This window comes from Rutidosis leptorrhynchoides, chromosome 4 (assembly GCF_046630445.1).
Source record: "Rutidosis leptorrhynchoides isolate AG116_Rl617_1_P2 chromosome 4, CSIRO_AGI_Rlap_v1, whole genome shotgun sequence".
Classification (NCBI taxonomy): domain Eukaryota; kingdom Viridiplantae; phylum Streptophyta; class Magnoliopsida; order Asterales; family Asteraceae; genus Rutidosis; species Rutidosis leptorrhynchoides.
Genome location: NC_092336.1, coordinates 364,275,435 through 364,347,523, shown reverse-complemented (window position 1 = coordinate 364,347,523; position 72,089 = coordinate 364,275,435). Strand labels below are relative to the sequence as shown.

General features: G+C 34.8%; 2 protein-coding genes across 2 annotated transcripts; one reads left to right on the top strand and one right to left on the bottom strand.

The window, feature by feature from the left end:
* Positions 1-34,065: 34,065 nt before the first annotated feature.
* On the bottom strand, positions 34,066-34,522 carry LOC139841804 (secreted RxLR effector protein 161-like). The gene is made up of 2 exons (XM_071832003.1): positions 34,452-34,522; positions 34,066-34,372 (listed from the first exon to the last, which is right to left on the bottom strand). Exons 1-2 carry the CDS (start codon positions 34,520-34,522, stop codon positions 34,066-34,068), a joined length of 378 nt encoding a protein of 125 aa, XP_071688104.1.
* Positions 34,523-35,515: 993 nt separating this feature from the next.
* LOC139841803 (uncharacterized) lies at positions 35,516-63,115 on the top strand. Its single transcript, XM_071832002.1, has 2 exons — positions 35,516-35,552; positions 61,569-63,115. The coding sequence occupies exons 1-2, from the start codon at positions 35,516-35,518 to the stop codon at positions 63,113-63,115; spliced, it is 1,584 nt and encodes a 527-aa protein (XP_071688103.1).
* Positions 63,116-72,089: the final 8,974 nt, after the last annotated feature.

The following is a 72,089-nucleotide window of genomic DNA, read 5'->3' as shown; positions in this document are numbered from 1 at the left end:
ATGTCGGTTACCAGGTGTTCACCATATGAATGATTTTTATCTCTATGTATGGGATGTATATTGAAATATGAAATCTTGTGGTCTATTATTATGATTTGATAATATATAGGTTAAACCTATAACTCACCAACATTTTTGTTGACGTTTTAGGCATGTTTATTCTCAGGTGATTATTAAGAGTTTCCGCTGTTGCATACTAAAATAAGGACAAGATTTGGAGTCCATGCTTGTATGATATTATGTAAAAACTGCATTCAAGAAACTTATTTTTGATGTAATATATTCTTATTGTAAACCATTATGTAATGGTCGCGTGTAAACGGTATATTTTAGATTATCATTATATGATAATCTACGTAATGCTTTTTAAACCTTTATAGATAAAATAAAGGTTATGGTTGTTTTAAAAATGAATGCAGTCTTTGAAAAACGTCTCATATAGAGGTCAAAACCTCGCAACGAAATCAATTAATATGGAACGTTTATAATCAATATGAACGGGACATTTCAAATTTAGTGACCAACAGTTAGGAAGTCTTGGTTGTAGAGAACTCTGGACTATTTCATTCTTATTGTATATTCATGGAAGAGAACTCATAAGTGAATTAGCTTGTGAATTGCATGTGTGTTAATATTTAATCAGGTCTTAATCTTAATGCATCCAGCATAGTGAATATAGCCTAGGTGGATATATTTTCCATAATCTAATTTTAATTCTATCTGAAAATGTTTTATTAATATAAACCACCAAAATTATTGTTTTTAAGTTTAAAACTCTTGATTGGTTAATCGTTAAATAATCAAAACCAAATTATTTGTTATTCCTTTATTTCATTTACTTTAGTCAATTATATTTAGTTATATAATCTTGACTTGCGTGAACGTACTTTGAACGATAACATGGATTTTACAAAAAAATATATACTATTACTCGATCGGGTACACTACCCGTGAGTGTGTGTAATTCTAAATGGTAATTCTTGTTATTAAATAATAGACGTGATTTTACACATCAATGTTTCCTGAGGAAGCTTGTAGGGATACATGGTGCCTTTCGTGTTTCCTAAGCGGACATTTTGGTCATTGGAACTATAAAGTACGTGGAAAGATCGACGGCCATTGTTGAAGGGTGCGATTGACTGGTGTTTACGGATTCAGAAATTTGGATGTATTAGGTGGGACCATTGAAGGTGGTTCTTAGTTGCATGTATGTTAAAATGTTGGTACTAAAGTGTTTCCCTTTTGATATGTGGTACGGATTACGAGGACGTGGTCCATTTTAAGTGGGAGAGAGTTGTAACACCCCTTGTTTGCATGGCAGCTATGTTGCGCGTGGCACAGACATGTTGCGTGTCGTCCAACATGTCTGAATGTTTGGGCAATTTTTAACAGCTTCGATTGTGGAGGGATCAAAGGTGTAAAATCGATAAAAATAGGTTTTAACCCTAAAAATGGTCTGGAACCTTCATTTTTCTAAGCTCACAAGTTCCAGATTCCTCTCATCCTTAAGAGAGGAACCCTGAAGTGAGTAAGGGTGATTTTAGAGAAGATGATGCAATTTCAACCCGGAATTGGAATGTATCTTGATGATTTTAGTAGCTATTTTCAATTGGTGTATAAGATATAACCCTAATCCAAAATTCTTGTATTTGAGTCTTGATTTGGGGTGAAGTTTGGGGTTATTGGTGATTAAGAATCTTAAATTTGGTGTTATTGGGTATGGATGGTCACTAGAAAGTATAATGCAATTACCACCTTAGGGTTTTGGGTTGGGTGATTGTTGTGACTTGAAATGTTGATTTGGATGACAAAGTAAGGGTTAAATAAGCTTATAGTGGGCCGTGATTTTGTGTATTTGTGTCAAACTTGGTAATTTTGACTAAGGTTTGGAATTTGGGGATTTATTAATGTCTCTAGGTAATTAAAGATGGGTATGGGATGATTTGGTCATAATCATGTGTGAATTTGGTAGTCAAATCTGAAAGGTTGACTTTAAAATGTGTCAAACCATAGTTTACGTCAATATTGGTGAAATTGTACATAAGTACTTGAACTAATGGTGTTTAAGTGATATTTAAAGCATAAAAACTATCTAGCTGTTGAGTGTCCTTTGGACCTAGTTTGGTCAACTTTTGAGTCAAGTACAATTTGGTCAAAATTGAACTAGTTAGTGTAAGTTTGAATTATCACTCGTAATGGTAATGGGTTGTGCCCATTTGGTGTTTAATGAGCGGGTTTTGGCGAGCAAGGTATAATTCCTCGGTTAAGGTAAGATGGTGACGAATTCTCTTATTGAGAATAGGTGATAATGCCTAAATTATACATATTTTATAATCATTTTATGGCATTATCTTGGTATTTGATCACCAATGTTAAATAGTTTCTTATCTAAACATTAATAATTGCTTTAAAAGGGTATTTTTTTTTTTATGTTTTGGTTTAGTAAATATGATAAAACATGATAAAAACAGAAAAATGCATAAAACTGGTTTAAGCCGACCGCTGAAATGAGGCAAAGCCGTCGGCTAGGGAGTGTAAATTGCAGAATGTTCCAGAACGAGTCATAATGAGAAAAACTTGAAGGCCAAGAAAAATTAAAGGAAAGCCGTCAGTTATATTGATGTATTTTGTATGCTTAAAGCCAAAGTTATCTTAAATAATGAAATACAATGTTAGAAGCCCGAAGTTGTATAGTGTTAATGTGAAAATAAGCTTAAATGAAGGTTCCTTAGAAGAGGGCTATATAAGGAACCTAAGTAGTCCTAATTAGATAGCCATTGCATTGTAACCGAGTTCTAGAAGCTGTGGAATGTAATTGTACCGATTCTCTCTAATACCGAGTCTCATGCTTACATACCGAATCTCTCTTTATCTTATCATTTCTCTCAATCTCAACATGATCTGACCTATCATTTGGTATCAGAGCTTCCAGGAAGTGATTCTGCATCACTATATCGATCCAGAGATTGTAGATTACAGAATCTGATTACTCTCGGTATTTTGAATCACATTCGGTATCATCGAATTTGATAATCTGACGTTCAGATTCTTGTGATGAGTTCAGCAAAGGTGCATTAGGTATTTTAGAAAGAGTTTCGATAATCATTACAGCTTTTTAACTTCAATTATGGAGAATCAAGTTGATTTTTAGAGTTTGTGGCTAAAACTCTCGGTATTGCTTAATTCAAGCTTGATTCTGGATTTTTGTGAAGATTTAAGGATTCAGTTATGTTCGTGAGGTGTTAAATCACATTTCTGACGGTTCAATTTCTTCAATTCATTAAGTTTTGAAGATTTGATCAACACTCGGTATCGTAACTGTCATACCGAGTCTGCTTCATTACTTAAATTCATCTTAAGTGTTGCAGATTGTGGTGTGATTGTGATTCTATCACATTCGGTTTGATTATACGCAGCTAATTGGTGTGGTTTGAGAAAGGATTCTGGATTCTGTCATATTTCTAAGTTTTAAACTTAGACTCGGTATTGTCGACTGCTACAGTTGACATTCGGTATCCTATACTTTCGGTATCTTTGATATTTTGTGTGATACTAACGTGTTTCCTTGTGCAGCAAGGTTACAGAATCTAATTCAAAAGGATTGAATTGAGTTTGAACTTCAAATTCATACAGAATCTGACTACCAAATCAAATACAGAATCTGAGTTTCTGTATCACTTAATCCATTATTTTAAGTGGTTACAGGCTACAATTCTTGTGATTACCGAATCTATACTGAATCTGGGTGTGTCTCTTGTATTTCTGATCAGTTTCTTTTACAGAATCTGATATACAGAATCTTTACCGAATCTGCTACAGTACCGAATCTGTTACAGAATCTGACATTCTGATCAGATTGTTGTGATTTTTCATCTTAGATTTGTGTAATACAGAATCTTTACTGAATCTACCTCATTTTCAAGATGTCTACTCAAGATACTTTGATCATTGGATCAGATTCCCGTCCTCCAGTGTTGTTTGATGGCAAATACACTCAGTGGCTTCACCGTATCACTCAGTACATAGACTATAAGGGTGAGAAAGCAAAACACATTTGGGCTTCTCTGAGAGATGGTCCAGTTGTTGATTATCATTCGGATACTGGTATGCCAATTCCAGTCTATGAACTTTCTGGTGATAAGCGTGAGAGAGCTCAGGGTGACATAGAGGCAAAGAATATTGTTATGCAAGCTATCCCATATGAATTGTTTGAAAATGTTGATAGCAACACAATAGCAAAAGATATATGGGATGAGATCAAACGACAGCAAGAAGGTTATGACATGTCAGACGTTACTAAATTGAATAAGGCTCTGGGATTTTATGAAGATTTCAAGCAGGAAACTGATGAACCACTCAAGGATACCTATCGTCATTTCAATGGTGTTCTCAATGAGTTGAAAAGGTGCAAGATCATAAAAGTAAATGCTAAAGTCAACATGAAGTTTCTCAAAAAGCTCAATGCTGATTGGCTTCCTTATGGAACCATTGTTCGATCTACTAAAGAGATTGACAAGTTGACTATTCATGAGCTTGTTGGAGTTCTTATGCATTACCAACCTGAAGTGTCTAAACTTCAAGAAGGAAGGAAAGAGTTTTCTCCGGGCGATCCACTTGCCCTAATTGCCAAAAAGAAGAGCAAATCGTTGACGTCTTCCAAAAGCTTGTCCAAGAAAGTGCTTGTTGAAGAATCAACTGATTCAGAAGATTTGAATCTTTCTGATGTTTCTCATCTTGAATTAGTCAAGATGGCAGCCATGTTCACAAAAGCCTTGAACAAACACAAGTTTAAAGGCAAATCAAGCAATCAACGCAAAAACTCATCATCTTCCTCGTACTACAAGAAAGCTGATCAATCTAAACAACAACGTGCTGATGATTCCAAGAAGGAAGATTCAATTTGTTTCAATTGTGGCAAAGCTGGTCATTACTCTCGTGAATGCAAGATGCCTAAGAAGAAGGACGCAGCTTACTACAAGAAGAAAATGTTGATGGCTAAGATTGTGGAAACTGTGGGAAAGCTAAAACTGGTTGATGATACTTGGTTTAACTGGACTGACGATTCAGATTCAGAGGTGGAACATGCAAATGTTTGCAAGGTGACAAAGCTCATCAAAGCTAAGGAAGCAATGGAGAATTCTGACTCAACATCCGATGATGATGAGGTACAATCATCTGAAATCTCACCTGATTTTATAAAAATGAAAAATGACTTGATGAAGAATCTGGTTTCAATGTTAAAAGAAGTCAAAGGCTTAAAATCTGAAAACAAAGTTTTAAAAGATAAAATAAAAATGAATGAGACCAGACCTTCCTCATCCAAATTGCAAACGGATGTGCAACAATTGACTCTCCAACTCAACTCTAAGGAAACTGAGTTGGAAGATCTGAAAAAGACAATTCATCCAATTAAAGTTGAAAGAACTGATTATCGTTTAAAATCGGAACGACTTGCAGAAAAAGTTCAATTTTTAGAAAAAGATCTTTCTAATTTGAAAAACCAACATGAACCCACACTTTCAAAACTAAACAAGAAAATCGTTCAATTGGAAAACACCATAATTGAAAAGAACACTGAAATTTCTTTATTGTCAAAAGAATCTTTTCAAATGAAAGCACAACTTGCTCGATATGAGGAAAAACTCTATCGAACAGAGCAATCCAAAGCTATCATGGATATGGAACTTTCAAAACAAACGATTTTCATGAATAGACCAAAAACGATTCATGGTGAAAAGTGGGGGTTGGGTTATGAAGATCCGAAAATTTTGGAAGATGCTTCCAAAAAGATTCCAGAATTATATCATTCAGATTATTTTCAAGCTGGTTTACCATCGCATTTTGTACATGCTTCTGATACTGATTTTGATGATATTATTGTAAATCGTAAATCTAGGAAATACCATCAAATTAGCTTAATGTATGAAAAAATCAATGCTAAGATAGGTAAATCGAATCCTGATTTCTTGAAAAATCTTGTTGAAACTGAAAAGAACATGCAACGTGAAGATTATGTGCCTAAGCGTAGACTGGTTTATATCCCAACACTCATGCTAGAGAATTACATTTTAATGCTTGAGAATGAAGTGTTTAACAAACCTAGTTCTAGCATTACTGCAATAGAGATGAACTAATTTTTGATGTGAAACCAATTCTACCAACTTTACCTGCATGTCCAGATGATGTTTTCCGTGCAGACCTAGCACATGAACTAACTGTCTTCTTTGAGACAGATTCTCTAGGTCAAAATTCTTTAGATGATAAAGTAGAACCTCAGGATGAATCGAACATTGAACCTTTGATAGATCTTGAAAGTCAACTTGATCCTTTGCATGATTATTACTTGCATTTTCCTACTGTACATAATTTGAATCGTATAGTAGCTCAACTTGAACAGGAGAATATTGACTTGCAACTTAAGTGCCAATCATTAGAACAAATACTTGCTTTGTGTGATAAATTGTCTTCACTGCCTAAGAAAGAATGTACTTATGCTTTTAAGGAGGGTGAAGTGATAGTTTCTGCTGAAGAATTATGTCTTGAGATTAAAAGCTTAAAACAAAAGATAATTCAAATGAAATAGGCTAACACACTTAAGCAAACGTCTAATGTTGCAACCAATGTGCTTGAATGTACTGGTGGGATTACTAAGAAGGGGAAGGGAACAACAACATCTAAGGATGTAAAACCCATTACTATTCTTAAAAATCCTCTACGTTCTCAATTTGGCAATCATGGTTCGAAAGTTGTTTCTACAACTCAGTATATTGTTAAAAAGGTTCATTCTCCAAATGGTTCTGTGTTAACTGAAAAGATTCCTATGATTCCTATGACAAAAACTTCAAAAGAGAGTCTTTTAAAGAAATCAGTTAAGTCCATAACACACACAAGTTCTAAACCTGATTTAAGTGAGTATGATGCAAAAGAACGTACAATCAAATTGGAAATTCTGCAAAATCAGTCATCTCATGTGTCAACTGAAAAGTTTGGACGTCTAACTAACAAAGGTGTTTTTCGTGTCACAGGTCATAATCCAAACATGAATTACAAACCTGTATGGGTTCCTAAGTCCACGACTAAGAAAGTAGCAACCAAACCAAAGCAATCTGCTAGTCGGCCTAGGAAATCATCTCATGTTTTTCAATTTTTGTCTGTGAACAAAACATCTACTTGGAATAAATTGTGTGTTAAGACTTCTGATAACGATGTAAAGATTGATATTGCGTATGATGCTTCATGTAATGTGGTTTTAAATGATGCTTTATTGTCTAAACTGCATGATGCTTTACGTGATTATTTCATCATTGATCCAAATTTGTTGTTAATCAAAAGTTTATTGTTGGTACTAACCGAAAAGGACCCAAAAAAACTTTGGGTACCTAAACTCTAGGAAATTCACATTTACAGGGTTTCGACGTCTGTGTTTGGTATATCGATTCCGGTTGTTCTCGACACATGATGGGCGATAAATACTTACTTCTCAACTTCATTGACAAATACCTTGGAACGGTTACATTCAGAAATGATGAGATTGCAACAATAACGGGTTACGGAGATTTTGTGCAAAATGGCATAACAATCAAACGGGTTTCATATGTTGAGTGTTTGGGGTGTAGTTTATTTAGTGTGAGCCAATTCTGAGATGGAGATCTCAAAGTTTTGTTTGAACATCGACAATGCTCGGTGCAATCCACCGGAGGGAATGATCTTCTTGTTGGTAAACGTTGTGCTTCACTATACACTATTGACCTCAATGATGCACCATCACATGTAACCATGTGTTTGGCCACTCGTTCTACCAAAGAAAATTCATGGTTATGGCATCATCAGATGTCACACCTGAATTACAAGGGTATCAATCGACTAGTCTCTAAAGATTTAGTTGATGGTATTCCAACCTTTCAATATGATAAGCATCATGTGTGTCCATCATGTGCGATGGGTAAGCTGAAACGGAATAATCATCCGCTTAAGCAAAACCCCAGTACTTCATCGTCTTTGCAATTATTGCATATGGACTTATGTGGACCCATGCGTATTTCTAGCGTCGGTGGCAAGAAACATGTGCTTGTCATTGTTGATGACTATACCCGGTTTACATGGATTTTTCTTTTGCGAACTAAGTCAGAAACCCCCGCCATTATCATTGAATTCATTAAAAAGATTCAACGCTCTTTTAACAAACATGTTAAGAGCATCAGAACTGATAATGGGACAGAATTTAAGAATGACCCGCTTGATAGTTATTTGAAAGACGAAGGCATTGAACATCAGTTCTCTGCTGCTCGGACCCCCCAACAAAATGGAGTAGTCGAACGACGTAATCGTACGTTGTGCAAAGCAGCACGAACGATGCTTGCCTACTCCAAATTACCTCCAAAAATGTGGGGGGAGGCCATTTCAACTGCATGCTATACCCAAAATCGTTGTATTGTAAACAAACGTTTTGATAAAACTCCATATGAGTTATTATATGGTAGACGCCCGAATGTCAAATATTTCCGTGTTTTTGGTTGTATATGCTATGTGCTTAACGATTTTGACAGCCTCGGAAAGTTTGATCCTCATGGCGATCAGGCCATATTTCTTGGTTATTCCTCGGACAAAGTTGCTTATCGTGTTTATCATAAGTGGACAAAGATGATTAAAGAGAGCATTAACGTCAAGTTCGATGAATTTTCAGGAATGGCTTTTGAACAACTCAGTTCAAAACCCGATACTAACCTGGCTATTACTTCTTCCGTGCAAAACTCAATTTTCTCGAAGAAGGGTGTTCCAACGGTTACATCAGAGGAACTGGATATCTTGTTTGATAGTCTTTATACTCCTCAACGGGATTCAAATGTTCAAGCCGTACCGGTTACACCACCACAGTCAACTACTGTGGAGACTCTTCAAAGTCTTTTTGATGAAGATTCAACACCAAATGATTCACCTGTTGCTTCTTCATCCTCCCTCCAACCTCCTGTTACTAATAATCTTGAACCAATTCAAGATTCATCAGTTGATACAACTCCAGCTGTTTCTCCAGAAACTCTATTGAATCCATTAGATAATGTTACATCAGATCCAGCAGATCAAGGCTCAACGTCAACAACGGTTGATGTTTCAATGGATACCACTGATGTACAACCTCTTCCACACACCCGATGGACTAAAAGTCTTCCAATAGATCTTATTATTGGTGACGCATCTGCTCCAGTGTCAACTCGAAGGGCTACTCAGAATATGTGTCTATTCACAGCCTTTCTTAGTAAGATTGAACCAACAACGGTTGCTCAAGCTTTACTAGATCCATACTGGGTAGTTGCAATGCAAGACGAGATCAATCAATTTGAACGATTGAAAGTATGGCGATTAGTTCCAAGACCAACGGGTCAATGACCAATAGGGGTAAAGTGGATTTTCAAGAACAAGAAAGATTCTGATGGAATTGTGGTTCGAAACAAGGCACGTCTTGTGGCCAAATGATATCGACAACAAGAAGGCATTGATTATGACGAAACGTTTGCTCCGGTTGCTAGGATTGAGGCAATTCGTCTTTTCCTTGCATTTGCTTCTCATATGAAGTTCATGGTGTTTCAAATGGATGTCAAAACTGCTTTTCTGAATGGTTATCTTCAAGAGGAAGTCTATGTTGATCAACCAGAGGGCTTTGTTTATCCCATTCATCCAAACCACGTTTACTACTTGGAGAAAGCTTTATACGGTCTGAAGCAAGCACCGCGTGCATGGTACGAGACCTTAACAAAGTATTTGCTGAACAATGGCTTCTCTCGTGGAACGATTGATACAACGCTATTCATCCGTAAAAACTACGGTCACATTCTCTTGGTTCAAATTTACGTTGATGATATTATTTTTGGTTCCATGTCCTCGGCCTTATGCAAAGAATTTGGTGACCTTATGGCCAGCAAATTCGAAATGAGCATGCTTGACCAGTTAACTTTCTTCTTGGGGTTACAAGTAAAACAATTACCAAATGGGATTTTTATCAGTCAAACAAAGTATATCAATGATATGCTAAAACGTTTTAAAATGACTGCTTTAAAACCAATGAAAACCCCAATGAGGACTTTACTGGATGCTGATACTAATGGGGAACCCTTTGATATTACGCTTTATCGAAGCATGGTTGGTTCTTTAATGTATATGACTGCAAGTTGGCCAGACATTACACTTGTCGTAACTGTCTGTGCCCGCTTTCAGTCCAACCCTAAGAAATCTCACTCCAAAGCGGTTGTTAGGATTTTTCAATACCTTAAAGGTACACCTAACCTTGGGATCTGGTATTCTCATGGATCCGATTTCAATCTCACTGCTTATACTGATGCGGATTATGGTGGTTGCCATGTTGATAGAAAAAGCACATCTGGATCAATTCAGATGTTGGGGTATAGGCTAGTTGGTTGGTCATCCAAAAAGCAGAACTGTGTGTCTTTATCAACAGCTGAGTCTGAGTACATTGCTGCAGCTCAATGTTGTTCACAAGTTTTGTGGATGCAAACTCAACTCTTGGACTATGGCTTTAAGATTTCTAAGACCCCGATCTATTGTGATTCACAAAGTGCTATTGCAATAACAAGCAACCCGGTTCAGCATTCTAAAACTAAACACATAGATATTCGTTATCATTTCATTAAGGACCATGTAGAGAAAGGGGATGTAGAATTATACTTTGTGCCTACTAAAGTGCAATTAGCTGACATGTTCACTAAACCTTTAGATGAACTTAGGCTAAAATTCTTGATCAAAGAGATTGGTATGATAGAGTATAGTGCTTGATATTCCTTAGATCTGTTGGGACTTATTTTTGGGATCTTGTGTTTAGGGGGGGTAGATACTTTATAGGGGGAGCAACTAAGTTTCAGTGCTTTAGATAATTTTTCTTTAAGGGACTGCCTTTAGATTAATGATAACTTCCTAGGTACATTTTTTCAATGGTTACGCAAGGGGGAGGTAACTCATTGATATCATATTTCAAGGGGGAGTTGATTCATTTTCTTGGGAACATAATCAAAATGTTGATTTACTTTCTTGTATATCACATTTTGAGGGAGAGAAAAAGGGAGAAAATGAGAAAATTATTCAAAAATATTGTTTTTCAAAAGTGAATTCAAAATTTATTTGTTTTTATCTGAAATAATTCACTATGGCTTGTATACATCTCAGTATGCAACCCGTGTCAACAATTGGTATCACTGGAGATTTGTACTTTGTATAAAATTCAAAGTTCTTTTAAGTACAAATCTTATTTTGAAAAATTCATAAAAATTGGAAAAGATAAAATCCAAAAATTTTTAAATTTTACTGAATAAATGCTATTTTTAGCATTTTACCGAGTCTGACAACCAACTGTACAGATTCGGTAAGTTCAAAGTTTTCAAAAAATTGTCTCAGAATTGTTTTTCATGAAAAGATTGAAATGGATTTCAAGAGGAAAAATCAATTTGTCAAGATTTGGAGTTAAATTGGTTATGTTTTAAAAAATTGGACTGAATTCGGTATATTAGGCCCATTCTGTAAAGCCCATTCGGTATTTTACCTTCGGTATCTATAAAAGGAGAGTCAAAGTCAAACATTACTCTTACTATTATTAATTACCTACCGAGTCTGTTGATTATACCGAATCTGCCTAATTCTACCGAGTCCGTCATTCTGTTTCTTCAAATTCTTGGTAATTGCTCATTTTAATCAATGTTTAAGATATATTATTGTAGATCTGAGATAATTATGTTTTTATCAACCAGAAAAGTTCAAAATAACTGGATTATGATCTTTAATTTTTGAAATCTTGTTGATTATACCGAGTCTGAGTCGATTTCAATTAATCTTTGATTAAACTCAATTGATTTGGAAAATCAACATGAAATCTTGTCTAATCTGAGTTAAATTGACTGATCTATCATTTAACCGAGCCTGATTACATGTTTAATTGCTTATTTGATGGATTCTGTATCTACCGAATGTGTTCTTATCTTGATACCGAATTTGTTCATACAATTAACATGTTAATATGCTTGTAATTGAATGGTTGTTTGATCATGGTTGTGAAATTACATGATATGTGATAGAATATGCATGTTTGAGTGACTTTCTGTTAATTGTTGAAGATACCGAATCTGGTTTTCCTTCTTGATACCGAGTCTGAAATTTGGTACCTTGAAATTTTCTGATTTTTATCTTCAAACACTTAACATGTTTATTCTATATTTTTCTGATATGAAAACTCAAGCTTATTTGGTTACAGAATCTAAAGTTTTCATAACTACCGAATCTGCTTGAATTGTGCTGAAATTGACTAAGTGTTGTTTTGATTCCTTGTGTTATATAATTGACTTTGCATGATGATTTTGTACTAAGATGAATATCATATGAATGTCATGGTTGTCAATTATTTGTTCATATTTGAGAATAAAAGACTTTTATATTTGAAAAACCATAAAAATCTTAAAATTTAAAAATATAAAAAGGATTTCAAAGGCAAATAAAAATAGAGATATATGCTTTTTGTTAAATATCTTGTGGTCTTCTATTTCTTATTTATATAGCTAAATGGCGAACAATCACTTTATCCACTGTGAAACCAATATTCCCTGCAAATATTGGACTGCAATTCTAGAGAGGCATACTTTATGGCCTACTCTGAGCTCCACAGTTAGTGTGCCAGAAACAGACTTGGATATTCTTAACAGATCAATCAGATTTGTGGAGGCCACACAACCAAATGCTACTAATCCACAGGGCGAACCAGCCAGATTTGAATTTAGGCTGAAAGGAGTACAAGGATTCAGGAGTATCACAAAAGCAGACTTCAAGAGGATATTCAGACTTCCTCTTGTACAGAATGCTCCTGCTTTTCCTGCTACTCAGCAAATGATGTCTTCTGTCTTTGATCTTGGTTATGTTGGAGCTACCAATGTTCCACCAGCTAAGTTTCAGAAGAAATATCTGCACTCAAGGTGGTATGTGATCTTCTCAATCATCAACAGATGCTTGTTGATGACAAGAAGTGGATCTGATAGCTTAACTGTGCCGATGCTCAAACTTTTCTACTCGTTCACAAGAGTAGAGAATCCTGATTATGCAGAACTTATATGGGATTTGGTTCAGGCACAGGTTGAAAAGCCAAGGGGTTCATACATCCCTTGCGAAAGGTTTTTCTGTATCTTTATCCATGATGCTATCAATGCTTGCAGAAATGCAAATATCTTTGTACCAGGTACACATGGATTACAGATGAAAAGGTTTGGAGAGCTGAAGATGAACACCCCTATGGTGTCTGATAATCAATTCACTGCGCAAATTCCAAATTGGCTAGTGAGGCTAGCTGAACCCCAAGACGCTCGTATGCGTTCTTATTTTCAGGCTATTGGAATACCTCTTTCGAACCCGGTACAACAAGAACAAGTTGAACCTGCCGTGGTTCCAGCCCCAGAGGTTGTAGAGGAGCCTGTAGTTCAACCACCCGGGCCAGCTAATCCTCCACTTAGGGTGAACCTCAAACGATCTAGGGTAGCACACCAAGCTCAACCCGTGAGGATCAGGGAACCTAGTCCAACTAGGATTGAACCAACCCTTTCCACAACACCCAGAGTAAGCAGTGACACTTCAGCAACAGCATCTGAATCATCTCCTGAACATTCTCCTAAGAGAACTCGATACATGCCTGATGAGATGATTCAGACTCTGCCAACCCAACGAGTAACTAGATCTAGGACTTCGACACCCATCGTCCGCCAAACATTTACTCCAGCCAGTGGTGATACGGACCAAGACCTAGAGCCAATTAGGTCACCTTCACCCATCTCCGTATCACATTCAAGAATAACAGTAAGCCCTACGCTAAATGAAGCGCAAGCTTTGGTAGGCAAGAGATCTAAACGCACAGATGGTAAAATGACCACTAAGCCCATCCAATCTAAACAGGACTTAATAATAAATCCTACAAAGCAAGGTGCTTTGGCATCTAAGGAAGTAAAGTCTTCCTCTGCAGTAAAGTCTGCGTTGACTCAATCGATTGAGGAAACTCAATCATTGAAGTCCAGAACGGCCGAAGGGGAGCCGAAAAATCTTGAAAAGGCACCCTGCGTATCGGCTGGAAATCCTCCTGTACTTCAACGTACAACAGGGTCTCGAGGTCCGGCTTATCTTGATGAGGAAGATCTGCCGCGTCCCATGGAAATGAGTCAACATGACAATCCTTCGGGATATTTATCAGACTTCCAGCAGACTGTTCCCTTGGTTCATGAAAGTGATCCGTTGGTTCAAACCACTTCTCTTCCGGATTCTGAATCTCAGGGTCTGGAGGAAGAGTCTTTAACTGAAAGAGATGTGCCACCTTATGGTATATCAATGATTTCAGAAGTCGGGGATAGCAATATCTCTGTGAGAACTAAACAGACGGGTAGTTCTACTACTCTGTCAGAGTCCCATGAGACCAAAGTCATGGAGGTGGATGCTTCAAAAGAAACTTCGCTGGTGACAACTCCGGTTGTTACCCAACCTCCATCAGAAGGGGATATCACGAATCTGACTAGTAGTATGTACAGCCCTACATATAAGTATAATATCGCACAATCATCCTTACCTTCTCTCACGGCAACTCAAACACTTCCACTGACATCGCCTTCAACAGTTGCTGCTGATGCTGCATTTGTTCATGGTTACACTGTTGTTTCACCAACTGGGTCACCTTCTCGAAGTTCAAATAGATATGGATTACAGTATCTCTCTGACAATGAGGTGGAGGAGCTCTATCTTGCTGAGTTTGCTAAATGAACTGATCTTGATGAAGTTCGCGAAACTATGATGATTTATCTTGAGCAAGCAAGGATAGTGTATCCTTTATCTCCATGCAAGTCACCTGGACCAATTCACATTCCTGATCATGATGATTTCGATCCCGACAATCTTCATGAGGGGGAGAATAGACAAGGTGGTTATCGGTCCAGTGTTTTTCAAAGATCAACTTATGAAGCTGGTACATCTATATATATATATATATATATATATATATATATATATATATATATATATATATATATATATATATATATATATATATATATAAATGAATGTCCACGAACAAAATACAAGTGACAATAGAGCGTTATTAAACTAATAAATACGGTATAATTACTAATATGAAACTCGGACATTTAAGTGCGAAGTATGGTGTCTTTTTTTCTACTAAAGTGAATCAAAATATTAGATTGGTACAAAGTGAAAAAATGTCAACAGAAGGATAAAGATGTTGTTGATATATCTGATTCCAGTGATGAAATTGAAGAAATTCAGTGTGAAAGTTTTCTAGATGAATCGGAAAGTCAGAGAGAGGGTGACTCAGGAATGTTAATGATTATGGATTCAGCTGATCTATCAGAGAAAAAGTTAACTCAAGAGGACAATCAAAACTTTGACAACATTGAATATATTTTGAAGGGGTCATCGAGTGTCGCCAATGAATTCAATGATCATCAATTTGTTAATTTGACATCTCCAACTAACGAATTTGGAATACACTTCGAAAAGGAGATTTTCTCTAATGGCAAAGAAGATACCACGACTCCTCCCGATTTGAATGTTCCTTTTCAAATTGCAGAGATTGTTCTTGAACGTGATGCAAATTACCAACTGAGTGAGGATGAAGAGAAAAATATTCTTCATTCACCATTCATTGAACAACAAGCATATAGAATTTATGTTGATTCTGATCTCGTCCTTTCTGCATCAATGAGTGTTCTGGGTGCATGGAAATATCATAAGAAACCAGAATTTCTCAAAGCTTATCTGAGTGTTCGTGACAAATTCAAATTGAAGAATGAAGAGAAACTTTAAATTCAGTGGAGTTCAGAGATTAAAAGCATAAATAAGATTTTAATGATTAATAAGGATGGAGTGAAGATGCCATTGTTTCAAGTTACAAGAATGGATGATGAGGATTATCAATTCTCAGAAGCGGATTTTGATAAACTGAAGATGGATGACATTATTTTCATTTACAACTATCTGATTAACTTGAATGAATCTGCAACAATTTATCATGCTACTGCAATGAAGGCAGTCTACAGGTTTATTCTTGATTCGATGAGATGGATATCAGTTCATGATTTTCAGTTGGGATTGGAATCTGGACACAAAAAGCTTGGAATCAAACCACCAAATCAAGTGATTGAAGAGCTAAGATACATGTCCTTACTTGAAGTGAGCGACTGTCCATATGGGTTTGTATTTGTCAATTCTCACTATACAAAGATCTTCATCAGAGTCTCAGATTTCAGAAGATACTCAGACGGAACGTTGATGTATGCTTTCAAGTACAAGAGATGGAGATTGATCAATAACTGCTATTCAACTGAAGATATTGATATTGTCAAATACATTCTCACAAGATTAAAAAGTCGTCTCAAAACAAGAGTGAATATACGAAGATATGAGAATCTCAAGGGATTCAAATCTAAAGTTCACTTCAGAGGAACAAAGTTCCTTTAGATGTTTCAAAATAGGATTATGTTGTAAAGTTCACATTTAACACTAAGGGGGAGATTGTTAGAACCCCGAAGTTGTATAGTGTTAATGTGAAAATAAGCTTAAATGAAGGTTCCTTAGAAGAGGGATATATAAGGAACCTAAGTAGTCCTAATTAGATAGCCATTGAATTGTAACCGAGTTCTAGAAGTTGTGGAATGTAATTGTACCGATTCTCTCTAATACCGAGTCTCATGCTTACATACCGAATCTCTCTTTATCTTATCATTTCTCTCAATCTCAACATGATCTGACCTATCATACAATTTGAATCGGAGGCAAATAGAAGAAAGTCGTCGGCTATGTCTATTAAAGTCAACGGCTATGGAGCTAAATTTGGAAATACTTAACCTTCAAGCTACTTGGTAATCAAGAAAACGAATCCGGCTTGGGATATAATTTGACAGCCGCCAACTCTTCTTATTATAGCTGTCGGCTATTGAGGCAGTTTACCAATATCATATATAGAGTTCGAAATTTCCAGTTTTGAGATATACACTCATTGTACAATTTTCAATTCGGTTTTTAGGGTTTAGTTACGAATCTTATCATTGCTAGGGTTTAGATTTCAAGTGTAATTTTGCTTTTGGATTGAAGATTTAATTCAAGTTTTTTATCCCTTTATTGCTTTTAAGGTACCATTCTTATTTATCATTATTGCATCTTTTTAATTATGTTTAACTTCATTCGTAATTGTTAAAGTTCATTTCCAACTATGAACTAAAAATTCATAGTGATTATTTGGACGAAAAAGACGATTTTGAGATTAAATATATGAAGCTGCCGGTTGTGCTCCATAGATCCAACGGCTCTGTACTCAAATATGCAGATTCTAGTTGACTCTGGATCTGTATAGAAAGTTTAGGGTTAACACATCTCTAATTCTAAATAATTTGTTTGCTTGATTTATTCACTTAGAAGATTAGCCATATCAAATAAAATTAAGTTTTGCATGAAATTTAAGTCAAGATTATTAGAAGTAATAAACGGAAAGATAATAAATTACTCTTATATAGTGATAATTAATTTACTACACTTATTTAAAAGAACCCTAGTTTTTGTGAGTTTGTATGTCAATTGCATGAGAATCTGGTTAGGTTGAATATTAGCACATCACTAAATTTGATCTGATTAGATTTATTAGCTTATCTATTTGTCAGTTTGATTGAATAATGTCTAAGTTCTCATCACAAAACTTAGATGATATTTATTATGCAATTCTATGAATTCTATGAAGTTAGGATATTAGCTTTGTATGCCCACTTAGCTGATAGGTTTAACTCATCACAATTAAACCAGATTAAGTCCTAATGTTTGATTGTTACGTGATAATTAGTTTCACTATTCTAAATAGGAATAACAATCGGTCTATAATTGTTATTTTATTAATTATCAATATAAGTTTTGAACCAAAACAATCAAATTAATCTCTAATAACTCTAATGTACAAATAACCACTCCTTTAATTATAAATGAATTTATGACAATCAAAATTCTATCTTTCATGAGATAGTCTTATTAAAATCTCTATCATTAAAATTGTAAGTAACTAGAGGGTGGTGGATAGTTGCTTAGTTGATTTTTACAAATCTTTTCGATTTAGAACTTTAGATGACTATAGTGAGATTCGAATTGTTTGTTCACACATTTGTTCACACGTTTGTTCACACGTAATATAAATGTAAAGATAAGGGATAAGAGAACAAACACGGAGATTTATAGTGATTCAGGAAGATGTTAACTAATCTTCCTTAATCTACTCTCCAATTCTAACGAATTGAGAGTTAGTTTCACTATGATACTCCAAACTCGGTGGAGTGTCCGGACCGCTTATGAACCCTTACGTCCCTTTAAAGAATTCACAATCACCAAATGCTCTTACTACAAGATCTTAATGCTCCAACTTAGCGAAACCTTAACTACCTTCTAGATCCCTTTAAGAAGATAGCTTACAAGTAAACTCACAACTAAGTTTACAATCACTCTTGATAGAATCACTCTAAATAGTTTACAATAATATTTGAATGATATCTGAAAATATATGAAAATGTAAGTGCAAGAAGTGAGTATTCAATTGCTCCAAGGATAGGTATTTATAGGAATGGGAAATATGTCCAGGCCTTGTGCGGCTCACCTAATGGTCGACCGTGGTTCGAACTACAGGTTTTGACTTTTGAAATTATAGTCGTATGAGACTTTTATTTTTATTTTTCACTTTCTCTTATTGGATAGCTGCAATGAGAAGCCAAAAACATCTGAAACAATCTACATAACTGTAGTGACCCGAACTTTTCCATGTTTATATATTAATTGAAAACTTTATTTGCATGATTAAATGTTTCCAATATGTTAAGCAATCAAACTTATTAAGACTTGATTATTTGAAATGAGTTTCATGTAGACAATTGACCACCCAAGTTGACCGGCGATTCACGAACGTTAAAAGCTTGTAAAAACTACATGATGATATATATGTATGTATATATATATATATATATATATATATATATATATATATATATATATATATATATATATATATATATATATATATATATGCATATATATATAGTTAACATGAGATTTTGATAAGTAAGTATCTCACTAAGTATATTAACAATGAGTTATATACATAAAAATGAGACTATTGAATTAAGAAACTCAAAACGATATATATAACGATTTTCGTTATAACAACGTCTTACTAAATACATATGAATCATATTAAGACATTGATATATATATGTTTAACATGGTGAAAAGATAATTATATATATCATTATGTATGTTAACAATGAACTACATAGGTAAAACAAGACTACTAACTTAAGAATTTCGAAATGAGGCATATATGTAACGATTATCGTTGTAACGACATTTTTAATGTATATATATCATATTAAGATATATTCATAAATCATAATATCATGATAATGTAATAATTTAACATCTCATTAGATATAATCACAATGGGTTAACAACATTAAATGAGATCGTTAACTTAAAGGTTTCAAAACAACACTTACATGTAACGACTAACGATGACTTAACGGCTCGGTAAAAATGTATATACATGTAGTATATTAAGAAGTATTAATACACTTTTGAAAGACTTCAAGACACATATCAAAGTACTTCTACTTAACAAAAATGCTTACAATTGCATTCTCATTCATTTTCATCAACAATTCTACTCGTATGCAACCGTATTCGTACTCGTACAATACCTAGCTCCTAGACGTATATACTATTGGTATATACACATAATAATTCAGCTCTTAGCAGCCCTAAATAGTCAAAAAATATGTGGAACCAACAATTAGACAACTAGCATGACTTATGAGCAAGGAAACAAAAACAAGAACTCCTTTTAACCCCACTCACCCTTCACCACTCACCACCCACTCCATTTCACTTCTAATTTTCTTTCTAATTCTCTCTAAACACACACACACTCTCAAGAACGAAATTTCCAGTAAACTAATCATCAACCAGTGGCCAAGTCTTATTTCTGGCAAAGTAAAAATCTGTAAAAGTGAGTTATAGTCCCACTTTTAAAATCTATTATTTTTGGGATGAGAATACATGCAGTTTATAAATGTTTTACAAAATAGACACAAGTAATCCAAACTACTTTCTATGTTGGATTATCGAACCGAATATGCCCCTTTTTAGCTTGGTAGCCTAAGAATTAGGGAAATGGCCCCTAATTGACGTGAATCCTAAAGATAGATCTATTTGGCCCAACAACCCTCATCTGAGTTATGGATGCTTTAGTACTTCGATTTATCATATCCGATGAGAGTACCGGAATGATGGGGATATTCTTTATGCATCCTGTTAAGGTCGGTTACCAGGTGTTCAACATATGAATGAATTTTATCTCTATGCAGTTTGCGAAATGCCTGATATGAGATGTATATTTATAGAAAAAATGAAATCTTGTGGTCTATTATTATGATTTGATAATATATAGGTTAAACCTATAACTCACCCACATTTTTGTTGACGTTTTAAGCATGTTTATTCTCATGTAATTATTAAGAGCTTCCGCAATTGCATGCTAATTTAAAGACAAGAATCAGAGTCAGCATGCTTGTATAATATTGTTTAAAAACTGCATTCGAAGACTTAAATTGTTGTGTAATATTATTGTAAACCATTATGTAATGGTCGTGTGAAAATGCTATATTTTAGATTATCATTATTTGATAATCCTCGTAATGTTTTAAACCTTTATCGATAAAATAAAGGTTATGGTTTGTTTTAAAAACGAATGCAGTCTTTGAAAACATCTCATATAGAGGTCAAAAACCTCGTAACGAAATCAATTAATATGGAACGTTTATAATCGATATGAACGGGACATTTCAGTTGGTATCCGAGCGTTGGTCTTAAAGAACCAGAAATTGCATTAGTGTGTATCTAACCGAGTTTGTTAGGAGTCATTAGTGAGTCTGGACTTCGACCGTGTATTCTTTAAAAACGATTGCTTAACACTTTTTTTGGAAACTATATATATTGTTAACATGTAAATATTATGTGATATATTAATCTCTTAACGTGTTTGATATTGTGTGATAGATGTCTACCTCTAGTACAAATCCCATCGACTCACCTAATAATAATGAAGAGTCGAATATATTTTGGGAAGATTCACAAATTCTCGAAGAGGAACCGGAAGAAGAAGAACCAGAAGAAGAGGAACCGAAAGAAGAGGAACCGGAGGAGGAAATAGTAGGAATCACAGAAAAACAGATAAATAAAAGAAAATTCTCAACCAATGGACCAAAGTTAAAAATGGTCAATGGTGTTTCCGCTGAGGAAACAAAATATTGGGAAAATTACCAATTTTCTGATGAATCGGATCACGATGAGGATTCCGATGATGTTATAGAAATTACCTCGACCCAATTTGAAAAAGCAAAAGAAAATAATAAGGGAAAAGGCATTAAAATAAACCTAATTCCAACCCCGATGAACTCTACGTTAACATGAAATACCCTGATGAGGTGTACCGTAAACACCCGTATTTTTTAAGTTTTAACTATAACCCGAGGACATCTATGCCACCAGGTTTTTCTAAACCATTTGTGAAAATAACGGCTCATATTAGGGGAGTACCATATATCCCTAGGAAATTAGCGAAACGAACCAAGTCCGAAGAGGAAGAAACAAGTGAGTCAGAATGAAGAGTAGTAACCATGATGTGTAATATATATATTGTAGTGTGCTTGTATCTTTATGTTATATGTAAAAATTGCCTGTATTATTTGTTAATTATCTTTTACGAATCTAATCCTTGTCTATTTTTTACAGTAAAAAACACAAAATAGATGTTAAGGATAGACAACTGAGTATTTTAGAAGACCTACCAGGGGATATGATTGATGAAATCTTGTCCAGAGTCGGTCAGAATTCATCGGCACAATTATTTATGGCGAAATTAGTGTGTCGAACATTTGAAAAACATTCAAGGCATGCCTTAGTTTATAAAAGGTTTTCCTTTGAGAGATGGGGTATATCACATTGGGGAGATCTTAAGTTACGCCGTGTTTTCTTTAAGGCATTAAATGCGGGGAACCAAAATTCAATTTTACACTATGGGTTGAGAGCCTATTTTGACTCCACATATCCCAACATAGGACTTTGTTCATTAGAAAGAGCTTCCAACATGCAACTTAAAGAAGCATGTTATGCTTACGGGTTAGTGATGTTCGCTTCTCACCAAATTGAGAAAAAGAACATCGGATTGCAACTATTAAACAAAACATTCCCACAAGTGATGGATTCAGTAGTTGGAGTGAGAGACAAGGTTTTTAGATTGTTACGGGGCTGTTGGGCATTACGTAACACTAGTCCTTTTGACGACGTTACAACATGCTGTCTTGCCAACGACCACAACGGTTATTTTCCACAAGACCAAGGATGGGAAATAATACTAGTAAAACCCGAATGCATGACTTGTTTCTGGACCTACGAATTACGTCTCTTTATTACCTTTGCTGAACGACTTGCACTTAACTAGAATTGACTTCACAACTGCCTTGTATCAAAGTTATTGTGTGCTATATTTCATGCTATATGTAAAATAACTGTACTGTAAGTTTGTAAAATATTGTATAAAAGTTTGAACGCGAAATATTATTTGTATTTAGTTTTTCATATAGAATCGTAGTAGTTGAATTGTATAGTAACTACTAAGTATGAACTTAACGGGTAGGTACTACCCAAATTAAAACTATAAAACGCTAATATGAAGAAAAAGTTTTTATAAATAAGTTCATATTATGCTACGAAATACTATTGACTACTCTTAAATTCTATATGATTAACTCAATTCTTTTGGCTATTTTTGAAGGAAATGGCACCGACGACTCGTCAGAACTTGAACATGAGTGAGGAAGACTTCCGTGTTTTCCTTGCTACGAACATAGCCGCAGTGCAGGCCGCAATGCAAAATAACAACAATAACTCTGGTTCTAGCAGTGAAACTAATTCCACAAGAGGTCGTGTAGGATGCTCCTACAAAAAATTCACTGCCTGTAAACCTTTGGAATTCAATGGAACCGAGGGTCCAATCGGATTAAAACGGTGGACCGAAAAGGTTGAATCGGTGTTTGCCATAAGTAAATGTACTGAAGAAGACAAAGTAAAGTATGCTACGCATACCTTCACAGGTACTGCGTTAACATGGTGGAACACCTATCTCGAGCAGGTGGGACAAGATGCTGCTTACGCACTACCGTGGTCAACATTCAAGCACTTGATGAACGAGCAGTACCGTCCCAGAAACGAGGTCAATAAGCTCAAGGTAGAGCTTAGAGGATTACGAACGCAAGGTTTTGACATCACCACATATGAACCACGATTCACAGAGTTGTGCCTATTGTGTCCAAGAGCGTTCGAAGATGAAGAGGAGAAGATTGACGCATTTGTAAAAGGGTTACCAGAAAGGATTCAAGAAGATGTGAGTTCACACGAACCGCCTCCATACAAAAGGCAAGTCGAATGGCTCACAAACTCATAAATTAGATTGAGGGAAGGATTAAAGAACAGGTGGCCAAAGAGGCCAACACGAAACAAATCAAGAGAAAGTGGGAAGAAAACAGTGACAAGAGTCACCAACACAACAACAGTAACTATCGCTTCAACAATCAACACCACAACTACAACCACAATCGCACCATTTTCCGCAACAACAAACGCAACAAAAACCATCCCAACAACAACTACTACAACAATCATCCCAACAATAATAAACCGCAACAATCCCAACAACAATCTCAATAACAATACTGGCAATCAAAATCAGAAAATTCTGTGCCTAAGGTGTGAAGGGTACCATCCAACTACTTGTTGTTCGGCATCATGCATCAAATGTAATAGAAAGGGTCCTGATGCAACGAAGTGCGAAGTTTATGGACCAGCGGGTAAAGGAACAAGTAATACCCACATTATTTGTTATGGATGCGGGAAGAAGGGCCACTACAAAACTACGTGCAGAAACCAGGGAAACAATAATGGACAAAGCTGTGGAAGAGTTTTTAACATTAATACAGAAGAAGCACAGGAAGACCCGGAGCTTGATACGGGTACGTTTCTTATCGATGAAAAACCTGCTTATGTTTTATTTGATTCGGGTGCGGGTAGAAGCTATATGAGTAGAGATTTTTGTGCTAAATTAAGTGGTCCATTGAAGTCAATGAATAATAAATTTTTACTCGAATTAGCAAACGGTAAATTAATTTCAGCAGATAAAATATGTCAGAATCGAGAAATTAAACTGGTTAGCGAAACGTTTAAGATTGACTTGATACCAGTAGAGTTAGAGAGTATTGATGTGATAATTGGCATGGACTGGTTGAAAAAGGAGAGGGCGGAGATCGTATGCTACAAAAATGCAATTCGCATTGTACGAGAAGAAGGAAAACCCTTAATGGTGTACGGAGAAAAGTGCAACGCGAATCTACATCTTATTAGTAATTTGAAGGCGCAAAAGCTAATAAGAAAGGGTTGTTATGCTATTCTAGCACACGTCGAGAAAGTACAAACTGAAGAAAAGAGCATCAATGATGTTCCCGTCGCAGAAGAATTTTCCGATGTATTTTCGAAAGAATTACCGGGACTACCTCCACACCGATCCGTTGAATTTCAAATAGATCTTGTACCGGGAGCTGCACCAATAGCTCGTGCTCCATACAGACTCGCACCCAGCGAAATGAAAGAACACCAAAGCCAATTACAAAAACTTTTAGAGCGTGGTTTCATTCGACCAAGCACATCACCATGGGGAGCTCCTGTTTTATTTATCAAAAAGAAGGATGGTACATTCAGGTTATGTATCGACTACCGAGAGTTGAAAAAACTTACCATCAAGAACCATTACCAACTACCGAGAATCGACGACTTATTTGATCAACTACAAGGCTCGTCAGTTTATTCAAAGATTGACTTACATTCTGGGTACCATCAAATGCGGATGAAGGAGGATGATATTCCGAAGACTGCTTTCAGAACGCGTTACGGTCATTACGAATTTATGGTTATGCCGTTTAGGTTGACTAACGCACCAGCTGTGTTCATGGACCTCATGAACCGAGTGTGTGGACCATACCTTGACAAGTTTGTCATTGTTTTCATCGATGAAATACTCATTTACTCAAAGAATGATAAAGAACACGAAGAACATTTGAGAAAAGTGCTAGAGTTGTTTAGGAAAGAAAAACTGTACGCTAAGTTTTCAAAGTGTGCATTTTGGTTGAAAGAAGTTCAATTCCTCAGTCACATAGTGAATAAAGAAGGTATTCAAGTGGATTCGGCAAAGATTGAAACCGTTGAAAAGTGGGAAACCCCAAAAACTCCGAAGCATATACGCCAATTTTTAGGACTGGCTGGTTACTACAGAAGATTCATCCAAAATTTTTTCAAAATAGCGAATCCCTTGACTGCATTAACGCATAAAGGGAAGAAATTTGAATGGAAGGATGAGCAGGAGAAAGCGTTTCAATTGTTGAAGAAAAAGTTAACTACGGCACCTATATTGTCATTGCCTAGAGGGAATGATGATTTTGTGATATATTGTGATGCCTCAAAGCAAGGCCTCGATTGTGTATTAATGCAACGAACGAAGGTAATTTCTTATGCGTCCAGACAATTGAAGATTCACGAGCAAAATTATACAACTCACGATTTGGAATTGGGCACTGTTGTTTTTGCATAAAAGACTTGGAGGCACTACTTATATGGGGTCAAAAGTATTATATATACCGACCACAAAAGTCTCCAACACATATTTAATCTGAAAAAACTGAACATGAGGCAGCGTAGGTGGATTGAATTGTTAAATGATTACGACTTTGAGATTCGTTACCACCCGGGGAAGGCGAATGTGGTAGCCGACGCTTTGAGTAGAAAGGACAGAGAACATATGCGGGTAAAAGCTATGAATATAATTATTCGTACTAACCTTACTACTCAAATAAAGGAGGCGCAGCAGGGAGTTTTAAAAGAAGGAAATTTGAAGAATGAAATACCTAAAGGATCGGAAAAACATCTTAATATTCGGGAAGACGAAACCCGATATAGGGCAGAAAGAATTTGGGTACCAAATTTTGGAGATGTGAGAGAAATGGTACTTAAGGAAGCACATAAAACCAGATATTCAATACATCCCGGAGCGGGGAAGATGTACAAAGATCTCAAGAAACACTTTTGGTGGCCGGGTATGAAAGCCGATATTGCTAAATACGTAGGAGAATGTTTGACGTGTTCTAAGGTCAAAGCTGAACATCAGAAACCATCAGGTCTACTTCGACAACCTGAAATCCCAAAATAGAAATGGGAAAACATTACTACGGATTTCATTATTAAATTGCCAAGGACTGCAAGTGGTTATGATACTATTTGGGTAATAGTCGATCGTCTCACCAAGTCAGCACACTTTCTGCCAATGAGAGAAGATGATAAAATGGAGAAGTTGGCGCGATTATATTTGAAGGAAGTTGTCTCCAGACATGGAATACCAATCTCTATTATCTCTGATAGGGATGGCAGATTTGTTTCAAGGTTTTGGCAGACATTACAGCAAGCATTGGGAACTCGTCTATATATGAGTACTGTCTATCATCCACAAACTGATGGGCAGAGCAAAAGTACGATACAAACGCTTGAAGACATGCTACGAGCATGTGTTATTGATTTTGGAAACAGTTGGGATCGACATCTACCGTTAGCAGAGTTTTCCTACAACAACAGTTACCACTCGAGTATTGAGATGGCACTGTTTGAGGCACTTTATGGTAGAAAGTGCAGATCTCCGATTTGTTGGAGTGAAGTGGAGGATAGACAAATTACGGGTCCAGAGATAATCCAAGAAACTACCAAGAAAATCATCCAAATTCAACAACGATTGAAAACCGCCCAAAGTCGACAAAAGAGCTACGCGGATATTAAAAGAAAAGATATAGAATTTGAAATTGGAGAGATGGTCATGCTTAAGGTTTCACCTTGGAAAGGCGTTGTTCGATTTGGTAAACGGGGGAAATTAAATCCAAGATATATTGGACCATTCAAGATTATTGATCGTGTCGGACCAGTAGCTTACCGACTTGATCTACCTCAACAACTCGCCGAGGTACATAGCACTTTTCATGTCTCGAATCTGAAGAAATGTTTTGCTAAAGAAGATCTCACCATTCCGTTAGACAAAATCCAAATCAATGAAAAACTTCAATTCATTGAAGAACCCGTCAAAATAATGGATCTTGAGGTTAAAAGACTTAAGCAAAATAAAATACCAATTGTTAAGGTTCGATGTAATGCTCGTAGAGGACCCGAGTTCACCTGGGAACGTGAAGATTAGACGAAGCTGAAATACCCTCACCTATTTCCAGAAGATGCGTCAACACCTTCAACAGCTTAAAATTTCGGGACGAAATTTATTTAACGGGTAGGTACTGTAGTGACCCGAACTTTTCCATGTTTATATATTAATTAAAAACTTTATTTGCATGATTAAATGTTTCCAACATGTTAAGTAATCAAACTTGTTAAGACTTGATTATTTGAAATGAGTTTCATGTAGACAATTGACCACCCAAGTTGACTGGCGATTCACGAACGTTAAAAGCTTGTAAAAACTACATGATGATATATATATGCATATATATATATATATATATATATATATATATATATATATATATATATATATATATATATATATATATAGTTAACATGAGATTTTTATAAGTAAGTATCTCACTAAGTATATTAACAATGAGTTATATACATAAAAATGAGACTATTGAATTAAGAAACTCAAAACGATATATATAACGATTCGTTATAACAACGTCTTACTAAATACATATGAATCACATTAAGACATTGATATATATATATGTTTAACATGGTGAAATGATAATTATATATATCATTATGTATGTTAACAATGAACTACATATGTAAAACAAGACTACTAACTTAAGAATTTCAAAACGAGGCATATATGTAACGATTATCGTTGTAACGACATTTTTAATGTATATATATCATATTAAGATATATTCATAAATAATATCATGATAATGTAATAATTTAACATCTCATTAGATATAATAACAATGGGTTAACAACATTAAATGATATCGTTAACTTAAAGGTTTCAAAACAACACTTACATGTAACGACTAACGATGACTTAACGACTCGGTTAAAATGTATATACATGTAGTATATTAAGAAGTATTAATACACTTTTGAAAGACTTCAAGACACATATCAAAGTACTACTACTTAACAAAAATGCTTACAATTGCATTCTCATTCATTTTCATCAACAATTCTACTCATATACAACCGTATTCGTACTCGTACAATACCCAGCTCCTAGACATATATACTATTGGTATATACACATAATAATTCAGCTCTTAGCAGCTCTAGATAGTCAACAAACATGTGGAACCAACAATTAGACAAATATCATGACTTATGAGCAAGGAAACAAAAACAAGAACTCCTTTTAACCCCACTCACCCTTCACCACTCACCACCCACTCCATTTCACTTCCAATTCCCTTTCTAATTCTCTCTAAACACACACACACTCTCAAGAATGAAATTTCCAGTAAACTAATCATCATCTTCATCAAAAATTACTTTAAGAATCAAGCTATAATCATCACAGGAAGAACACTTCAAGAACACTTTGAAAATCCTTTCAAGTTTGCTATTTTACTTCCAATCTTGCAAATCCATTTCAAGTGATCATCCAATCTCAAGAAATCTTTGTTATTTACAGTAGGTTATCTTTCTAAATCAAAGTAATACTCATATTCAAACTTTGATTCTATTTCTATAACTATAAACTGTCTTAATTCGAGTAATAATCTTACTTGAAATTATTTTCGTGTCATGATTCTCCTTCAAGAACTTCCAAGCCATCTAAGATCCATTCAAGCTCAAGATTATTTTAGTCATTTCTAGTAGGTTTACCAACTATATTTGAGGTAGTAATGATGTTCATAACATCATTCAATTCATACATATATAACTATCTTATTCGAAGATTTGAACATGTAATCACTAGAACATAGTTTAGTTAATTCTAAACTTGTTCGCAAACAAAGTTAATCCTTATAACTTAACTTTTAAAAACAACTAAACACATGTTCTATATCTTTATGATATGCTAACTTAATGATTTAAAACCTGGAAACATGAAAAAACACCGTAAAACTGGACATACGCCGTTGTAGTGAAATCGGGGGCTGTTTTGGGTTAGATAATTAAAAACTATGATAAACTTTGAATAAAAGGTTGTCCTTCTAGGAAAATTATTTTCCTTATGAACATGAAACTATATCCAAAAATCATGGCTAAACTCAAAGTGAAATTATGTTTTTCAAAATGGTCATCAAGACGTCGTTCTTTCGACTGAAATGACTACCTCTTACAAAAATGACTTGTAACCTGTATTTCCGACTATAAACTTATACTTTTTCTATTTAGTTTCATAAATTTCAGTTCATTATGAAACCATAGCAACTTGAATCGCTCAAAACGGATTTAAAACGGAGAAGTTATGGGTAAAACAAAATTGGATATTTTTGCTTGGTGTAGCTACGTGAAATTTGTAACAAATCTATTCTAACCATAACTTAATTAACTTATATTGTATTATACATGTACTCTAACATATTATGTAATCTTGATAGACCATATACACGTATACAATGTTTTGACATATCATATCGACGTCATCTATATATATTATTTGGAACAACCATAGACACTCTATATGCTGTAATGCTAGAGTTCGCTATACAGGGTTGAGGTTGATTCCAAAATATATATACTTTAAGTTGTGATCTAGCCTGAGACTTGTATACACTGGGTCGTGGATTGATTCGAGATAATATATATTGATTTATTTCTGTACTATTAGTTATGGATAATTAGTTGTAGATTACTAGCGATGGACTGCTAACTTAACAAACTTAAATCATTAAAACGTAATAAAAATGTTGTGAATATATTTCGATCATACTTTGATATATATGTATATATTTGTTATAGGTTCGTGAATCGACCAGTGGCCAAGTCTTATTTCCGGCAAAGTAAAAATCTGTAAAAGTGAGTTATAGTCCCACTTTTAAAATCTATTATTTTTGGGATGAGAATACATGCAGTTAACAAATGTTTTACAAAATAGACACAACTAATCGAAACCACTTTCTATGTTGGATTATCGAACCAAATATGCCCCTTTTAAGCTTGGTAGCCTAAGAATTAGGGAAATGGCCCCTAATTGACACGAATCCTAAAGATAGATCTATTTGGCCCAACAAGCCTCATCCGAGTTACGGATGCTTTAGTACTTCGATTTATCATATCCGATGAGAGTCCCGGAATGATTGGGATATTCTATATGCATCCTGTTAAGGTCGGTTACCAGGTGTTCAACATATGAATGAATTTTATCTCTATGCAGTTTGCGAAATGCCTGATATGAGATGTATATTTATGGAAAAAATGAAATCTTGTGGTCTATTATTATGATTTGATAATATATATGTTAAACCTATAACTCACCAACATTTTTGTTGACGTTTTAAGCATGTTTATTCTCAGGTGATTATTAAGAGCTTTCGCTGTTGCATGCTAATTTAACGACAAGAATCGGAGTCAGCATGCTTGTATAATATTGTTTAAAAACTGCATTCGAAGACTTAAATTGTTGTGTAATATTATTCTAAACCATTATGTAATGGTCGTGTGAAAACGCTATATTTTGGATTATCATTATTTGATAATCTTCGTAATGTTTTAAACTTGTATCGATAAAATAAAGGTTATGGTTTGTTTTAAAAAAGTAATGCAGTCTTTGAAAACGTCTCATATAGAGGTCAAAACCTCGCAACGAAATCAATTAATATGGAACGTTTATAATTGATATGAACGGGACATTTCAATAACCCCTTTCTTCTTGGATGTATTCATGGAAGTTGACATAAGCTTCCAAAAGAGGAAAGTCCCATTGTCCTTCTATTGTGTCATTGATTTCCTATAATGGCATATGCATATTTTTATCTTTTAAAAAACCACAACACTCCACACATCATATCAAATGTCTTCAACAATTTTTCAATACTTCGATGGAAGTATCTCGCCTCATTGGTTGCTTGCAATAAGTCAAATAAGACTAGTTTGAATCTACTTAAGGACTCTTTGGGAGTTGCATTAACCATACTTAAGTAATGCTTAAGGGTTAAGAGGAGAGTATCTCTTTATTTAGGACTTAATGACCATTCTAAACATGTCTAGATATATTTTAGATTTAAAAGGATGACTTGCAATTAGGTACAAAATGATATTTTGCAACACTTATGTGTTTAACCTTAATTGCAAGTTAAAGTGTGTCATTAAGGCGACATTATGTGAGATTAATCAAGATTAACATCCTAGTGACCAAAACCCTTTTGGATATGAAGAGTGAAACTATTATAAGCATATTGAAAAAGGTTTCGTGAATTATAGATGCCCCAAAGTGTTCAAACATTATTTGGTCCACGAATTTTGTACAGAAGAACAACGGTCGAACTACGGTCTGCCGTAGAGTCGACCGTGTACCTGGTTTCTCAGAAACCATTGTACAGGACACACACGGTCAAACCTGTGATCGACTGTGGACCTAGCCATGTACTACATGGGTTTTGCAAAGGACTCTTTTAACATGTTTATTATGTGTATTGGTCGTTTGCTAGAGATCATGTAGGTTTGTGAACTTTTGTTGTTCTATACGCATTAAGCATTAAGGCTTGGTGTCATCATCAAAACAGAGTGATTAATATTTGAATATTATCATTGGATTACTAACCAACATTCTCCCCTTTTTTGATGATGACAAACATAAGCAAGTGTGCTTAGACGTATAAAATAACACATGTGTTAACGTTATTTACCATACACTTTCTCCCCTTTTTATCGAAGAAAAAAGGTTAGCTCCCCCTAGAACTAAGTGCACCCTAGAGTAATGCTCCCCCTTGAATCTTACATATCGGAAGATAGTATGGCTCCCTCTTAAACAAACTCATAAAGAAAAGAATAGAATGCATAATAAGTCATAATTAGAATACATAGTGCATACAAGATAATAAGTCATAATCATAAGCTAACCTAATTAGAGTAAATAGTATGGCTCCCCCTTAATTTTTCCTTAACCAGCCATTTTTAAAGATAATGAGCATTGGTGCTGACGGTGTCAGAGATGGTGGAGTCATTAGCGTCGGATGAGAGATTTATGATAGGATTCTTAACCCAAAAATTGAGAGTAATGGTTGACACGGGACGAGGGACCCTTAGAGGAATGATCACACCAATGTGTCAAAATAGGTGGTTAAGATGGATAGAGTAGGAAAGAGAACAATTAGGTAGTTCACGAAGATTGCCATTCATTGTGTCATGAAATATGCGATATTCATTGTGTAGTTGGATAGAAAACACCATAGAACTGCCACTTTGATTCCCGGGAGATGATTGACAAGAGTCTCCCTAAAAAAGATGTTGTGTCGAATGATGGTCAAAAAGAGTTAAAGGTCATGGTGAATCTCAAAATCTTGAATAAGGATTCGACAATTGAGGTTGTGAGGTATGCCCGGGTTAGTGATAGTGGAGAGTACTTCTTGAATCGAGTAGGTAGGATGCAATGATCAAAGATTTCTTCGAAAAGTGTAGAAGCAATGATTGTGTGAAGGAACCACCTTAACTGAGGCGAAATAAGAAAGAAGCCAAGAGTAGGTCCTATTACAAAGTCAAGATTTGACTCGTTTCGGGTGAAGAAGTTCAAAGTTGGCATAAAACTCCCGAACAAGAGACGGATAAATAACTTCATCTAGGTTCAAGAAAGAAAAAGCATCCTTTTTGAGCAAACTAGGTGCGAAGGTTTTGAAACTCATCATAGTGAACGACTTGTTCATCAAGAAGAGGACTAGTTTCCATTTATTGACGGTGGTATGCTACGCGCTCTCTTCGAACACCCGGAGGAAGGTACGGTGAGTTAGACATTTCCTAGGAAAGTAAAACGTTTAGCAAAGGAATCATGTTTACAACATGTTCTTTTTAAACCTGTATTCTAAACACATGTTGATTAATTCTTGTTTAGACGCATTTTGAAAACAAGTGAGTTGTGCCATATTTTAAAAAATAGAGAAGTTTCATCATTTCATTTTATGTTTGCCAAGATTTGAGATGTGTCATGAGATTGAAATTTATCATGAAGGCTTGGTCAAGCATTTGTGTATGTATGAGTGGTTTAAAATGAAATTTCATGAATATGCAAGAAAAAAATTCCTACATGGCACCCTATTAGTGATTAATCTCAAAAGAAAAGAATTTTCACACAATAGATGAGTTATGCATTAAAACAAGTATTTCTATTAGTATGTTAGACACTAAATACATTCTTATGGAAGATTATGAAAAGAGTATGAGAACATATGAGAGAAATTTTAAGAGTAAGCAAAATTTAAGATTTTGGATACTTACCTTGAAGGACCACTAGAGATGTATGTGAGAAAGGAGACAAAGAGATTTGAGATCTAGTGGTTGGGGTTTAAGGAAAGAGTGGGGTTGGTGAAAAAGTTATTTAGATAATAAAGATGGTGAGAGAAGGACAAAATAGCCGTCAGCCCGTGTGCGGTCGAGGTTGCGTTCGACCGTGCTCCAACCGCACGTGTTATGTTATATAGTTTACTATGGCACATGTTCCATCATTCCCAACCCATTCCTAAGAAAAGTAAAGGTTTCCTTTTTCAGAGGCTTAGTAAAGATATTAGCTATATTTTCTACGGAATCTACCTTATCAATCACAATATTTCCTTTTTGGACGTGATCACGTAAAAAGTGGTGCCTAATGTCTATGTGTTTAGTCCTAGAGTGTAATATTTGATTTTTATATAGGTCTATAGCACTTCTATTATCACAGCATATAGTTATTTCAGAAGAGATAATACCGTAGTTGATGAAGGCTTATTTCATCCATAGCACTTGTGCACATGCTCTTCCCACAGAAACATATTTCGCTTCAGTAGTGGATAGTGCAACGGATGTTTGTTTCTTCAAGAACCATGATGTCAAGTAAAGATCAACAAATGCACATACATCACTTGTACTCTTTCGATCAATCAATGACCCTTCATGGTCGGAATCCGAAAAGCGCATAATGTCAACACCGGTGAACTTTGGGTGCCATAGCCCAAGATGCATAGTACCTTTCAAGTATCTAACGATTCTTTTAACCGCTTCAACATGTGATGTTTTGGGATTCTCTTGGAATCTTGCACACAAACACATATTATACATAATGTCAGACCAACTTGTTGTTAAGTATAATAGATCCTATCATCCCTCTATACTTGGTGCTATCAAATGATTCTCCTTCTTCTTCGAGAGTAAGCTTTGCATTAGTGGCCATAGGAGTGGCCATTGGCTTCGAATTTTCTAGGCCAAACTTTTAGATCATCTCATAGATATATTTTTGTTGATTGGTGAACGTTCTATCTTCTAGTTGTTTAATTTGAAGTTCGAGAAAGAACTTGAGCTCACCCATCATGCTCATTTCAAACTCATCATGCATTAACTTAGAAAACTCATTACTAAGATATACGTTAGTAGACCCTAATACAATATCATCAACATATATTTGAACAATAACTAAATCTTTTTCGTGCTTTTTGATGAATAATGTGTTATCAATTTTTCCCATTTCATATTCATGATTAATGAGAAAAGTTCTAAGTCTTTCATACCATGCTCTAGGAGCTTGTTTGAGTCCATATAGGGCTTTCTTAAGTTTAAACACGTGATATGATTTTTCAAAATCTTCAAAGCCTGGAGGTTGTAACACATATACTTCTTCATTTATGACACCATTTAGAAAACCACTTTTGACATCCATTGGGTAAAGTTTTAGATCTTTGGCACATGCATATGTAAGAGGTATTCTAATAGACTCTAACCTAGCTATGGCAACAAAGGTTTCATCATAATTAATTCCTTCTTGTTGGCTTTGTTTCTAAAAACCTTTCTATCTTCGTCTAGTTTGTTCCTATACGCCCATTTGGTTCCTATGATATTATGCTCACTTGGTAAGGGAACCAAATCTCATACATCACTCTTTTGGAATTGATTTAATTCCTCTTTCATGGCTTCCACCCAGCTCTCATCTAGTAAGGCTTCCTTAACATTTTTGGGTTTAATTTGAGAGATGAATGCATAGTTTGTAACTAGGTTGAAGATTTGTGATCATGTGGTTCTAGTGTTCATATCTCGTATGAATTGTTCTATTGGATGATCCTTAACATGTTTAAGGTCGGTTGTGAGCTCTAGGTTATCTTTACTAGGATCATCTTCCAAATGATATTCTTTCTCATTTGTTTCTTCAACTTCGTTGGACTCATTTTTGGTTGTATTTATCACTATGGATTCTTATTCAACCACATCGTCATCCACTAGTGGTTTGGTCTTAGGTGGAGGAAGGGTTTCATCAAATGTGACATCTAATAATTTTTCTATAACATTTGTGTATTTATTTAGAACTGTATAGGCCCTACTTTCTAACGAATATCCTAGGAATACTCCTTCATAGGCTTTGGGTTCAAATTTTGTGAGATATTCCTTTTTGTTTAAGATGAAACATTTGAACCCAAATACCCTAAGGTGACTTACAGTGGGTTTCCTACCATTTAGAATTTCATAGGGTATCTTATCCATTGAAGGCCTAACTAGGACTCTATTTTGAATGTAGGTTGAAGTTGCTACGGCCACACACTAAAACTTTTGAGGTATTGATTATTCATTTAACATTGTTCTACTCATTATAATTTTATATTTATATATATATATATATATATATATATATATATATATATATATATATATATATATATATATATATATATATATATATATATATATATATATATATATATTATAATTTTAATTTTGATTTTAAATTCTAATAATAAGGGTATGTTAGCGAATGTTGTAAGGGTGTAAGTCGAAATTCTGTCCGTGTAACGCTACGCTATTTTTAATCACTGTAAGTTATGGTTAATGTTATTTTTAAATTAATGTCTCGTAGCTAAGTTATTATTATGCTTATTTAATGCTGAAGTAATCGTGATGTTGGGCTAAATATTAAAATTGGGTAATTGAGCTTTGGACCATAATTGGGGTTTGGATAAAAGAACGACACTTGTAGAAATTAGACTATGGGCTATTAATGGGTTTTATATTAACTAAATGATACCTCGTTGATTTAATATATAGACTTATAATTTGACGTATTTATATATAACCACATACGCTTGACTGGGTACGGTGGGCGGGATATCTATAAATACCAATAATTGTTCATTTTACCGGACACGGAACTGGATTAATAGTTAATAGACTTGTTGAAACAGGGGTGGATTACATTCAAGGGTAATTGGTGTAATTGTTAACAAAGTAGTAAACCTTGGTTTACACGCAGTCGATAACCTGGTGTATTCATTAAACAAAGTATTAAGACCTTGTTACAATTCGAATCCCCAATTAGTTGGAATATTTAACTTCGGGAATAAGAATAATTTGACGAAGACTTTCACACTTTATGATTATGACTGATGGACTATTATGGACAAATCCGTATGGACATATCGAATAATCCAGGACAAAGGACAATTAACCCATAGGAATAAACTAAAAACAACACGTCGAACATCATGATTATGGAAGTTTAAATAAGCATAATTCTTTTATTTTCATATTTAATTGCACTTTTAATTATCGCACTTTTATTTATTGTCATTTTATTTAATTACATTTTTAATTATCGTGCTCTTTAATTATCGCAATTTTATTTTATCGCACTTTTATTTATCGCAATTTCATTATCGTTATTTACTTTACGCTTTAAATTAAGTTATATTTATTTTTAATATTTTACATTAGGTTTTAACTGCGATTAAAGTTTTAAAATCGACAAACCGGTCATTAAACGGTAAAAACCCCCTTTTATAATAATAAAACTACTTATATATATTTTTGTATTTTTACAATTATAAGTTAAAAATATAGCGTTAAGCTTGTTTAAAAGATCTCTGTGGAACGAACCGGACTTACTAAAAACTACACTACTGTACGATTAGGTACACTGCCTATAAGTGTTGTAGCAAGGTTTAGGTATATCCACTCTATAAATAAATAAATAACTTGCGTAAAATTGTATCGTATTTAATAGTATTTCCTTGTAAAAATATAACTATTTTATACACCACCTCGCACACATCAAGTATTTTTGGCGCCGCTGCCGAGGATCTTCTTGCTTAAATGCCGGAAGCGCAACGTTATAAAAAAAAGATTTTTATTAATTTTTAGTTTACTTTTATAAAAATACGCTTTTGTAAAAATACGTTTTAAATATACGAAAATATAAAAACAAAAACTAAAATATAAATATTTTTAAGAATTTGTTAAATATATATACATAATTATAAAGTTTCTTTATTTTTATTTTGTAAAAATATAAGTTTTATTTACTTAATATAAATATTTTATATAAATATTAAAACAGAAAACAGAAAGAAAAAAAAATAAATAAGTATACGGGCCCGAACTGTAGCGTGGCCCTGTCTGACACGCCACAGTTTGACCTAAATCTGCATTAATTACGGAGTATTATTTATTATTATTACTTTAAACCCTAATTAGGGTTATATTTTTTATATTATTTAGTTTAGTTTTAATTTTATTATTTTGTATTATTTATTATTAATTAGTTTTAATCAATTATAAAATTAATAGTTTTATAAAATAAATAATATAAAAATAATATTTTTATAAAATTGTACCTTTTACAACTTTAAGTTTATTTTTATATTTTGTATCTTTTTATTCGTTTTAGCGTAATATTTGTATTTTTCGTTCGTATTTAGTTTTAAGTCATAGCTTTTGCCATAGTTATTTTTATTTCTAAATTTTTAGGCTTTGCCGTAAAATCTCTTAAGTGCTTTTTCTTTAGACTAAGATTTAAATGCTTTAGAATTTTGCGACGCCGTTTTTAATTTTAGTACCTTTTTAAGTTATTGCCATTTGGGATATAGTTTTTCTTTTAAGCTTTAATATTTTTAGACACAACTTTTAATTCTTAGTTTTTAGTTCCTTTTTAAGTTTCGACGCGCTACATTCTTTTTATTTTTCGACCTTTTATTTTTTTTCTATGTTTTTCGACGCGCTCTTTTTTTTTATTATTTTTCGCCGCTCTAGATTTTAAGACTTAGATTTTTTCTATTTCTTCTCTAAAATTTCTCTAAAATTACAACGAAAAATTATTTTAAGTGGTTGAATTGATAGACATCCAAATTTTCTGCTTCGTAGTAATAGTTGGATTTGTTAGTGGCTGAGTTGTGAGCTTCCGATTTAAAGGGTTCTGGCTCCCTGCTGCATCTATTGGCTATTCGAAACGTGGGCAAAAGCAGAAAAGTCTATTAATTGGATAACTTATATAATTTTTATTTTTATAACTAATAGGATATTCAGTGAATGCACCGAGAAAAACGTTCACCACCTTTTGTACGTTCACCACCTGTAACTCGATCAAGACATCTAGCAAATATTGTCGCCGTTGATTTTTCTTTAGAATCGTCATCTAGTCGACCAAGTACTCCGATTCAAATTTCCGATAATCTATTTTTTGAACCAGAACTCACAATTGAGAATCCGGAGAATATTCAGGGACAATTCAGAGATCCTGAACCATTAATCTTTCCTCCGGAACCACCAATCATTCAAATAGAGATTGTTGAGGAACCTACCATTAAATCAGAATCCTATAGTGATTCAGATTCAACAAATTCAATCATGGAAAATCTGGAACCTCTAAGTATGGAAGACCGAATGAGAGCTAAACACACTGGCCAAGGTCACGCAATTACTCAACCAGACATTAATGCGCCAGATTATGAAATCAAAGGACAAATCCTACACATGGTAACTAATCAATGCCAATTTAGTGGTGCACCGAAGGAAGATCCAAATGAACATCTACGTATCTTTAATAGGATCTGTACACTATTTAAAATCCGAGTAGTGGAGGATGAACAGATATATCTCATGTTATTTCCCTGGACTTTAAAGGGAGAAGCCAAAGATTGGTTAGAATCGTTACCTGAAGGGGCGATTGATACATGGGATGTTTTAGTTGAAAATTTTCTTAAATAATTCTTTCCGGCATCTAAAGCCGTGAGACTTCAAGGAGAAATTGTTATGTTCACGCAAAAGCTAAATGAAACTCTATATGAGGTGTGGACAAGATTTGGAAAGTTATTAAGAGGATGTCCGTAACATGGTTCAGACACCTATCAAATAGTACAAATATTCTACCAAGGATGCGACATCACTACAAGAAAAGACATCGATATAGCAGCTGGTGGTTCCATTATGAAGAAAACAGCAACTGACGCTTACAAAATTATTGATAACACTGCTTCCCACTCACATGAGTGGCACTAAGAAAAAGATATCGTTAGATCATCTAAAGCAGCTAGAGCCGATTCTAGCCATGACTTAGATTCCATTTCCACAAAGATAGATGTTGTCGAGAGACGAATGGAAAAGATGACTAAGGATATTCACTTAATACGAATTAGTTGTGAGCAGTGTGGAGGACCACATTTAACAAAAGATTGTCTCAGTATTGAACTAACAATGGAACAAAGAGAGAATGTTTCATACATAAACCAAAGGCCTGGAAATAATTATCAGAATAATTATCAACCGCCAAGACCGATCTACAATCAAAACCAGAATTATAACCGAAATGTTCCATATAACAACCAACAAGGTCCTAGTAATCAACAAGTATCTAACAATACTTACAATTAGCAAAGACCTATTTTTCAAAATAAACCACCACAAACCGATGATAAAAAGCCAAATTTAGAAGATATGATGTCGAAGCTAGTTGAATCTCAAACACAGTTTTTCACATCTCAGAAACAAACCAATGATCAAAATGCTCTAGCATTTAGAAATCAACAAGCTTCTATTCAAAATCTTGAACAAGAAGTGAGCAACCTAGCAAGGTTGATAGGTGAAAGAAAATCGGGAAGTTTACCTAGTGATACAAATGCTAACCCCCAGAATGAAACAGCTAAAGCCATTATCACAAGAAGTGGTATTACACTTAAACCACCTGAAATACCTGTAATTTCTGATGAAGCTATTCCTACTCCACAAGAACCACAATCTGAACAAGATAAGGAAAAAGAACCGATAGTTGAAAAAGTTAATGAAGATAACACAGTTAAGGCTAAACCTTATGTTAAACCATACCAACCACCACTTCCTTACCCAAGTAAAATGAGAAAAGTGAGACTTGAAGCCGAGCAATCCAAATTCTTGGATATGTTTAAACAGATAAATGTAAATCTTCCTTTCATTGATGTGATTTCAGGAATTCCTAGATATACTAAATTTCTGAAAGATCTAATCACAAATAGAAAGAAAATGGAAGAACTCTCGGCTGTTACTATGAATGCTAATTGTTCTGCAGTACTGTTGAATAAGATATCAGAAAAATTATCAGATCCAGGAAGTTTCAGAATTCCATGTTTTCTAGGTAGTCTTAGTTCAATAGAAGCATTGGCAGACTTAGGTGCTAGTATAAATTTAATGCCGTATTCACTATACGCTAAACTAGACCTTGGAGAATTGAAACCAACACGAATAAGCAAACAACTAGCCGATCGATCAGTAAAATATCCTAGAGGGATAATGGAGAACATGCTAGTTAAAGTTGGTACTTTAGTATTTCCAGTAGATTTTGTTATTCTGGATATGGAAGAAGATTCTCGAGTTCCTCTCATATTAGGAAGACCATTCTTAAACACGGCCAAAGCAATAATAGACGTGTTTGGTAAGAAACTGACCCTAAGTATATAGGACGAGAGTGTTACCTTTTCAGTTGATAGAGCAATGCAACAACCGCAATCTGCAGATGATACATGTTATTATATTCAAACTATAGATTCACATGCAGAATTGTTAGAAGAATTTCCAGAATTACAAGGAACAGGAGAATGTTCTTTAGGAGAAGGAACTGAACCAATTGATGAAGCTGAAATGTTAGCTACACTTATGGCTAATGGATATGAACCAACAACAGAAGAAATTCAAATGCTAAAAGAAGAAGATAGATATCGATATAAATCATCGATAGAAGAACCACCGACATTAGAGTTAAAGCCACTTCCAAACCATTTGGAATATGCTTATTTACATGGTGAATCTGAATTACCAGTAATAATATCGTCTTCTCTTACTGAAAATGAAAAATCTCAACTCATTTCTGTGCTAAAAGCTCATAAACCAGCTATTGCATGGAAGATTCATGATATTAAAGGAATAAGTCCTTCGTATTGCACACATAAAATCCTTATGGAAGAATGTCATAAAACGTATGTGCAACGCCAAAGAAGACTAAATCCTAATATGCAAGATGTTGTTAAGAAAGAAATTATTAAACTGCTTGATGCAGGTATAATTTATCCAATTTCTGATAGTCCATGGGTAAGCCCAGTTCAATGCGTACCTAAGAAGGGTGGCATGACTGTCATCACAAATGAGAAAAATGAGCATATTCCTACTAGGACTGTAACAGGATGGCGTGTATGTATTGATTATAGAAAATTAAATGACGCCACCAGAAAAGATCACTTTCCCTTACCTTTCATTGATCAAATGTTGGAAAGATTAGCCGGAAATAGTTACTATTGTTTTCTTGATGGTTTTTCCGGATATTTTCAAATTCCAATAGCACCCGAGGACCAAGAGAAAACCACGTTCACGTGCCCTTATAGTACTTTTTCTTACAAATGCATGCCATTTGGACTTTGCAACGCCCCTGCAACCTTTCAAAGGTGCATGATGGCGATTTTTCACGACATGATAGAAGAATGCATGGAAGTTTTCATGGATGACTTTTTAGTCTTCGGTGATACTTTTGAAACATGTCTAGTTAATCTTGAACGAATGCTTATTAGATGCGAACAATCAAATCTAGTTTTTAATTGGGAGAAATGCCATTTCATGGTTAAAGAAGGCATCGTTCTTGGTCATAAAATTTCAAAGGAAGGAATTGAAGTGGATAGAGCTAAAGTAGATGTAATTGCTAAACTTCCACATCCCACCAATGTTAGAGGAGTTAGGAGTTTTCTAGGGCATGCCGGTTTTTACCGACGTTTCATAAAAGATTTTTCTAAAATTGCCACTCCTATGAATAAACTCCTAGAAAAGGATACTCCATTCATCTTTTCAGATGAATGCATAAAATCTTTTAATATTCTTAAAGAAAAACTCACTAATGCGCCGATCATGATAACTCCAAATTGGAATCTACCGTTTGAACTTATGTGCGATGCAAGTGATTTTGCAATGGGAGCCGTTTTAGGACAAAGGATTGAAAAACGATTTCAACCTATTTATTATGCCAGTAAGACATTACAAGGAGCACAAATGAATTATACAACTACTGAAAAAGAACTCCTTGCTATTGTCTTTGCTTTTGACAAATTTCGATCATATCTCGTTCTATCTAAAACGGTGGTCTATACCGACCATTCTGCTCTTAGATACCTATTTTCAAAACAAGATGCTAAACCAAGATTAATCTGTTGGATCTTACTCTTACAAGAGTTCAATATTGAAATCCGAAATAAAAATGGAGCAGAAAATCTCGCCGCTGATCATCTTTCTCGTCTTGAAAATCCTGAATTAGAAGTTCTAAATGAATCGGCCATACAAGACAACTTTCCTGATGAATATCTATTGAAGATAGATTATAATGAAATTCCCTTGTTTGCAGACTATGCAAACTACTTAGTATGTGGATTCCTTGAAAAAGGGTTGTCGTACCAAAAACGAAAGAAATTCTTTAGTGATATAAAACACTATTTCTGGGAAAATTTACATTTGTTTAAAAGTTATCCCGATGGAATAATACGCCGATGTGTATTCGGAGATGAAGCCAGTCAAATCTTAAACCATTGTCACACAGGACCAACACGAGGGCATTATGGGCCTCAACTAACAGCAAGAAAAGTTTACGATGCTGGATTCTATTGGCCTACAATTTTCAAAGACGCACACCTTCTTTTCAAATCCTGTGATGCTTGTCAAAGGGCCAAAAAAATAAGTCAACGTGATGAAATGCCACAAAATGTCATTCAAGTATGTGAAGTATTTGACATTTGGGGTATTGACTTTATGGGTCCATTTTCAAAATCTCATAATAATCTCTACATTCTCGTTGCCACTGATTATGTATCTAAATGGGCGGACGCACAAGCTCTCCCAACTAACGATGCACGAGTTGTAGTCAACTTTTTAAAACATCTTTTTGCTAGGTTTGGAACACTGAAAGCTTTAATAAGTGATCGGGGTACTCATTTTTGTAATAATCAACTTGAGAAAGTTCTCAAAAGATATGGAGTAACTCATAAAATCTCCACTGCTTATCATCCACAAACAAGTGGACAAGTTGAAAGTACCAACCGAGCTTTAAAACGTATTCTAGAAAAAGCCGTAGGATCAAATCCGAAGGAATGGTCCATTAAATTGGAGGATGCAATCTGGGCTTTTAGAACAGCCTACAAAACTCCAATTGGAACCACACCTTTTAGACTAGTTTACGGAAAAGCATGTCATCTTCCATTAGAAATTGAACACAAAGCATTTTGGGCTTTGAAGACATGTAATCTTGATTTACATGAAGCTGGACGTCTACGATTAAGTCAACTAAACGAATTAGAAGAATTGAGACATGAAGCATACGAAAATTCGTTAATCTATAAGGAAAGAACGAAGAAATGGCATGATAAAAGAATCAGAAGTTCAAAAGAATTTAAGGAAGGAGACAGAGTTCTTCTTTTCAATTCACGATTCAAGCTATTTAATGGAAAATTGAAATCAAGATGGTCTGGACCATTTATAGTCAAAAGAGTTTTCCCATACGGAACAATAGAGTTAATAAATTCAAATGGGATTGAATTTAAAGTTAATGGTCACAGAGTTAAACATTACGTACATGATCCGATGGAAGTTGACAACGAAGTTAATCACAATTTCAACACCACATCTAACTAAGTGTGGGGAGGTTCGAATCTTTTTAGGGTAATATGTATTTCTGTTAGAGTTAGATTTTCTGTTTTCGTGTAGTTCTCGAGAATGGAATCCGAATGGTCTTTCCCTAGCAGACCCTAAAGAACTAGTCTTCTCCCCTCATTCTGAATTTTTATTTTTTTTAGGTTTTACGAGATGAAGACTTCCTGTGAACTAAACCATGGTCTAATGCTACATGCTTTAATAACTAAACGGAATAATGACACCCTTCCAAGTGAATTGGTATCATTAATCAGAGGTAAATTAGACGGAGTAAGAAAAGAATCCAGGAACGAAAATAATAAGTTACATTTTGGTAAAGGAAAATCAAAATCCGCAGCGAAAAGAAGAGCACGACACCTTGAAAGATGTCACAAATGCGGAAAATGGTCACACGAAGGAAAAATGCTCGACGAATCGGACATATTCAAATACCGAATTTGTTACTTTATGCAGAGATGGACCGTTCATATGTTTCGAAGAAAAAACGTTAAATGCTCGAGGTTACGCCTATGTAGCTATGGAAAACCAATTAGTCCGACTATCTTATGAGTGGGCTAAAGCAGGTCACTAAGAATTCTATTTCACTGGTAAGTATGTACAGTTTTTATTTTTATTTTATTACTTTTAACCTTTTGATATTAAACGCTAAATTGTTCGCTATAAAGTATTAAATTGATACTCAATAAAATTAGGTTTTGCGACCGAAATTATTGATATCATACAAAAATTTATTACATCACTGCGAAATTTACCGTTTATTCTTAAGGTATAAATATCTTTAATCAATCAACCCAAAATATTTCAGAAATTCGTCAGGAGTAAAACTAGGTAATATAGCCAAAATTACTTTACCGAAAAGAGGCGCGTATATTTTTGATAATATTTGATTGATTAAAGTGGGATAAAAGACCAAAAAGATTTTTAATTTTATTTTTACCATGTTTTTAAAATTAATATTTAAATATTAAATTATTATTATAAACTTTTTAAAATCAATATATTTAAGTTTGTAAATATTTAAAAAAATTAATATTTTTAATATAAGTTTGTATGTATAAAAACAAAAATATAATATGAATTTGGTGTGAATTTTTAATTATTATTAATATGAATTTTTAATTTTATGCATTTTAAATTTAAGTTTGGTGTGAATTTAAAAACAAAAATTTACTTTATTTCGTTAAGTTAAAAGTGTGATTTTTAAAATTCGTCGTGAGTTGAAAACTAGGTCGTTGAACCAAAATTGCTCTACCCAAGGGAGGGACGAGAACTTTTATTATCATTATTTTTAGCCTTATTGAATTAAAGTATGCCAAAAATATTAAAAAAAAAAACCAAAAATCTTTGCTTTTAAAACAAACGCCAATATGTTTGGAAACTTTGGTAAAATTTAATCAATTTTCTACGCTAATCACCATCAATGAATTGAAATTTTTACTGATTTTTTGTAAATGAGGGCATTGCAAGATCTTAAGTGTGGGAAGGGGTTAAATTCTTTCGGATTTTTAAAATTTTTACTTATACACTTGGTTACCATTAAAAATGCTAGTAAAGCAGCAGTTGTATTAGAATCTAGTGCTCTTTGATAATAAAGAACAGCCCTAGTCTTATATACTGACTACCCAATTCTAGTAAAATTTTTCAAAATTTTCAAACAAATGAATTCAAAATCATGTTTATACATATTTATGAACGATAAAACTAGGTGTTAACACCGAAATTATTGTTACCTCGGAAAGGACATAAATTGAGAAACAACCCAAAATGTTAGAATTCATTTAAAATGGAATAGAGGACAATAAAAAGGTAAAGAAAGGAAAATAAAAGCCAAGTGTGGGAAAAATTTACCAAGTTATTTAAAACATATATCACATATTTTTGTACAAATAATTGAAGATACTTTTGTTTTGGACAAAATTAACCGTTTTACCCGAAAAACTGTAATATATTTGAAAGAAAGATGGATCTACACGATGAATCAATTCCATCATTAAAAGGAAGTAAAGTCTTCTGAAAAAGACACGCGCTTCTTGATAAAAGGTCATGAAGTTGTCGTCCAGACCAGCTGTAGGTTGACGAAAAATCTAGAAAAGTCATCACTAAAATCAGCAGGAAATTCACGGACCTCAGCATCAAATAGGTCGCCAAGTGGTCAGACTTATCCTAACCATGAGAGGATCTGTCTCGTAAAATGGGGAGAACGCCGTGCAAATTAGCTTGATAAGACTAATGAATCAGACCCCCAGAAAGGATAATCTCCTTAAAGATTAAAAATCAGCTTTTAAGCCTGATATTACTCAATCCTTGAGATTGACCTGAAAAATTGAGAATTCAAACTCATGGAATTCGATGATATCTAAACTCGAACTTGAACGAGAAAATATTTTGATCAAAATTACAAACCGATTTGTTTTCTGAAAACTTATTTTCAATGCGTTAATTACCATTGAACGTAAAATCCTAGGAATTCACCTGGAATTCATTAGGTCACCTGAACCAAATTGGGTGTCAACCGTAAGAATGGTGGTTGCATAGCATGGTCAAAGACAGGACCTTGTGCCAGACCGAAAAACTATAGGGTGAGCTTTACTATTGCTCCTACAAAGGATAGTAATTGCATCCGACACGTTATAGACCATAATTAAAAGCATGTCATGGGACATTGCCTTAACAGTTGCTTGTTCAACGCTTTCCTTTACAATCTGACGGTAGTTTATCGAAAGGTAATATACGGAGCAAGTATACTGGACGTGTTGCTTTCCCAATACAAGGATAGCTAGTGGGTGACATAAAACTGCAAGTTTTGAGCCAAAATTTTCAAATCTGAAACCCACCAAACCCACAAAAATATTTTGCAAACACCAGTGAAGGGTTATTCCGGAAAACTTATCTAGGGTAAAAACTAGATTTAATTTTCAAAAGATCAAAGGTTTTCATAAAGATCCAATTTCCTTACGGATCTAAATTTTTATAGTCATGTGGAACTGTAAACCACATCGTTACTATCATTGTTTATACCGCCGTATAAAAATCACTGATGTACAAAGTGTGAAGAATAAAGAAGTGATTCTAGTATTCTTATTTCAAAATTATATTGATTGAGGACAAGCAACGCTCAAGTGTGGGAATATTTGATAATGCTAAAAAACGAACATATATTTCATAGCATTATCCCTCAAGAAAGACAAGCTTTTAGTTGCAATTGTTCTATTTACAAGTGATATTCGTTTAAATAATAAAAGGTGAAGATAAAAGACAGATTCGACAAATTGAAGACGCAAACGACCAAAAAGCTCAAAAGTACAAAGTACAATCAAAGAGGTTCCAATTATTGATAAGAAACGTCTCAAAATTACAAGAGTACAAGACGCGAAACGCAAAGTACAAGATATTAAATTATACGCAAGGACGTTCGAAAATCCGGAACCGGGACCAAAGTCAACTCTCAACGCTCGACGCAACGGACTAAAAATTACAAGTCAACTATGCACACGAATATAATATAATATTTAAATAATTCTATAAATTATTTATATATTATATTATTATTATAAACCGTTGGCAAAACAAGAAAACAAACTCATGTGAGCTGGTACCTACCTCCATGCGATCGCATGGCCTGGAGGCACAAAAGCCATGCGATCGTATGGCACACTTTTTCAGCTAAGGTCCTATAAATTCGCAGTTTGGTGATCAAAAATATATCCATCCTTTCTCTCTATCTCACTCACGTATATATATATATATATATATATATATATATATATATATATATATTATAATTTTAATTTTGATTTTAAATTCTAATAATAAGGGTATGTTAGCGAATGTTGTAAGGGTGTAAGTCGAAATTCTGTCCGTGTAACGCTACGCTATTTTTAATCACTGTAAGTTATGGTTAATGTTATTTTTAAATTAATGTCTCGTAGCTAAGTTATTATTATGCTTATTTAATGCGGAATTAATCGTGATGTTGGGCTAAATATTAAAATTGGGTAATTGGTCTTTGGACCATAATTGGGGTTTGGATAAAAGAACGACACTTGTAGAAATTAGACTATGGGCTATTAATGGATTTTATATTAACTAAATGATACCTCGTTGATTTAATATATAGACTTATAATTTGACGTATTTATATATAACCACATACGCTTGACTGGGTACGGTGGGCGGGATATCTATAAATGCCAATAATTGTTCATTTTACCGGACACGGAACTGGATTAATAGTTAATAGACTTGTTGAAACAGGGGTGGATTACATTCAAGGGTAATTGGTGTAATTGTTAACAAAGTAGTAAAACCTTGGTTTACACGCAATCGATAACCTGGAGTATTCATTAAACAAAGTATTAAGACCTTGTTACAATTCGAATCCCCAATTAGTTGGAATATTTAACTTCGGGAATAAGAATAATTTGACGAAGACTTTCGCACTTTATGATTATGACTGATGGACTATTATGGACAAATCCGTATGGACATATCGAATAATCCAGGACAAAGGACAATTAACCCATGGGAATAAACTAAAAACAACACGTCGAACATCATGATTATGGAAGTTTAAATAAGCATAATTCTTTTATTTTCATATTTAATTGCACTTTTAATTATCGCACTTTTATTTATTGTCATTTTATTTAATTACATTTTTAATTATCGTGCTCTTTAATTATCGCAATTTTATTTTATCGCACTTTTATTTATCGCAATTTCATTATCGTTATTTACTTTACGCTTTAAATTAAGTTATATTTATTTTTAATATTTTACATTAGGTTTTAACTGCGATTAAAGTTTTAAAATCGACAAACCGGTCATTAAACGGTAAAAACCCCCTTTTATAATAATAATACTACTTATATATATTTTTGTATTTTTACAATTATAAGTTAAAAATATAGCGTTAAGCTTGTTTAAAAGATCCCTGTGGAACGAACCGGACTTACTAAAAACTACACTACTGTACGATTAGGTACACTGCCTATAAGTGTTGTAGCAAGGTTTAAGTATATCCACTCTATAAATAAATAAATAACTTGTGTAAAATTGTATCGTATTTAATAGTATTTCCTTGTAAAAATACTTGATGTGTGCGAGGTGTACTAGAATATAGTATTATTTTTTACAACGAAATACTATTAAATACGATACAATTTTGCACAAGATATTTATTTATTTATAGAATGGATATACCTAAACCTTGCTACAACATATATAGGCAGTGTACCTAATCGTACAGTAGTGTAGTTTTTAGTAAGTCCGGTTCGTTCCACAGGGATATTTTAAACAAGCTTAACGCTATATTAGTTTTAACTTATAATTGTAAAAATACAAAAATATATATAAGTAGTATTATTATTATAAAAGGGGGGTTTTTACCGTTTAATGACCGGTTTGTCGATTTTAAAACTTTAGCGTAAATATAAATGACAATAATTAAAGTGCGTAAAATAAATAACATTATAATAATTATGCTTATTTAAACTTCCGTAACCATGATGTTTGACGTTTTGATTATTTATTACCCTGGGTTAATTGTCCTTTGTCCTGGATGTATTTGAAACCTATCTGGTTTTTGTCCATAATAGTTTATCGGTCATAATTATAAAATGTACGGCAAATTTAACCTTATACACGAAGTCAAATATTCCAACTAATTGGGGATTCGAACTGTAACAAGGTCTTAATACTTTGTTTAATGAATACACCAGGTTATCGACTGTGTGTAAACCAAGGTTTTAATACTTTGTTAACAATTACACCAATTACCCTTGAATGTAATCCACCCCTGTTTTAATGAGTCCATTGACTATTAATCCATCCCCGTGTCCGGTCAAATGAACAATAATTTGTATTTATAAATATCCCGCCCATCGTATCCGATTAAGCGTATGTGGTTATATATAGATACGTCAAATTGTAACCTTTATATTAAATTGACGAGGTATGGTTAATTTAATATAAAGCCTATTAATAGCCCATAGTCTAATTTCCACAAGTGTCGTTCTTTTATCCAAACCCCAATTATGGTCCAAAGCCCAATTACCCCATCTTAATATTTAGCCTAACATCACGATTAATTCGGCTCAAATAAGCATAATAATAACTTAGTTACAAGACATTAATTTAAAAAGGAAAAACATAGCTTACATTGATTATTTATCGCGTAGCTTTACACAGACAGAACTTCGACTTTAAAACCCGTAAAATAACCTTTTCATAACCCAAACTAATCTAATATAAAACTACACTATACTATATATATATATATATATATATATATATATATATATATATATATATATATATATATATATATATATATATATATATATATATATATATATATTATATCTATTACAGAGGGAGTATATATTTATTTGTGTATCTTTTCTGGCCAAAACTCGTTGCCTTTTATAGATGTGGCCAGGATTCTGAAGCCATGCGATCGCATGGATTTTTGCCTTCCAAGCCATGCGATCGTATGGCCAGCTGGATCCAGCCACATTGTTTTGTTTTCTACTTTGTCGACGTATTATTTAAATATATATAATATATAAATAATTTATATAATTATTTAAATATTATATTATATTCTTGTGCATAGTAGACTTGTAATTTTTGGTTCGTTGAGTCGGGCGTTGATAGTTGGCTCAGGTCCCGGTTCCGGATCTTCAAACGTCCTTTTGTATGATTTAATATCTTGTACTTTGCGTTTTGCAATTTGTAATTTGCACAAAAAATTATTTTCCTTAACTCCCAAAATCCGCGCAAGTCTTTAACTCACTTTTAGTGGCACTTTTTAGTGCACTATGGCTTTAGTAGCACTTTTCAGGCTTTAGTAGCACTTTTTCTTCAATTCTTTAATCTTCGTGCTTTGTCTTCGCATTTATTTATTTAAACGATTACAACTTAAAAATAAAATAATTACAACTAAAAACTTTACATATTGGGATGATATTGCAACTAAATATATGTTCATTTAGAGCACTATCAAATATCCCCACACTTGAGCGTTGCTTGTCCTCAAGCAATACAGAATTTCAAATTAAATTACACGAATCACTTCTTTATTCTTCACACTTTATACATCAGTGATTTTTATACGGCGTTATAAACAATGATAGTAACGTTGTGGTTTACAGTCCCACATGACTATGAAAATTTAGATCCTTAAAGAAATTGGATCTTTATGAAAATATTTGATCTTTTGAAAATTCAATCTAGCTTTTACCCTAGATAAGTTTTCCAGAATAACCCTTCACCGGTGTTTGCAAATTGTTTTTGTGGGTTTTGTGGGTTTCAGATTTGAAAATTTTAGCTCAAAATTTGCGGTTTTATGTCACCTACTTGCTAACCTTGTATTAGGAAAGCAACACGTCCAGTATACTTGCTCCGTATATTACCTTTCGGCAAACTACCGTCCGGTTGTAAAGGAAAGCGTTGAACAAGCAACTGTTAAGGCAATGTCTAATGACATGCATTTAATTATGGTCCAAAAACGTGTCGGATTCTAGTACTATCCTTTGTAAGAGCAATAGTAAAGATCATCCTATAATTTTTCGGTCTGGCACAAGGTCCTGTCTTCGACCATGCTATGCAACCACCGTTCTTACGGTTGACACCCGATTAGGTCCAGGTGACCTAATGAATTCTAGGTGAATTCTTAGGATTTTACGTTCAATGGTAATGAACGCATTGAAAATGGGTTTTCAGAAAACAAATCGGTTTGTAATTTGATCAAAATATTTTCTCGTTCAAGCTCGAGTTTAGATATCATCGAATTCCATGAGTTTGTAATTCTCAATCTTTAAGGTCAATCTAAAGGATTGAGTAATATCAGGCTTAAAAGCTGATTTTTAATATTTAAGGAGATTATCCTTTTCTGGGGATCTGATTCATTAGTCTTATCAAGCTAATTTGCATGGCGCCCTCCCCATTTTACGAGACAGATCCTCTCATGGTTAGGATAAGTCTGACCACTTGGCGACCCTGTTTGATGCTGAGGTCCGTAGATTTCCTGCTGATTTTAGAGATGACTTTTCTAGATTTTTCGTCAACCTACAGCTGGTCTGGGCGACAACTTCCTGACCTAAATCAAGAAGCGCGTGTTTTTTTCGGAAGACTTTACTTCCTTTTAATGATGGAATTGATTCATCGTGTAGATCCATCTTTCATTACAGTAAATCGGGTAAACCAGTTAATTTGGTCCAAAATAAAAGCACCTGCAATAACTTTACAAAAACATGTGATAGATAGTTTTTAATTGAATAACTTGGTACATTCTCCCCACACTTGGCTTTTTTTCATGCGTCTTTTTATATCTTAATAAATAAATTCAAGCGTTTTAGTTGTTTCTCAATTTATGTCCTTTCCGAAGTAACAATAATTTCGGCTTTAACACCTAGTTTTATCATTCATAAATATGTTTAAACATGATTTTGAATTCATTTAGTTGAAATTTTTTTTAAATTTTCACAAAATTTAGAAAATAAGCCAAGTATAAACCCGAGAGAATTTATAACCCTTCCCTACACTTGAGATCATGCAATGCCCTCATTTGCATGAAATCAGACTCTAATTATAAATTCATGAGGGTGATTAGTGTAGAAATGATTAAAAATACCCAGTTTGTATTTTCAAAGCTCGTCGAATGATAGATGGTGCACCTCATCGTTCATCCCTTCTTGTTTTATCACACATGTTTTTTTCTTCAAAAACGGCTGCTTTTCTGAGCTGTTTGTTAATATTTGAAAATGCGTCTTTTACCCTTACTTATTATGCATGTTTATTAACGAGTTATGCACTAACCCGAACCCCTAATTTAACGTTAAGTGGGGTTAGACTTCCCTACACTTAGCTGACGATATGTGAAGTCGGTAGAATAAGTTCCACGCATTAGAATAGTGAGCCAGTTATTTACATCCCGGGTGGTGTATAATATATCAATGGGTTTAAAGTTTAGAACCACCCGATCGTCACTACTTAATTCTTTTTTAAGTGTAGATTTTAGTAAATGGATATGTCTCTTTTCTGGTTCTTGGTCAAATGGATCGATATACACCGACATACATATTTCTATAGGGTGGATAATTCCTAACATTTCCTTCTGTTTATTCTCGGGATCAAAGTTTTCACATCTATTACCCAATTGGGTGAAATCTGAGGTGTCATTATCTATTACAGCTCGTAGTTCATCTTCAGTAGATGACTTGTCTATTGAGAATATTGGGTTAGAAGGTTGTGGAATGGTGAATTTCGGGATCGAAGTAGATTCTTCTTCATTAACGGTACTTATCGGTCCCACCACTTTGGTCTCGGGGGTAAAATTTTCAACGTTATCGTTTTCCCAAGAGTACCAATTTGTCACCCTTACTTCTTCTTCATCCATTAATGGATCGATGATTTCGTCGGTAGAGGCTAATGTGTCTATATGTTGTGAAATTGGAAAAGCTGAATAACATGTATCATCGGGATAGTTGGTGATTTCAGAGCTCTCGAATTCATCAAAATTCGATGATATGAGATTTTCTTGCACAATATTCCTCAGATCAACAGGTGTGTAATCTGATAGAGTTTCAGCTTGCCTATTTACAAACTCTCTCATTTGTTCATTTTAAGCATCAAGTTCTTCGAGTTTGATTTTCATATATCTAAAGAATTTTCAGACACATAATTTTCCTCATCTTCTGGTTGTTGAGTTTGGATATATTCTTGGGAATAATCCCAATTAGAATTGTATTCCTCATAATCATTCCATTCAGGTTCCATGGGTGCATAATTTTCCATAGGAACGTAATAATAACATTCCCATGTTGAGTGATAATCTCCACAGATTTCACAACCAGTTATTGTTTAGTCATTCGTGATCCAAGATTGACCGAACGAATTGTCATCAACACCCGTTTGAGAGTATTGATTAAATTGATTTCTAATGTCATAAAGAGTTTCCAAAATATTCTCGAGATTTTCCATAATGCGCTTATTACCAAATTTTACCTACAATGTGGTGCATTTAATAATTATCCTATTAGTTATAAAACTAAAAATTATATAAGTTATCAAATTAATAGACTTTTCTGATTTTGCCCACGTTTTGAATAGCCAATAGATGCAGCAGGGAGCCAGAACCCTTTAAATCGGAAGCTCACAACTCAGCCACTAACAAATCCAACTATTACTACGAACTAGAAAATTTGGATGTCTATCAATTTAACCACTTAAAATAATTTTTCGTTTTTGAAATTTTAGAGAAAAAATAGAAAATTCTATGTCCTAAAAACTAGATCGTCGAGAAATAAGAAAGAAAAAGATCGCGTCGGAAAACGTCTAAAAATAAAAGGTCGAAAAATAATAAAAAGAACGTAGCGCGTCGAAACTTAAAAGTCTAAAACTAAGAATTAAAGGTTGCGTCTAAAGGTATTAAAGCTTAAAAGAAATTCTATATCCAAAACGGCAATTACTTAAAAAGGTACTAAAATATTAAAACGGCGTCGCAAAATTCTAAAGCACCTAAATCTTAGTCTAAAGAAAAAGCACTTAAGGGATTTTACGGCAAAGCCTAAAAATCTAGAAATATAAAATAAGCTACGGGAAAATACTAGTCTTAAAACTAATTACGAACGATAAAGATACAAATATTACGAATAAACGATAAAAATACAAATTATAATTAAAATGATAAAAATACAAATTTTATAAAAATATTATTTTTATATTATTATTATATAAAAATATTAATCTATATATTTAATAATAATAAATAAACTTAAAATTACAAATTAAATATCAAAACAAACTTAAACTAATTAATATTATAATTAAACCCTAATTTAATTAATAATAAAATTATAAACCCTAACTGCATTTAATGCTCGAGTCAGACCTGTCAGGACAGGCCATACAATTTTAACTTATACACTTGGTTACCATTAAAAATGCTAGTAAAGCAGTAGTTGTATTAGAATCTAGTGCTCTCTGATAATAAAGAACAGCCCTAGTCTTATATACTGACTACCCAATTCTAGTAAAATTTTTCAAAATTTTCAAATAAATGAATTCAAAATCATGTTTATACATATTTATGAACGATAAAACTAGGTGTTAACATCGAAATTATTGTTACCTCGGAAAGGACATAAATTGAGAAACAACCCAAAATGTTAGAATTCATTTAAAATGGAATAGATGACAATAAAAAGGCAAAGAAAGGAAAATAAAAGCCAAGTGTGGGAAAAATTTACCAAGTTATTTAAAACATATATCACATAGTTTTGTACAAATAATTGAAGATACTTTTGTTTTGGACAAAATTAACCGTTTTACCCGGAAAACTGTAATATATTTGAAAGAAAGATGGATCTACACGATGAATCAATTCCATCATTAAAAGGAAGTAAAGTCTTCTGAAAAAGACACGCGCTTCTTGATAAAAGGTCATGAAGTTGTCGTCCAGGCCAGCTGTAGGTTGACGAAAAATCTAGAAAAGTCATTACTAAAATCAGCAGGAAATCCACGGACCTCAGCATCAAACAGGGTCGCCAAGTGGTCAGACTTATCCTAACCATGAGAGGATCTGTCTCGTAAAATGGGGAGGACGCCGTGCAAATTAGCTTGATAAGACTAATGAATCAGACCCCCAGAAAGGATAATCTCCTTAAAGATTAAAAATCAGCTTTTAAGCCTGATATTACTCAATCCTTGAGATTGACCTGAAAGATTGAGAATTCAAACTCATGGAATTCGATGATATCTAAACTCGAACTTGAACGAGAAAATATTTTGATCAAAATTACAAACCGATTTGTTTTCTGAAAACCCATTTTCAATGCGTTCATTACCATTGAACGTAAAATCCTAGGAATTCACCTGAAATTTATTAGGTCACCTGAACCAAATTGGGTGTCAACCGTAAGAACGGTGGTTGCATAGCATAGCCAAAGACAGGACCTTGTGCCAGACCAAAAAACTATAGGGTGAGCTTTACTATTTCTCCTACAAAGGATAGTAATTGCATCCGACACGTTATAGACCATAATTAAAAGCATGTCATGGGACATTGCCTTAACAGTTGCTTGTTCAACGCTTTCCTTTACAACCGGACGGTAGTTTATTGAAAGGTAATATACGGAGCAAGTATACTGGACGTGTTGTTTTCCCAATACAAGGATAGCTAGTGGGTGACACAAAACCGCAAGTTTTGAGCCAAAATTTTCAAATCTGAAACCCACCAAACCCACAAAAACATTTTGCAAACACCAGTGAAGAGTTATTCCGGAAAACTTATCTAGGGTAAAAACTAGATTTAATTTTCAAAAGATCAAATGTTATCATAAAGATCCAATTTCCTTAAGGATCTAAATTTTTATAGTCATGTGGGACTGTAAACCACATCGTTACTATCATTGTTTATACCGCTGTATAAAAATCACTGATGTACAAAGTGTGAAGAATAAAGAAGTGATTCTAGTATTCTTATTTCAAGATTATATTGCTTGAGGACAAGCAACGCTCAAGTGTGAGAATATTTGATAATGCTAAAAACGAACATATATTTCATAGCATTATCCCTCAAGAAAGACAAGCTTTTAGTTGCAATTGTTCTATTTACAAGTGATATTCGTTTAAATAATAAAAGGTGAAGATAAAAGACAGATTCGACGAATTGAAGACGCAAACGACCAAAAAGCTCAAAAGTACAAAGTACAATCAAAGAGGTTCCAATTATTGATAAGAAACGTCTCAAAATTACAAGAGTACAAGACGCGAAACGCAAAGTACAAGATATTAAATTATACGCAAGGACGTTCGAAAATCCAGAACCGGGACCAAAGTCAACTCTCAACGCTCGACGCAACGGACTAAAAATTACAAGTCAACTATGCACACGAATATAATATAATATTTAAATAATTCTTTAAATTATTTATATATTATATTATTATTATAAACCGTCGGCAAAACAAGAAAACAAACTCATGTGAGCTGGTACCTACCTCCATGCGATCGCATGGCCCGGAGGCACAAAAGCCAGGCGATCTCATGGCACACTTTTTCAGCTCAGGTCCTATAAATTCGTAGTTTAGTGATCAAAAATATATCCATCCTTTCTCTCTATCTCACTCACGTATATATATATATATATATATATATATATATATATATATATATATATATATATATATATATATATATATATATATATATTATATTTTTAATTTTGATTTTAAATTCTAATAATAAGGGTATGTTAGCGAATGTTGTAAGGGTGTAAGTCAAAATTCTGTCCGTGTAACGCTACGCTATTTTTAATCACTGTAAGTTATGGTTAATGTTATTTTTAAATTAATGTCTCGTAGCTAAGTTATTATTATGCTTATTTAATGCCGAAGTAATCGTGATGTTGGGCTAAATATTAAAATTGGGTAATTGGGCTTTGGACCATAATTGGGGTTTGGATAAAAGAACGACACTTGTAGAAATTAGACTATGGGCTATTAATGGGTTTTATATTAACTAAATGATACCTCGTTGATTTAATATATAGACTTATAATTTGACGTATTTATATATACCCACATACGCTTGACTAGGTACGGTGGGCGGGATATCTATAAATACCAATAATTGTTCATTTTACCAGACACGGAACTGGATTAATAGTTAATAGACTTGTTGAAACAGGGGTGGATTACATTCAAGGGTAATTGGTGTAATTGTTAACAAAGTAGTAAAACCTTGGTTTACACGCAGTCGATAACCTAGTGTATTCATTAAACAAAGTATTAAGACCTTGTTACAATTCGAATCCTCAATTAGTTGGAATATTTAACTTCGAGAATAAGAATAATTTGACGAAGACTTTCGCACTTTATGATTATGACTGATGGACTATTATGGACAAATCCGTATGGACATATCGAATAATCCAGGACAAAGGACAATTAACCCATGGGAATAAACTAAAAACCACACGTCGAACATCATGATTATGGAAGTTTAAATAAGCATAATTCTTTTATTTTCATATTTAATTGCACTTTTAATTATCGCACATTTATTTATTGTCATTTTATTTAATTACATTTTTAATTATCGTGCTCTTTAATTATCGCAATTTTATTTTATCGCACTTTTATTTATTGTAATTTCATTATCGTTATTTACTTTACGCTTTAAATTAAGTTATATTTATTTTTAATATTTTACATTAGGTTTTAACTGCGATTAAAGTTTTAAAATCGACAAACCGGTCATTAAACGGTAAAAACCCCCTTTTATAATAATAATACTACTTATATATATTTTTGTATTTTTACAATTATAAGTTAAAAATATAGCGTTAAGTTTGTTTAAAAGATCCCTGTGGAACGAACCGGACTTACTAAAAGCTACACTACTGTACGATTAGGTACAGTGCCTATAAGTGTTGTAGCAAGGTTTAGGTATATCCACTCTATAAATAAATATATAACTTGTGTAAAATTGTATCGTATTTAATAGTATTTTCTTGTAAAAATATAACTATTTTATACACCACCTCGCACACATCAATTACTTTCGTTTACATGTTTAAACGTGCCTTTAAGTACGTAGGTTACTTAACTTGATCCCTGGAAGCCTTTATGACCGTTAGTGTCACTTGACGTTTAGAACGAACTGCGTACTGTGTACACGTTTGACTTTGGTCATAATTGAAATATTATGACTACGAAATACTAATTGTTATTTTATAATAACAATTACTTGGGTTTTTGAATGCTTAATTACGCTTGGTAATTTACTAGAGCATACTAGTTAGTCTTGTTGGACTTTCTACCTTGTTGGACTTTAGCCCACCATACACTAGCTAGTGGACTATTTAATTAGCCTAATTTTAATAAGTTAGTGACCCATATTAATGTAAGACAAATGCCCATTTATTAGAGGGAACACACTAGCATTTTTGTTAACCATAATCCATAATGTTGCATGGGATCCTAACATAAGCACCAACTTTAGACAACCATTAACCAAAAAGCAAAAAGGTGTCCCCCTTGTCCCCTCCCCAACCCCACGGTCACCACCACCTCCCCACACCCTCACCTTCTATAAATACCAAGCTTATTCATTCCATTTCACATTTAATCTCATTCACAAATTACAAACACATACTCTCTAATTCTCTCTCTAGTCTTTCTCACTCTAAAAGTGTAAGTTTTAAACTTTATTCTTCTTCTTCTTCCCTTCTCATTCACGACATCATCATCATCAAGGGATCTAGCTCTTTAGCTTTTAGATCTTGTTATATCTTGCAGATTCAAACTTGGATTTGAATCCTTCAAGAAGATGGAAAATTCAAGCTTCCTATCTTTGATTCTTCACTTATTTTGTTAGATCTAAATCTTGTAGCTTTTAATCTCTTTATTTTGATGTAAAGATTCAAACATGTGTTTGTAATCTTCATGTAACTTGAAGATCTAGCTTCATGCTTCAAGGATCTTCAAGAACAACCAAGATTCAAGCTTTCTAGCTTTGAATCTTCATTTCTTCTGTTGGATCTAAGTTTTCTAACTTATGATCTCATTATTTTGTTATAAAGATCAAAACTTGTGTTTATGATCTTCATGTAACTTGAAGATCTAAGCTTTATGCTTCAAGATCTTCAAAAACAACAAAGATTCATGCTTTCTAGCTTTGTAATCTCAAAACTTGTGTGAAAAGGATCCAAGCTCTCTAGCTTAGGGTTTCATTACTTTATTTGATCAAGATTGTGTTCATACTTGTTTGATTGAAGGAAATTTTGTAGCTTTAGTTGTAAATAGAACTTGTATTTGTGTTAAGACTAAGAATATGATGTAACATTGGTTCATCATCTTTCTAAAACTCTTAAGTGAGTTGTATTCTTACTTAGTCTTAACATATTGTGTGTTGATGGTTGAATCTTGGTCAAAGTGATGCTAACACATCAATGAGTTGTACACTTGAAGCTACAAGCATCAAGGATGAGAACCGTGATAAGCATCAAGCACTAAGAATCTCACCGGAGCACATGTTTGCTGTTTTTTGAGGTCTGATCAGACTCTCTGGGCTTCTAAAAATCTGATTTTCAGATATTTAGTTTCGAGTAGATGACTTTTCGTTTAGGCCTCACCTAAATCCGATATACGGTTTAGGATTTATAGCCTTCCGAAAGTCACTACGCCTTTGTAACGTTATGCTGAAATTTCTGACCTACTCACACTTAAACCATCGGCACGGTCAAACAAAGATGAGTTAGGTTCTGAAAATTGGTCAGTGCTTAGAGGACTCACATACGGAGCCATGGCCACTGACTACGAGTCTTTTCGATTTGTATAGAGGTCGTAACAGCTGTCCAAATTCAGCCTTTTGTTTTGATCTCTATTCTTGTTAAACTTACCTTAGCTTTGATAAATGATGATGATGTTGATGATGACACTTAAACGTAATTTATTCACTTTTAAACTTTTGGGAACAACATACTGACCTAGTGACCTTTTACTTAGGTTGGCGACCTTTCGGACCGACTTACTACCTGCATACGTTTCATATCGACTTTTACTGCTTATTCACTGTGAGTTATAGCATCCCTTTACTACTTTTACTATTTCTGGGACTGAGAATACATGCGCTTTTTACATTTTACATACTAGACACGAATAATTAAACTTTATATATGTGTGGGTTATAAAACGGCACAAATATTTCCCTTAGCTCGGTAACGTTTAATCATTAGTTTCCAAACCGTGAACGCGAATCTTAGATTTGGATCCATAGGGTTTGACAACCCCACTCGGGCTAGTCGCGCTAGCATTCAACGGGTGTTTAATACTTCGAGGACAAACGCACTTTCCAAGTGCACTTTTAGAGGGTGATATACATACGTTAAGTCTAGTTACCGGAAGAGGTGCATTTTTCCGGCGAATAAACTGGTTTTTCTGCCATTTTCCGGCAAGTGGGATACCATCTTCTACGGATCGGGCTCAGGAACATTTTTCCTCACAAGAAACAACCACTTTTGTACTCGTCGGCCTCACCGTTTCCCGTCAATTGCCGCCGGCTGCTACCGGAAATTAACTTTTTCGGCTGGTTACCTCTTACCACTCCCTTTATTTGTGTTGGTTAACTGATTCTGTGTGCTGCTTGTCTTTTACGTATATATATACACCTCATATTCACATTATCAGTGTTCTTACTTATTTATTTATTTATTTCTTTCTTTATTTATTTCATTTTCAATTTTAAATATTTTAAATAACAAATATATACTAATTGTACATATTCCTTTTTAGCTTGTTTTGGTGTATATGTTAATATAGACCCTACACTTACTTATGGTTACTTGAGGTCATGTCCTCCTACTTTAGAGGTGGGTAGGACTAGAGGGGTTAGAAGTGGTAGTAGGGTATCCACCCTTGGTAAGACTAGAGTGGGTAGTTGGAATATAGGAACATTGACGGGCAAGAGGATTGAGCTCGTTGATACCTTTCTTAAGAGTAATGTGGACATAGTGTGTGTTCAAGAGACTAGATGGAAGGGTGAAGGGGCGGTAGATATTAAGGACTATAGGTTGTGGTACTCGGGTTCTAGGATAGCACGGAACGGGGTAGGTATCTTTTTGGGAAAACTACATAAGGATAACGTTGTTGACGTGGGTAGGTTTAGCGATAGGATTATGTCAGTTAGTCTTATTATTAAGGAGGAGACTTTCACGGTCATTAGCGCATACGCACCTCATGCAGGTTTAAGTGAGGCGGAAAAGAAGAGTTTTTGGGAATTGTTAGATGAGGTAGTGAGGGGGTGCCCAGCGGATCATCGATTGATTATAGGGGGTGATCTGAATGGACACATAGGAGTGGAGGCAGAAGGTTACGAGGGAGCCCATGGGGGCTTTGGGTTTGGTCCTAGAAACGAAGAAGGGCGCTCGATTCTTGTGTTTGCCATTGCCCACGAGTTGGTTATAGCAAACTCTTTCTTCAAGAAGAGGGATTCTCAGTTAGCCACTTTTCATAGCGGGGGTCGTTGCACCCAGATTGACTTTTTGCTCCTTCGTAAAGGGGAACTTATGACATGTAAGGACTGTAAGGTCCTTCCAGCCTTTACGTGCTCCTCCCAGCATAGATTGTTGATCATGGACATAGTCACCCGGGGAAGAGTTGGCAGGAGGGCCAGGGTTGTGCAACATAGAATCCTTTGGAAGAACCTACATGGTGCAAAGGCGGAGACTTTTAGAGCGACTGTTGCTGATAGATTGAGTGTAGAAGGGGATAACGTAGCTCCTACTAACGTAGACCAGATATGGAACCGCATGACATCTACTATCAGAGAGGTGGCAAAAGAAACTTTAGGGGTGACATTAGGGACATCGAGAGCCCACAAGAGTAGTAGAGAATCGTGGTGGCTTAGTGATGATGTCCAAACGAAAGTCGCGTTAAAGCAGATGAGGTTTAGGGAGCTCATTACCTTTGGAGAAGGGACGTCTGCAGAGAGGACTAGGGTAGAAGAAAGATATAAAGAAGCTAAAAGGGAAGCAAAGAAGGCCGTAGCAATTGCAAAAGATAAAGCTTATGAAGATTTATATAGGAAACTAGACTCCAAGGAGGGAGCCAATGACATATATAGAATAGCTAAAGCTAGGGAGCGAAGAGGCAGGGACTTAGTTAACGTCAAATATATCAAGGATGAAGCAGGTCAAAGTATAGTGAGAGAAGACCTCATTAGGAAAAGATGGGAAGAGAATTTTTCATCCCTTTTCGGTAGGGATAGACCTGAGCGGAACGGGGAACTCAACGATGAGGTTCGTGAATATCAAAACAACTGGTTTTGCAAGAGGATTAACCACGAGGAAGTGAGAACGGCCTTATGAAAGATGGGGAGAAACAAAGCAGTAGGACCAGACCAAATACCGATCGAGGCATGGAGGTGCCTAGGAGATGATGGGGTGAGATGGTTGACAAACCTTTTCAACACGACGTTTAGAAGTGCAAAGATGCCTATGGAATGGAGACTCAATGAGGTTATTCCCATTTACAAGAACAAGGGAGATGCGCAAATATGTAGTAATTACAGAGGCATTAAGTTACTTAGTCATACTATGAAGCTTTGGGAGAGTGTGATTGAGACGAGGCTCCGACGCGAGACAAAGGTTTCAGAGAACCAATTTGGTTTCATGCCAGGACGCTCGTCCATGGAGGCGATTCACATCGTTAGAAGCCTTATGGAGAAGTATAGGGAAAAACAAAAGAATCTACACATGGCGTTCTTAGACTTGGAAAAGACTTATGACTGTGTCCCGCGCGAGCTGATTTGGAAGACTCTTAATGTTAGGGGTGTCCTAAGTAGATATATAAGAACGATTAGAGATATGTACGAGGGGTCAAAGACTCGTGTACGTACGACGGTAAGAAACACAGAGTTTTTCCCGGTAGAGGTAGGCTTACATCAGGGATCGGCCCTTAGCCCATATCTTTTCGCTTTGATCCTAGACGAACTAACTCAGAGGATACAAGATGACATCCCATGGTGCCTAATTTTTGCCGATGATATTGTATTAGTTTCGGATTCCCAGGATGAGCTTAACAGAAGGCTAGAGCAATGGAGGATCGCCCTAGAATCAAATGGCCTACGGATTATCAGACTTAAATCAGAGTACCTTAGATGCGATTTCAAGATGAGCGAAGAGGAACAAGAGGATATAGTGGATGTCCGAATTGGGGATCAGACTTTACCTCCACAAGAGTCCTTTAGATATTTAGGCTCGATGCTTCATAAATCGGGAAGGATAGATGAGGATGTGGCGCATCGTATACGAGCTGGATGGTTGAAGTGGAGGGCAGCGAAAGGGGTGTTGTGTGACAAGAAGATACCCCTCAAATTGAAAGGGAAATTCTATAATGTGGCAATCAGACCAGCCATGCTGTAGTGACCCGAAATTTTCCATGTTTATATATATTAATTGAGATTGATATTTACATGATTAAATGTTTCCAACATGTTAAGCAATCAAACTTGTTAAGACTTGATTAATTGAAATAGGTTTCATATAGACAATTGACCACCCAAGTTGACCGGTGATTCACGAACGTTAAAACTTGTAAAAAAACTATATGATGACATATATATGGTTATATATATAGTTAACATGATATTATGATAAGTAAACATATCATTAATTATATTAACAATGAACTACATATGTAAAAACAAGACTACTAACTTAATGATTTTGAAACGAGACATATATGTAACGTTTATCGTTGTAACGACATTTAATGTATATATATCATATTAAGAGATATTCGTACATCATAATATCATGATAATATAATAATTTAAAATCTCTTTTGATATTATAAACATTGGGTTAACAACATTTAACAAGATCGTTAACCTAAAGGTTTCAAAACAACACTTACATGTAACGACTAACGATGACTTAACGACTCAGTTAAAATGTATATACATGTAGTGTTTTAATATGTATTTATACACTTTTGAAAGACTTAAATACACTTATCAAAATACTTCTACTTAACAAAAATGCTTACAATTACATTCTCGTTCAGTTTCATCAACAATTCTACTCGTATGCACCCGTATTCGTACTCGTACAATACACAGCTTTTAGATGTATGTACTATTGGTATATACACTCCAATGATCAGCTCTTAGCAGCCCATGTGAGTCACCTAACACATGTGGGAACCATCATTTGGCAACTAGCATGAAATATCTCATAAAATTACAAAAATATGAGTAATCATTCATGACTTATTTACATGAAAACAAAATTACATATCCTTTATATCTAATCCATACACCAACGACCAAAAACACCTACAAACACTTTCATTCTTCAATTTTCTTCATCTAATTGATCTCTCTCAAGTTCTATCTTCAAGTTCTAAGTGTTCTTCATAAATTCCAAAAGTTCTAGTTTCATAAAATCAAGAATACTTTCAAGTTTGCTAGCTCACTTCCAATCTTGTAAGGTGATCATCCAACCTCAAGAAATCTTTGTTTCTTACAGTAGGTTATCATTCTAATACAAGGTAATAATCATATTCAAACTTTGGTTCAATTTCTATAACTATAACAATCTTATTTCAAGTGATGATCTTACTTGAACTTGTTTTCGTGTCATGACTCTGCTTCAAGAACTTCGAGCCATCCAAGGATCCATTGAAGCTAGATCCATTTTTCTCTTTTCCAGTAGGTTTATCCAAGGAAATTAAGTTAGTAATGATGTTCATAACATCATTCGATTCATACATATAAAGCTATCTTATTCGAAGGTTTAAACTTGTAATCACTAGAACATAGTTTAGTTAATTCTAAACTTGTTCGCAAACAAAAGTTAATCCTTCTAAATTGACTTTTAAAATCAACTAAACACATGTTCTATATCTATATGATATGCTAACTTAATGATTTAAAACCTGGAAACACGAAAAACACCGTAAAACCGGATTTACGCCGTCGTAGGAACACCGCGGGCTGTTTTGGGTTAGTTAATTAAAAACTATGATAAACTTTGATTTAAAAGTTTTTATTCTGAGAAAATGATTTTTATTATGAACATGAAACTATATCCAAAAATTATGGTTAAACTCAAAGTGGAAGTATGTTTTCTAAAATGGTCATCTAGACGTCGTTCTTTCGACTGAAATGACTACCTTTACAAAAACGACTTGTAACTTATTTTTCCGACTATAAACCTATACTTTTCTGTTTAGATTCATAAAATAGAGTTCAATATGAAACCATAGCAATTTGATTCACTCAAAACGGATTTAAAATGAAGAAGTTATGGGTAAAACAAGATTGGATAATTTTTCTCATTTTAGCTACGTGAAAATTGGTAACAAATCTATTCCAACCATAACTTAATCAACTTGTATTGTATATTATGTAATCTTGAGATACCATAGACACGTATACAATGTTTCGACCTATCATGTCGACACATCTATATATATTTCGGAACAACCATAGACACTCTATATGTGAATGTTGGAGTTAGCTATACAGGGTTGAGGTTGATTCCAAAATATATATAGTTTGAGTTGTGATCAATACTGAGATACGTATACACTGGGTCGTGGATTGATTCAAGATAATATTTATCGATTTATTTCTGTACATCTAACTGTGGACAACTAGTTGTAGGTTACTAACGAGGACAGCTGACTTAATAAACTTAAAACATCAAAATATATTAAAAGTGTTGTAAATATATTTTGAACATACTTTGATATATATGTATATATTGTTATAGGTTCATGAATCAACCAGTGGCCAAGTCTTACTTCCCGACGAAGTAAAAATCTGTGAAAGTGAGTTATAGTCCCACTTTTAAAATCTAATATTTTTGGGATGAGAATACATGCAGGTTTTATAAATGATTTACAAAATAGACACAAGTACGTGAAACTACATTCTATGGTTGAATTATCGAAATCGAATATGCCCCTTTTTATTAAGTCTGGTAATCTAAGAATTAGGGAACAGACACCCTAATTGACGCGAATCCTAAAGATAGATCTATTGGGTCTAACAAACCCCATCCAAAGTACCGGATGCTTTAGTACTTCGAAATTTATATCATATCCGAAGGGTGTCCCGGAATGATGGGGATATTCTTATATATGCAACTTGTTAATGTCGGTTACCAGGTGTTCACCATATGAATGATTTTTATTTCTATGTATGGGATGTGTATTGAAATATGAAATCTTGTGGTCTATTATTATGATTTGATATATATAGGTTAAACCTATAACTCACCAACATTTTTGTTGACGTTTTAAGCATGTTTATTCTCAGGTGATTATTAAGAGCTTCCGCTGTCGCATACTTAAAAAAGGACGAGATTTGGAGTCCATGCTTGTATGATATTGTGTAAAAACTGCATTCAAGAAACTTATTTTGTTGTAACATATTTGTATTGTAAACCATTATGTAATGGTCGTGTGTAAACAGGATATTTTAGATTATCATTATTTGATAATCTACGTAAAGCTTTTTAAAACCTTTATCTATGAAATAAAGGTTATGGTTTGTTTTAAAAATGAATGCAGTCTTTGAAAAACGTCTCATATAGAGGTCAAAACCTCGCAACGAAATCAATTAATATGGAACGTTTTTAATCAATAAGAAAGGGACATTTCACATGCTGTACGGATCAGAGTGTTGGCCAATGATGAAAGCCCAAGAGAGGAGGATGGAGGTGGCAGAAATGAGGATGCTTAGGTGGACGTGTGGAAAGACCATGCTAGATATGATACCAAATGGAGTCTTTAGGGAGAACTTGGAAGTTGGGAATATAACCAACAAGCTGAGGGAAGGAAGACTTAGATGGTTTGGGCATGTTATGAGGTGCCCACTTTTAGCCCCGATTAGGAGAGTTGAGACCCTCGTTGTTGGGGGTGTAAGGAGAAGGGGTAGACCCAGACGTAGGTTGGAGGATAGATTGAAGCTTGACCTGAAAGAGCTTCTACTGACGGAGGACATGACTTCTGATAGGAGTCTGTGGAGGAGTAGAATTAGTGTGATTGAGTAGGACTCTTTATTAGGCATATTAGAACTATTATAGGCGCTAGAGTTTTTTAGGGTAGTTTATTGTTTATTTTACAACTATATATTAACTATAACTATTTAATATATAGCTACACTACTTATTATATATTTATCCCTTTACATGGTTTCTGTTTTTTCCTGTTTAGCTATTTATTGCATCTCGGTATCTATGTGTTTTTATTTAGGATATATATATATATATATATATATATATATATATATATATATATATATATATATATATATATATATATATATATATATATATATATATATAAGGTCCCATGTATATGTTTGTTTTTGTTTATGTATGTATGTATCTAAGTGTATATGTATGTCTGTATATATATGTATACTTGTTTAGGTATACATATTTTTACATGCTTATGTGTGGGTAGGAGCATATATAGTTATATAATTATAGGTGTATGTATGGGTGTGGGTGTGTGTGTGGGGTGAGGGGGAGGGGGGGGTAGTTTGACTTTTTTTTTTTTTTTGAAATTACTTATTACTGCATATTATATTATTCATGCTATCTGTCATACTGTTGTGCATTACTGCTATATGTGTTTTCTTTTTTGGCTTCTTCGTTTGGTTTCATCTTCCTAGACGCACATAAGTTATGTGACATAATGCTTACAGGTACGTATGCCCGCACTTTCCCATTTTAATGAGCTTTCCTGGCCGGAGGTCCTTTAAGAAGAAATCTCTTGGCTCTCGAGTAGAGGGTGGGACGATCTTATCTAGGCGCGGGTTCTATATCCGCGGGTGGAGTAGTGACTTCCCTCTAATCTAGGGTTCGAGGAATGATTGTCTACACTCCACCTCCCCCATACCCTACACTCGTGGGATTGGGTATTGTTGTTGTTGTTGTTGTAAGTCTAGTTACCGGGTGCCTACGATTAAGCATACACTTTTCATACAGATTTAAACTGCTGGTTGAAGCACTGAAATCTCATGGTCTACATTACTTTACTGATTACAAACTATAGCTCACCAACATTCGTGTTGACTTTTAAGCGTGTATTTCTCATGTGCTTAGACGATGTTGCTTCCACTGTTAGAATTGCTGTCTTGGTGTTATAGACTTGCTATTATGGACCTGCTGTGTTAGATTTCCGCTGCATTACTTAGAGATGTCTCAATCATAAAACTTTTATTTTGCATTCGTAACTTTAGTTTTTTTCAAACAATTGCTTTGTAACGACCTTTGGGTCACATACTTATGTTAACGCTTCTATTCATAGGAAGCACGTTATCTTTTGTAAAACGCTATCTTTTTATGAATGCAAAACTGGTTTTCAAACAGCATGTAGTGTTTGACCTTGTAATGATCATGTTGTTGATGAATCGTACACGATGGTTACTGCATGCTACTGTCTGCTTTCGATTGCATGTTACTTTGTTTAGTACTGTTGTTATTGCCATGCTATGTACTGCGGTAGACGATCTAGGTTGCTGTAGTGCCTGATTACGTGCTTGGTATATGTCTTACTAACATGGAAAAAGTTATTTTTCCTTGTTCAGATGTCGGACATGCCGCCCATGACCTTTGACTTCGAGAGTGACTCAGATACGTCTGCTACCTTGCCTACGATTGTTGCTAATTCACCGCTACCCTCCGGCGACTCCGGCGATTCTTCATCCGAAGATAGCAGATACGTGCTTGACCTGATGGACATCTCAGATGGAGACGAGGATCCAGAGGAGATTCCAGCTCCACCCAGCCCTGGACTCCCGGGAGCACAGCACCATTTCGGTGATGCTGTGATTCCTAGGGGAAACGGAGATGGTCCTTTCCGTAACGAGCATGGACATTGGGCTAGACACACCGCTGATGGACGTGTTGTACCGATTCCACCGGGCGGATATTGACTTATGACCACCGGCCAGAGGCTTTCTCCCGCCCGTGATGATCCTGCATTACCTTCCGACGATTTAGACGGTTCATCATTCGATGACTCCAGCGAGGAGGATCCCAAGGAGGATTCTGAGGAGGACCCTGAGGAGGAGCCCGTGCAGCCGCCCTCTACCCCGCCGAAGAAGCGGTACCATTTTGATGGTACTATTATTCCAGGGGTTAATGGAGGAAGACCGTTCGTGGACGCACATGGACATTTGGTTAGGGTCACAGCCCGTAAGCGGGTCGTACCGTATCCTGCCGATCCATTCGTGCGTAAGACCGCCTGCACTGTGCCGTCTACACCTGCACCATCTGCACCACCTGCCCTACCAGCATCCCTCGTCGTCGAGGAACTGACGAGGGAAGTGCATACCCTCCATGCTCGGGTAACTGAACTCGAGAACCAGATGCCGCACCTGATGGACATCATTTACCCACCTTCGTCCTAGGACTATTGTATTAGATTTCCTTATGTATTTTGTTTGTAGTTTCCTGTTTTTCATTAATGTAATGTAAGAACCTCATGCCATTGTATGCAACTTTCTTATTATGAATGGAATTACTGTTGCTTAATTGTTATACGACGTTTTATTACATGTTGGCTTTTGCGCTACCTGCTGCTTGTTGCCATGCTTAGTTATCGTGTGTTGTGTTATTTCCGTACTGTTTACCTTCTGCTATGACGTTACCGATTGTGGGATTTTGACTTAAGTCGAAACTTTTGTTTGGAAGATCGATGGCTAACGGAAGAGGTCTGAGAGAAATCCCACCGCAGCTCAAATTGAGGAGATGACAGCTACTCGAGTAGCCGTGGCTATAGCAAATGTCAACCCTGCTCCAGCTCCACCGGCTAACCCAGCTGTTCAGAATGGGTGTACTTACAAGGAGTTCCAGAGCTGCAAGCCCCACAATTTCAGCGAAACAGAAGGGCCAGTTGAGCTGACGAGATGGTTTGAGAAGTTGGAATCTGTGTTCTGTGTGAGTAACTGCTCTGAGGGGAATAAGACTAAGTTCGCATCCTGCACTCTGTCGGATGGCGCTTTGACTTGGTGGAATACGTTCGCCCAGGCTCAGGGAATTGACGAAGCTTATGCTACACCATGGGAAGAGTTTAAGAGGGCTATGATCGAGGAGTACTGCCCCAGAATAGAAATTCAGAAAATGGAAGCGGAGTTTTGGGAACTGAAAGTTGTAGAAACTGATCTTGATGGCTATAACCGAAGGTACTTGGAGTTAGCCCTGATGTGCCCCACAATGGTTACTCCGGAGTACAAGCGGATGGAGAGGTATCTGTGGGGACTCCCCAAGGACATTCAAGGAAATGTCACTTCATCGAAACCATCGAATGTCCCAGAAGCTATGTGTATGGCGCATACCCTAATGAATCAAATTACCAGCCAAGAGCCAGAGAAGGCGAAATCAGAATCAGGAACTAGTAATGGGAAACGTAAGTGGGACGGAAACAAGGAAAAAGGTTTTGACCAGAACCCAGCTAAGAGGTATGAGAATTTCAAAGGGAACAACGACTGGAGGAACCCGAACCCGAATCCTAGCTCAAACCCTAACTACAAAGGTACCCTTCCTCAGTGTAAGAGATGCTACAAGCATCATACTGGACAATGCAATGTAGTGTGTGAGAAGTGCAAAAGGATTGGACACATCGGCAGAGATTGTAATAGCACCGCCCCAGTTGTGAGGACAAACCCAAATGGACCAAGGAAGTGCTATGAGTGGGGACAACAGGGCCACTTCAGGAATGAATGTCCCAACAAGAAGAAGGATGGCAGGCCAGCACGTGGAAGAGCCTTCAACATAAACGCAAGAGATGCCCGCGAGAATCCTGACTTGGTTACAGGTACATTCACTATCAATAAACTATTAGCTTCTGTTCTGTTTGATACTGGTGCCGATAGGAGTTATGTATGTAGACACTTTTTGTCTAAGATAGATTGGTCGATAGTTCCTTAGGAGGAGAGTATGTTTGTTGAGGTAGCCAATGGAAAACATGAAAAAGTCGACCAAATTGGCCGAGGAGGTATTATCAACCTAGCTGGAGTGGATTTTGCAATTGATCTAATACCCATCAAATTGGGAAGCTTTGATGTGATAGTCGGTATGGACTGGTTGTCCAAAGTAAGAGCCGAAGTTATCTGTGGTGAGAAGATTCTCCGTATACCACGCGAGACTGGAGAGCCACTGATTGTTTACGGAGAGAGATGTAGTCTGAAGTTGAACCTTATTAGTTGCTTGAAGGCACAAAAGGTTATGAAGAAGGGGTGTTTTGCTATTCTGGCACATGTGAAGAAGCTAGAAGTTGAAGAGAAGAGCGTGGATGAAGTACGAATTGTGAACGAATTTC

Coding starts and splice junctions, on each gene's coding strand:
- LOC139841803 (XM_071832002.1), top strand. CDS start 35,516: ATGGATTCTTATTCAACCACATCGTCATCCACTAGTG. Junction 35,553..61,568: donor CACATCGTCATCCACTAGTG/GTTTGGTCTTAG, acceptor ATGTTAATATAG/ACCCTACACTTACTTATGGT.
- LOC139841804 (XM_071832003.1), bottom strand. CDS start 34,522: ATGGCCACTCCTATGGCCACTAATGCAAAGCTTACTCTCGAAGAAGAA. Junction 34,373..34,451: donor GAATCATTTGATAGCACCAA/GTATAGAGGGAT, acceptor TTTGTGTGCAAG/ATTCCAAGAGAATCCCAAAA.